This window comes from Arachis hypogaea, chromosome 4 (assembly GCF_003086295.3).
Source record: "Arachis hypogaea cultivar Tifrunner chromosome 4, arahy.Tifrunner.gnm2.J5K5, whole genome shotgun sequence".
NCBI lineage: Eukaryota > Viridiplantae > Streptophyta > Magnoliopsida > Fabales > Fabaceae > Arachis > Arachis hypogaea.
Genome location: NC_092039.1, coordinates 112125843 through 112197561, shown reverse-complemented (window position 1 = coordinate 112197561; position 71719 = coordinate 112125843). Strand labels below are relative to the sequence as shown.

General features: G+C 35.6%; 7 protein-coding genes, 1 non-coding gene and 1 pseudogene across 11 annotated transcripts; 6 read left to right on the top strand and 3 right to left on the bottom strand.

The window, feature by feature from the left end:
- Positions 1-14512: 14512 nt before the first annotated feature.
- On the bottom strand, positions 14513-14616 carry LOC112798398 (small nucleolar RNA R71). The gene has a single exon (XR_003200010.1). It is a non-coding gene; the product is annotated as a small nucleolar RNA R71 (small nucleolar RNA).
- Positions 14617-20778: 6162 nt separating this feature from the next.
- Positions 20779-22357, top strand: LOC112797305 (uncharacterized). The gene is made up of 6 exons (XM_025840156.3): positions 20779-20887; positions 20972-21145; positions 21229-21366; positions 21488-21612; positions 21693-21768; positions 21850-22357. The coding sequence occupies exons 1-6, from the start codon at positions 20807-20809 to the stop codon at positions 21976-21978; spliced, it is 723 nt and encodes a 240-aa protein (XP_025695941.1). The 5' UTR covers positions 20779-20806; the 3' UTR covers positions 21979-22357.
- Positions 22358-29150: 6793 nt separating this feature from the next.
- On the top strand, positions 29151-35788 carry LOC112797304 (pentatricopeptide repeat-containing protein At3g16610-like). 2 transcript variants are annotated; one of them, XM_029297949.2, is made up of 6 exons: positions 29151-31731; positions 32617-32822; positions 32913-32963; positions 33054-33152; positions 33756-33861; positions 34608-35788. In XM_029297949.2, the coding sequence occupies exon 1, from the start codon at positions 29272-29274 to the stop codon at positions 31717-31719; it is 2448 nt and encodes an 815-aa protein (XP_029153782.1). In that variant the 5' UTR covers positions 29151-29271; the 3' UTR covers positions 31720-31731; positions 32617-32822; positions 32913-32963; positions 33054-33152; positions 33756-33861; positions 34608-35788. The 2 variants fall into 2 exon arrangements, with proteins under 2 accessions (XP_029153782.1, XP_072092068.1); XM_072235967.1 differs by having other exon boundaries at positions 33054-33160.
- Positions 35789-36018: 230 nt separating this feature from the next.
- LOC140184220 (uncharacterized) lies at positions 36019-37185 on the bottom strand. The gene has a single exon (XM_072234529.1). It carries the CDS (start codon positions 37183-37185, stop codon positions 36019-36021), a length of 1167 nt encoding a protein of 388 aa, XP_072090630.1.
- A 7567-nt stretch (positions 37186-44752) lies between these two features.
- On the bottom strand, positions 44753-45970 carry LOC140184219 (F-box/kelch-repeat protein At3g06240-like). Its single transcript, XM_072234528.1, has one exon. The coding sequence runs from the start codon at positions 45968-45970 to the stop codon at positions 44753-44755; it is 1218 nt and encodes a 405-aa protein (XP_072090629.1).
- A 413-nt stretch (positions 45971-46383) lies between these two features.
- LOC112797303 (uncharacterized) lies at positions 46384-47410 on the top strand. Its single transcript, XM_072234527.1, has 4 exons — positions 46384-46521; positions 46670-46754; positions 46864-46944; positions 47309-47410. Exons 1-4 carry the CDS (start codon positions 46384-46386, stop codon positions 47389-47391), a joined length of 387 nt encoding a protein of 128 aa, XP_072090628.1. The 3' UTR covers positions 47392-47410.
- A 99-nt stretch (positions 47411-47509) lies between these two features.
- LOC112795197 (uncharacterized) lies at positions 47510-51480 on the top strand (annotated as a pseudogene).
- Positions 51481-57046: 5566 nt separating this feature from the next.
- Positions 57047-64246, top strand: LOC112797302 (pentatricopeptide repeat-containing protein At3g16610). 3 transcript variants are annotated; one of them, XM_072235966.1, is made up of 7 exons: positions 57095-59626; positions 60484-60724; positions 60815-60865; positions 60956-61054; positions 61658-61717; positions 61877-61998; positions 62734-64246. In XM_072235966.1, the coding sequence occupies exons 2-7, from the start codon at positions 60617-60619 to the stop codon at positions 63824-63826; spliced, it is 1533 nt and encodes a 510-aa protein (XP_072092067.1). In that variant the 5' UTR covers positions 57095-59626; positions 60484-60616; the 3' UTR covers positions 63827-64246. The 3 variants fall into 3 exon arrangements, with proteins under 3 accessions (XP_025695936.1, XP_025695938.1, XP_072092067.1); XM_025840153.3 differs by having other exon boundaries at positions 57091-60724; XM_025840151.3 differs by lacking the exons at positions 60815-60865; positions 60956-61054; positions 61658-61717; positions 61877-61998; positions 62734-64246 and having other exon boundaries at positions 57047-59626; positions 60484-60714.
- A 616-nt stretch (positions 64247-64862) lies between these two features.
- LOC112794399 (uncharacterized) lies at positions 64863-67418 on the top strand. Its single transcript, XM_025836433.3, has 10 exons — positions 64863-65057; positions 65146-65196; positions 65292-65390; positions 65479-65538; positions 65692-65829; positions 65921-65971; positions 66059-66157; positions 66235-66294; positions 66389-66510; positions 66654-67418. The coding sequence occupies exons 1-10, from the start codon at positions 64989-64991 to the stop codon at positions 67195-67197; spliced, it is 1293 nt and encodes a 430-aa protein (XP_025692218.3). The 5' UTR covers positions 64863-64988; the 3' UTR covers positions 67198-67418.
- The last annotated feature ends 4301 nt before the right edge of the window (positions 67419-71719 follow it).

Sequence of the window (71719 nt, the reverse complement as noted above, 5' to 3'; positions counted from 1 at the left end):
ATCAAAATCTTTATCTGATTGATGTGTCACTGGTAATTCGACACACGTACCCTTCCCGGATCATGTAGGTTTTGGGCAAGTTGATAGAAGAGTATGTGCTGACGTGTAATGAAACTTTTAATGCCTACTGCTCCTGCTCCCCTAAAAGTACCGGGTTGCGTTCAGGCCTTGGCCACTAGGTTGGTAAAGGCTATCAGAGTTAATTTTCCTGAACGGGAACTACGGTACGTGAGTGCAGACGATGTTTGCTTGCAAAACCATGCTTTTTGATGGGCCACAGACTCGTGCTAGGAGGAGGGATTTCGGTTCAAATCCGGTTAATGTATTGAAGACAGTAGCCACTTCAACACGGGAAATATAAGGATGTGACAGGATTAAAAAAACAATTCCAGATTTATATACATTCGTAGAAATAAATTATACAGAATTTCAAATAATTTGGTGACAACATATTGCATATTGATATTTACTAATGATATTTACTTGTAACTTGTAGGTAACGATGATGGTAATTTATATTAATTCCCATTTCAAACCTTAGATATTAGTTTCTATTTTCTGTTTGTCCTTGTTTTATTGTTTTAAACGTTATATCTACAATGAACAGATATGACCACCGAAAGAAAAATTAATGGTTAGCAACGATTTTTTTAAAGTAATATTTTTTATTTTTAGATTGGTTCTTTGAATATCAATGGGTTTAGTTTTATTAAATTGTATCGCCGAAAAAGACAATTTTTTTCCAATTGTAACACATCTAAACTAATGAAGCCGGAATTTAAATTTTAACCTAAAATAATCAGGATTTATAATTAGTTTTCGAATAAAAACACAGGTTAAAATTTTTTACTTATTATATTATGTATTTCTTTATTGCAGTGAATCATGAAGCCAAATTCGATAGATTTCATTCAATAAATGTGTATCGAACATATTAGTTTTATAACGTATATGTTTGACAGACTTTACATGTGTGTGTTAATATTTAAAACCCTTCAAAATTATTATTTGATTGTAAATTTTTTAGTTCCTTAATTTTACCTTCTTTTTATTTACTCTGATTTTGGATGTATATATAAATTTAAAACGACAGTAGATCTAGTTGGATATGTTTCTTTTTGTTTCTGTGTAACTTTTTTTAATAAATGGGTGATTAAAGTACAGCTTACAAATGAAACTCAACCGGACTGTAATTTTTAATACGAGAATGTTGGCATTAATTGTGATGTTACGGTAACAAATGTTATCTTCGTTATTGTAACGAAAGCAAATTTCAATTTTAACCTAAAAAAACCAGATAATGTAAGCATGATAGTAAAATGGTTATGATGGAAATTTATTTATAACGAGGCCTGCAATATTATTTTGCTGGAAAGTGGCAAGGCTTCCTGCCAGGGAGCTGCAGCATGGCCTGTATTTGGCCTGGCATGTTCCGGTCTGTTATAAAAAACGTACTGGGCCCGACACTTTTAAACGCTTTAAATCGTTAATGGGCCAGACCCAGCACAAGTAACTGTATAACAAGCCAGACGTGTTAATAAATATCTCGGCTGGCATCTTCATAATGTGGGTCGTACATAGCGCTTCAACGTCGATAAAAACTACTCATCAAATATAACTTTTTTAATTTAAAGTATCACTTCTTTTATCTTACTATGTATAACAAGTAGAGTCAGCAAGGAACACAAAATGAAAAAATAATTTGAAGATGTTAAACACGACTTACGTTCAAAAGTAAAGTTCGGCAAACGTGAACAAACAATTAGTAACGTTTCGCTGTTAGTGTAGATATATGACATATATGGTTACGGTTTTTGGCCGTTTAGAGTAAGATATTATTGGGTGATTCTGTTGGTTTGTAGCGCATTGCCCGCCAATTAATGGTTAAATTTGAAAATAGCCCAACCGTACTGACAACCCGACTGAAATATTGATATGTGAATTGAGTCTCTTTTCTATAATGTTCCTCCCAAAGTTGCCAAAAACAATCCTGTTATCGAACCGGTCTGGTGACTGGGTCACTGGCTCACTGCTTAAAGCAGTTGTGTTATATAATATATATTAAATTATTTTCAAATAGAATCACAGAATAGAACCCCAACATGGTGGCGTAAATTATTCGAACGACCCAAGCAGAGCCGCATTGAACAATGCGAGCATTAATTTTTTGAAATTGGAAACAACATAGCGCCGGCAGGTTTCATCGAGTTTGTCACGTGCTGCCAGAGTTTAAGCGGTTTGAGTATTTATTATAATAACAGAGGCAACTGAACCGAGGAGACCAAACGTGCTTTGGTCTTTTCTAGCCCAATAGGGCGATCCGGTCCAGTTATTACAAATGTTGTTTCATTTATGTCGTTGCGTTTATGAAATTATCTTTAATTAACTCTACAACCCTAAACCGATGACATGTATGCTGAATAATTTTAAGCTGTGCTTAGGGGTGGAAATAGGCAAGGCGGCCTGCCAGGGGCCTGCAGCCTGCCCTGTGTTTGGCCTGGTCTAGCCTGGCCTGATAGGAAATAGTTTCAGGCTCAAGCTATTAAAAAGGTCTATATTATTTAAAAGGCCATGCCAAGTCATTTGAAATAGCCTCTTGGGCCTGTCAGGCCGGCATGTGCCTGCAAATATATATAGACACTTTTATTGTACTAGTTGAAATGCTACTAAAAAGATTTGATCTTGGGTTTGCTTTCTTATAATAATACCTTTGTCCACTAAGCCATTTGTCTCTTTAATTATATATGTGTATTTTGCATCAATGTTATCCATATATTTATTATTTTATGTTCTGTAACTTTAAACATTAAAATATTTTTTAAATTTAATTATGATTAAAAAAAACAGGCCTATTGACATGCTTCAGGCCAGGCCAGATTTAATAACAAGCCAGGCACAATATTCATAAAAAAAGCTGTACCAGGCAACAGGTCAGGCTATGGCCAATATACTCTAATACAGGCCTGGCCTGTTAAGAGTAAACTCTGACCTGGCCCGGCCTGTTTCCACCCCTATGTGCAACTGATTTTATAGGCAGTTCGTGCATAGAGTTGTCACATTCAGTTAATTTTTCGACACATTTAGTTGCCGGTCGAACCAGTCCGCCCCGTTCGTCTAGATTGTATTCGCGTGGCTGCATGGGTTGGGATGGGTTGGCCCACTAAGGCACTCCTTGTTAGCAGGGTTCTTAACTTCTCACTCGAGTTGTTGCTATCCTCTGTGAGAGCCAGGTTGGCGGAGGGAATAGGTGAATAACACACACGTCCAGAGTTTAATTTGTTTTGAAATGTATATACTTTGTTCGGATAACAAAAGTTCAACAAAATTCAAAATATCAATTACAATTAACTTTTATTTGAAAATTTAATTATATTAAGGCTTGTTAGTGTTCAATACGAACCGAATGAAATTGTAGTATTTATCCACGCTTATATTGAATTTACTACATTGAATTAAATGATAGGGATGTTTTTGTTAAAATGTGACTTTGGATAAAATTAAATCCTTTTTTGAACTAGTTAAGGTATTTAACCAAAAGTAAATATATATTTCAAAAAATTTATTTGTCTACGATGTTGCTGCACCTTCAGCCATAAATTAATTATCGTTGCATGGAAAACATCTTAACATCTATCCAATACTCATTTAAACAGAATTGCGTCAAAAATTCTCTTTATATCACTAATTGGGCCCAAATAACTTTCCAACAAAATCATCTTTTTGTTATTAATTGGTGAATAACCGATGAAATTCAATACAATGAAACTGCGAAAAGTTTATTTATTACTATAGTTAAACGCTTTGCTCGAAGGTGTTAAAATCAAAGCCGAGCCAAATAAAACCGCTATTACAATTCCACCCAAACCAGAACCGATTTAAACCGAAATAGTTTAGATCTGATCAGATTGGAATTCTTAACAAACGGCTGAATTGGATCGGATTTCGGATCGACTATCCATAACAATTCCAATCCAATCAAAACTGAACAATAGCTGATTATATTATTATATTAACATTTTACATAAGATTTTAATTATTAAATGTTTAGCTTAGTAAACCTGTGTTTGACATTATGCATATATAATAATTACTGAATTAAAATTTAATGTTAAAATTGTTATTTAATATTTAGTTTTACAATTATGTATTTTTGTTCTTATGTTATGTTATCGTTGGAAATGGCAACCTGTGGAAGGCAAGACTGTTCAATTTCTACACAAAATTGCAAGTGAATCAAGAGATATATTGTGAACATTGAGTGTTTCCACACAGATTGTCAAGAGGGTGGGTAGCACAGAAATAGGTGGGTCAACATGAAAGGGTCACATCAATCAATGTTGGCACAAATGCTTCAGTCATGGGATCTGTATAAAATCAAATCTTAGCTTAAGCAAGAGTGGAACACACAACCAAAAAGAAAGCCTAACCACGGTACTCCAGCCAATTACCAAAGGCAGACATTACCCTAAACGAACAAATGGCGAGAATGGACGACGAGGAGAATCAGCCGGAGGAGTCCCAGGAGACTGAGACCAATGATGCGTAAGTTACATGTTGCTTCGTCTATGTTGCTTCTCCCCTGTGGGTCTTCAGAAGCTTACACCTTCTTCGGCCTAAAGGGTTTCTCAAAATAGTGTGTTTGTTCTCCTTTAAGCACTTTCTTTAATTTACTAACAATTTTGACCTTGTCTTCCAGAGTTGTTCCCGCGATAGATATGGAAACCCTTCCAAGGGTCTCGGTCGCACATGGAACGTCGACCCTTAATCTAGAGCTAACGATGAACGTGGTACGACTGAACCGTCTCTCTAACATTGGTCTACCCTCTAACCTTTGTGCGAAACCGGGGTGTGTTATAATGTTTTTGTAACATGTTTTTTTGGTACAGAGCCCTAATGGTGGTCAGGGAGAAAACCTAACTGAAGATCCCAAGACCCAACATGATGGACTACTGCTCCTCGCAGTGAAGCTGCTCGAGGTACGTGACCCGTTTTTTTTCGTCCAAGAAATTTTAGTCCAAGTATGTTCGAAGAGATATTTATGAAATGTGCCTGGGTTTGGAACAAAGGCACCACCTTTCGTAACATATATTTGACATGCCATGTTTTAATGAACATGTGGTGATCCATTTATCGTCCAAAATTTTTACTGTCTATTGTTTGACCCGAGCAAAAAAAATTTCCCACGTGACCATGTCTTACCAAGACCATATTTGACCCATTCTAACATGGTGGTTAGGTCCAAAATGGTATTCAAATGCGATGTTGTTTGATGTTTGTGTTTTTTGCTTTCTTGACTGAGTACACAGAAGATCGATGCGCGGACAGTTGCTTTGGAGGATCGCATGTCAGCACTGGAGCGACCAACGTACCAGACGGGGAAGTCCGTTACTGAGATCCATTCACTACTAACCACCCAAGGGGCGAGTCCAACTTCAGCAGCCGCTATACCATCCACAGATAACACCACAATGCCAGCTGATCGTTACCCGGAGATTGAACCCAACATAATAGGGCAAAGACAAAGTTTAACAACTGTTACTAAGGATATTGGATCACCAGCAGAACAAGTGAAAAGCTTGGAGAAAGGAAAGGGGTTGGCCATGTCGACTGTTATTCCGTCGCTAGACATAATCGTGCCAAACTCTCCTGGTTTTGACGATGACGTCATCATAGACGAGGCACTTTCAACTCCTCGCCCTATTAAGGGTGTGGACAGTTCAGGAAAGCCAAAGCGACCACTTGCGCAGTACTGGTGCTCTGGTGTGCCTAAAAGGACCACCCACTCAGGGACCATTACACTCGACTCAGTTGACGGAGTCTGTGAAAAAGTTAGTTACACACTTGCTAGCTTACCTAACAGCCTTTCTTTGTCTTATAAACAAACAACTAACAAATCACACGGGGGCTGTGCAGATTTACAGGGACCTACCGAGCATGTCTAAGCTTGAGTGCACAACAAAAGTATGTGAGATGTTCTCTCCCCCAGAAACATGCGGCATTCCACTGAAAATTCCAAAACTGGAGCCAATCGATTCTAACCATATCGTTGCGGAAGAACAGCCTGACTATAGGAAGCTCGCAACGACTCAGCAGAATAGCCAGGCGAATGTTAATGTTTCTTCTGTAGGGGTTGGGAGTTGATGAGCGGATAATTTATACGCTTTTTGGCATTGTTTTTATATAGTTTTTAGTAAGTTTGAGCTACTTTTAGGGATGTTTTCATTAGTTTTTATGTTAAATTCACATTTCTGGACTTTACTATGAGTTTGTGTGTTTTTCTGTGATTTCAGGTAAATTCTGACTGAAATTGAGGGATTTGAGCAAAACTCTGAAGAAGGCTGACAAAAGGACTGCTGATGCTGTTGGAATCTGATCTCCCTGTACTCAAAATGAATTTTCTGGAGCTACAGAACTCCAATTGGCGCGCTCTCAACGGCGTTGGAAAGTAGACATCCAGAGCTTTCCAGCAATATATAATAGTCCATACTTTATTCGAAGAATGACAACGTAACTTGGCGTTGAACGCCAAGTTCATGCTGCTGTCTGGAGTTAAACGCCAGAAAAACGTCATGATCCGGAGTTGAACGCCCAAAACACGTCATAACTCGGAGTTCAACTCCAACAAAAGCCTCAGCTCGTGGATTGATCAAGCTCAGCCCAAGCATACACCAAGTGGGCCCCGGAAGTGGATTTATGCATCAAATACTTACTCATGTAAACCCTAGTAGCTAGTCTAGTATATATAGGACATTTATCTATTGTATTAGACATCTTTGGTCTCAGTTTTGTTTTATTCTTCATCTTAGGAGATCATTGATCACGTTAGGGGGGGCTGGCCATTCGGCCATGCCTGAACCTCTTTCACTTATGTATTTCTCAACGGTGGAGTTTCTGCACACCATAGATTAAGGGTGTGGAGCTCTGCTGTACCTCAAGTATTAATGAAATTCTACTTTCTTTTATTCAAATCCTCTTTTATTCTTATTCCAAGATATTCATTCGTACCCAAGAACATGATGAATGTGATGAGTCAGATAACCCTCATTATTATTCTCACTTATGAACGCGCGTGATTGATAACCACTTCCGTTCTACATGAAACAGAGCTTGAATGTGTATCTCTTAGATTCCCAAAAAGAATCTTCGTGGTATAAGCTAGATAGATGGCGGCATTTATGAGGATCCGAAAAGTCTCACCTTGTCTGTGGTATTCCGAGTAGGATCCTGGGAATCCGGAAAGTCTAACCTTGTCTGTGGTATTCCGAGTAGGATTCCGGTAATGAATGACTGTGACGTGCTTCAAACTTGTAACCTGCTGGGCGTTAGTGACAGACACAAAAGAATCAATGGATTCTATTCCAGTAGGAGCGGGAACCAACCGGTGATTAGCCGTACTGTGACAGAGTGCGTGAGCATTAGTTTTCACTGCGAGGATGGGATGTAGCCATCAACCATGGGTGATGCCTCCAGACGATTAGCCGTGCGACTGACAACCGCATAGGATCATTTTCCCGAGAGGATGAAAGTAGCCACAGCTGATGGTGAACCCCTATACAAAGCTTGCCATGGAAAGGAGTAAGAAGGATTGAGTAGAAGCAGTAGGAGAGCAGGCGTCCTTGGGCTCTACAGCATCTCCATCCGCTTATCTGAAATTCCCACCAATGAATCTGCATAAGTATTCTATCCCTTTTATTATTCCTTTTTATTTATTATTTATTCCAACAAGATCCTGGCAAGTTCTTAATACCTTGCACCATTAGCACCATGAGCTTTGAAAAAGCTCTATGTGATCTTGGGTCAGGAATAAATCTTATGCCACTCTCTGTAATGGAGAAGCTGGGGATCATTGAGGTACAACCTACCTTGTTCTCATTACAATTGGCAGACAAGTCAATGAGACAAGCTTATGGAATGGTAGAGGATGTGCTAGTGAAGGTTGAAGGCCTTTACATCCCTGCTGATTTCATAATCCTAGATACTAGGAAGGAAGATGATGAATGCATCATCCTAGGAAGACCTTTCCTAGCCACAGCAGAAGCTGTGATAGATGTCAATAGAGGAGAGTTAGTCCTTCAATTGAATGGGGACTACCTTGTGTTTAAGGCACATGGCCATCCCTCTGTGACAAAAGAGAGTAAGCATGAAGAGCTTCTCTCAGTTCAAGGTCAAGAAGAGCCCACACAGTCAAACTCTAAGTTTGGTGTTGTAAGGCCACAACCAAACTCTAAGTTTGGTGTTCAAACCCCATATCCAAACTCTAAGTTTGGTGTTGGGACACCACACTAACATTGACCTGATCACCTTGTGGCTCCATGAGAGCCACTGTCAAGCTATTGACATTAAAGAAGCGCTTGTTGGGAGGCAACCCAATTTTATTTATCTAATTTTATTTTATTTTGTTTCTTTGTCATTTTTGTGTTTTAGTAGGTACATGATCATGAGGAGTCACGAAAAAAATCAAAAAATTAAAAACAGAGTCAAAAACAGAAGAAAAAAATTTTTCACCCTAGAGGTAGCGCAGACTGGCGTTCAACGCCAGTAAGATACATCTGGCTGGCGTTCAACGCCAGAACAGAGCATCTTTCTGGCGCTGAACGCCCAAAACAAGCAACAACTTGGCGTTAAACGCCAGGATGGTGCACACAGAGGACAAACTGGCGCTGAACGCCAGGAACAAGCATGAAACTGGCGTTCAACGCCAGAAACATGCATTACATGGGCGTTGAACGCCCAGAACATGCACCAATGGGCGTTTGAACGCCAGAATGATGCATGAAGGCATTTTACATGCCTATAGGGTGAAGGAATGGTATTTCTTTTCACCTCAGGATCTGTGGACCCCACAGGATCCTTACCTCAGGATCTGTGGACCCCACAGGATCCCCACCTACCATATTCCCACCTTACCTCTTAATCCTATTTTTGTGATTTGAATACCCCATGTCACAATTCCCAATATTCTTCATCAATCACCTCAATTCCTCTTCCCAATTACCCCATTCACCATTCACATCAACCCACTCTTCCCCATACACCCCACCTACCTTCACAATTCAACTTCTCTTCCCCACCCAATCCCACCCATATAGCCAAATCCATCTCCCCTCACTCACCTCCATTTTCTTCTTCTTCTTCTTCTACTTTTCTTTTCTTTCTTGCTCGAGGGCGAGCAAAATTTTAAGTTTGGTGTGGTAAAAGCATAGCTTTTTTGCTTTTCCATTACCATTAATGGCACCTAAGGCCAGAGAAACCTCAAAGGGAAGACAAAAGCTTCCACCTCTGAGTCTTGGGAGATGAAAAGAATATAAGCCGTCATAGCTCAGTGGTAGAACATGTGGCTGCAAATCAAAGAGATCCCTGAGATACCTCAGGGGATAAATTGTCCTCCACACAAATATTGGAAGCAACCAAGGGTAGAAACACCAAAATTACTAGGAATCATTCAAATGGAAGCAAGGAAGAGACATAGAGGAGCTCAAAGAGCACCATGGGACCTTCAATAAGGCGTCACCCTCACTCAGGTGGATTCATTCCTTGTTCTTTATTTCTTTCTGTTTTTGGTTTTTAATGTTGTGTTTATCTATGTTTTGTGTCTCTACTTCATGATCATTAGTATGTAACCATGCCTTAAAGCTATGAATAAAACCCATTAATCCTTCATCTCTCTTAAATGAAAAATGTTTTAATTCAAAAGAACAAGAAGTACATAGATTTCGAATTTATCATTGAATTTAATTTAATCATATTGATGTGGTGACAATACTTTTTGTTTTCTGAATGAATGCTTGAACAGTGCATATTTTTGATCTTGTTGTTTATGAGTGTTAAAATTGTTGGCTCTTGAAAGAATGATGAACAAAGAGAAATGTTATTGATGAACTGAAAAATTCATGAATTGATTCTTGAAGCAAGAAAAAGCAGTGAAAAAGCAAAAGCTTGTGAAAAAAAAAATTGGCAAAAAATTTAGAAAGAAAAAGAAAAAGCAAGCAGAAAAAGCCAATAGCCCTTAAAACCAAAAGGCAAGGGTGGCAAGGATCCAAGGCTTTGAGCATCAATGGATAGGAGGGCCCAAGGAAGTTAAATCCAGGCCTAAGCGGCTAAATCAAGCTGTCCCTAACCATGTGCTTGTGTCATGAAGGTCCAAGTGAAAAGCTTGAGACTGAGTGGTTAAAGTCGTGATCCAAAAGAGTGTGCTTAAGAGCTCTGGACACCACTAACTGGGGACTTAGCAAAGCTGAGTCACAATCTGAAAAGGTTCACCCAGTTATGTGTCTGTGGCATTTGTGTATCCGGTGGTAATACTGGAAGACAAAGTGCTTAGGGCCACAGCCAAGACTCATAAGTAGCTGTGTTCAAGAATCAACATGCTTAACTAGGAGAGTCAAATAACACTATCCCAAATTCTAAGTTCCTGAGAGACGCCAATCACTCTAAACTTCAAAGGAAAAAGTGAGATGCCAAAACTGTTCAGAAGCAAAAAGCTACAAGTCCCGCTCATCTAATTAAATTAATATTCATTGACATTCTGAAATTTATAGTATATTCTCTTCTTTTATCCTATTTGATTTTCAGTTGCTTGGGGACAAGCAACAATTTAAGTTTGGTGTTGTGATGAGCGGATAATTTATACGCTTTTTGGCATTGTTTTTATATAGTTTTTAGTAAGTTTGAGCTACTTTTAGGGATGTTTTCATTAGTTTTTATGTTAAATTCACATTTCTGGACTTTACTATGATTTTGTGTGTTTTTCTGTGATTTCAGGTAAATTCTGACTGAAATTGAGGGATTTGAGCAAAACTCTGAAGAAGGCTGACAAAAGGACTGCTGATGCTGTTGGAATCTGACCTCCCTGCACTCGAAATGGATTTTCTGGAGCTACAGAACTCCAATTGGCGCGCTCTCAACGGCGTTGGAAAGTAGACATCCAGAGCTTTCCAGAAATATATAATAGTCCATACTTTATTCGAAGAATGACAACGTAACTTGGCATTGAACGCCAAGTTCATGCTGCTGTCTGGAGTTAAACGCCAGAAAAACGTCATGATCCGGAGTTGAACGCCCAAAACACGTCATAACTCGGAGTTCAACTCCAACAAAAGCCTCAGCTCGTGGATTGATCAAGCTCAGCCCAAGCATACACCAAGTGGGCCCCGGAAGTGGATTTATGCATCAAATACTTACTCATGTAAACCCTAGTAGCTAGTCTAGTATATATAGGACATTTATCTATTGTATTAGACATCTTTGGTCTCAGTTTTGTTTTATTCTTCATCTTAGGAGATCATTGATCACGTTAGGGGGGGCTGGCCATTCGGCCATGCCTGAACCTCTTTCACTTATGTATTTCTCAACGGTGGAGTTTCTGCACACCATAGATTAAGGGTGTGGAGCTCTGCTGTACCTCAAGTATTAATGAAATTCTACTTTCTTTTATTCAAATCCTCTTTTATTCTTATTCCAAGATATTCATTCGTACCCAAGAACATGATGAATGTGATGAGTCAGATAACCCTCATTATTATTCTCACTTATGAACGCGCGTGATTGATAACCACTTCCGTTCTACATGAAACAGAGCTTGAATGTGTATCTCTTAGATTCCCAAAAAGAATCTTCGTGGTATAAGCTAGATAGATGGCGGCATTTATGAGGATCCGAAAAGTCTCACCTTGTCTGTGGTATTCCGAGTAGGATCCTGGGAATCCGGAAAGTCTAACCTTGTCTGTGGTATTCCGAGTAGGATTCCGGTAATGAATGACTGTGACGTGCTTCAAACTTGTAACCTGCTGGGCGTTAGTGACAGACGCAAAAGAATCAATGGATTCTATTCCAGTAGGAGCGGGAACCAACCGGTGATTAGCCGTACTGTGACAGAGTGCGTGAGCATTAGTTTTCACTGCGAGGATGGGATGTAGCCATCAACCATGGGTGATGCCTCCAGACGATTAGCCGTGCGACTGACAACCGCATAGGATCATTTTCCCGAGAGGATGAAAGTAGCCACAGCTGATGGTGAACCCCTATACAAAGCTTGCCATGGAAAGGAGTAAGAAGGATTGAGTAGAAGCAGTAGGAGAGCAGGCATCCTTGGGCTCTACAGCATCTTCATCCGCTTATCTGAAATTCCCACCAATGAATCTGCATAAGTATTCTATCCCTTTTATTATTCCTTTTTATTTATTATTTATTCCAATAATCACAATTACCCTTTAATCTGCCTAACTGAGATTTACAAGATGACCATAGCTTGCTTCATACCAACAATCTCTGTGGGATCGACCCTTACTCACGTAAGGTTTATTACTTGGACGACCCAGTACACTTGCTGGTTAGTTGAACGGAGTTGTGTCCACTCATGCCAAAAATCCTAAGTTCCACAATTCTACATTAAATGCAAATCAAAGAACAGTGATCACAATTTCGTCCACCAATTTTTTGGCGCCGTTGCCGGGGATTGTTCGAGTATGGACAACTGACGGTTCATCTTGTTGCTCAGATTAGGTAATTTTCTTTTCAAAAATCTTTTTCAAAAATTTTCTTTGATTTTTCGTTTTTACAAACTTTATTTTCGAAAAAAAAATTAAAATAAAAATACAAAAAAATTAGAAAATCATAAAAATCAAAAATATTTTGTGTTTCTTGTTTGAATCTTGTGCTAATTTTTAAGTTTGGTGTCAATTGCATGCTTTTAAAAATTTTTCTTGCATTTTTCGAAAATCTCATTCATTCATAGTGTTCTTCATGATCTTCAAGTTGTTCTTGACAAGACTTCTTGTTTGATCTTGATGATTTCTTGTTTTGTGTCTTTCCTTGTTTTTCTTGTGCACTTTTGCATTCATATTTTCCATGCATTAAAAATTTCTAAGTTTGGTGTCCTGCATGTTTTCTTTGCATCAAAAATTTTTTCAAAATCATGTTCTTGATGTTCATCATGATCTTCAAAGTGTTCTTGGTGTTCATCTTGACATTCATAGCATTCTTGCATGCATCTTGTATCTTGATCCAAAATTTTCATGTTTTGGGTCATTTTTGTGTTTTTCTTTAAAAATTCAAAAATCAAAAAAATATCTTTTCCTTATTTTCCTCCAAATTTTCGAAATTTTGGGTTGACTTGGTCAAAAATTTTTAAAATTAGTTGTTTCTTACAAGTCAAGTTAAAATTTCAATTTTAAAATCTTATCTTTTTAAAATCTTTTTCAAAAATCATATCTTTTTCATTTCTTTTTATAATTTTCGAAAATCTCAAAAATATTTTTCAAAATATTTTCAAAATCTTTTTCTTATCTTTTATATCTAATTTTCTAAAATTAACTAACAAGTAATGTGATTGGTTCAAAAATTTGAAGTTTGTTACTTTCTTGTTAAGAAAGGTTCAATCTTTAAGTTCTAGAATCTTATCTTGTAGTTTCTTGTTAGTTAAGTAATTTTAAAAATTAAATCTTTTTCAAAATATCTTTTTCTTAAAAATCTTTTTATCTTTTTATCTTATCTTTTTCAAAAACTTTATCTTTTTCAAAATTTGATTTCAAAATATCTTATCTAACTTCTTATCTTCTTATCTTTTTCAAAATTTGATTTCAAATCTTTTTCAAATCAACTAACTAACTTTTTGTTTGTTTCTTATCTTTTTCAAAACCAACTAACTACCTATCCCTCTCTAAATTTCGAAAATTCTCCCTCTCTTTTTCAATAATTCTTTTTGTTTTAAATTTTAATTATATTTTGTCTTTGATTTTCGAAAATTACTAACCTCTTTTTCAAAAATTATTTTCGAAATTTCTCTTCTCTTCTCTTATTCTATTTAATTTATTTATTTACTAACAATTCTCTTCACTTCTCTTCATCTCAAATCACCACCTCTATCCTTACCCATTCTTCTTCACTCTTCTTCCCTTTCTTTTTCTACTAACATAAAGGAATCTCTATACTGTGACATAGAGGATTCCTTTTCTTTTCTTGTTTTCTTCTCTTTCATATGAGCAGGAACAGGGAAAAAGGTACTCTTGTTGAAGTTGATCCAGAACCTGAAAGGACTCTGAAGAGAAAATTAAGAGAAGCTAAATTACAACAATCCAGAAACAACCTTTCAGAAATTTTCGAACAGGAGAAGGACATGGCAGCCGAAAATAATAATAATAATGCAAGGAGAATGCTTGGTGACTTCACAAAGCCAACGTCCAAGTTTGATGGAAGAAGCATCTCCATTCCTGCCATTGGAGCCAATAACTTTGAGCTTAAGCCTCAACTAGTTGCTTTAATGCAACAAAACTGCAAGTTTTATGGACTTCCATCTGAAGATCCCTATCAGTTTTTAACTGAGTTCTTGCAGATCTGTGAGACTGTAAAGACGAATGGAGTTGATCCTGAAGTCTACAGGCTCATGCTTTTCCCTTTTGCTGTAAGAGACAGAGCTAGAATATGGTTGGATTCACAACCTAAGGATAGCCTGGACTCCTGGGATAAGCTGGTCACTGCCTTCTTGGATAAATTCTTTCCTCCTCAAAAGCTAAGTAAGCTGAGAGTGGATGTTCAGACCTTCAAACAAAAAGATGGTGAATCCCTCTATGAAGCTTGGGAAAGATACAAGCAGTTAACCAAAAGATGTCCATCTGACATGTTTTCAGAATGGACCCTATTAGATATATTCTATTATGGTCTCTCTGAATTTTCGAAAATGTCACTGGACCATTCTGCAGGTGGATCTATTCACCTGAAGAAAACGCCTGAAGAGGCTCAAGAACTCATTGACATGGTTGCAAACAACCAGTTCATGTACACCTCTGAGAGGAATTCCGTGAATAATGGGGTACCTCAGAAGAAAGGAGTTCTTGAAATTGATGCTCTGAATGCCATATTGGCTCAGAACAAAATGTTGACTCAACAGGTCAACATGATCTCTCAAAATCTGAATGGATTGCAACATGCATCCATTAGTACTAGAGAGGCAGCTTCTGAAGAAGCTTATGATCCTGAGAACCCTGCCATGGCAGAGGTAAATTACATGGGTGAACCATATGGAAACACCTATAACCCATCATGGAGAAATCATCCAAATTTCTCCTGGAAGGATCAACAAAAGCCTCAACAAGGCTTTAACAATGGTGGACGCAATAGGCTGAATAATAGTAAGCCATATCCATCATCTTCTCAGCAACAGACAGAGAACTCTGAACAAAATAATTCTCATTTAGCTAATATAGTCTCTGATCTGTCAAAAGCCACTTTCAGTTTCATGAATGAAACCAGATCCTCCATTAGAAATTTGGAGGCACAAGTGGGCCAGCTGAGTAAGAAAATTATTAAACTCCTCCCAGTACTCTCCCAAGCAATACAGAAGAAAACCCAAAAGGAGAGTGCAAGGCCATTGATTTAATCAAAGTGGTCGAATGCATAGGGGAGGAGGAGGACGAAAATCCTAGTGAGGAAGACCTCCTGGGACGTCCCTCAAGCAAGAAGGAGTTTCCTATTAAGGATCCAGAGGAATCTGAGGCTCACATAGAGACCATAGAGATTCCATTAAATCTCCTTCTGCCATTCATGAGCTCTGAAGAATATTCATCCTCTGAAGAGGATGAAGATGTGACTGGAGAGCAAGTTGCTCAATATTTAGGAGCTATCATGAAGCTGAATGCCAAGCTATTTGGTAATGAGACTTGGGAAAGTGAACCTCCCTTGCTCATTAGTGAACTGGATAATTGGATTCAGAAAACTCTACCTCAAAAGAAACAAGATCCTGGCAAGTTCTTAATACCTTGCACCATTAGCACCATGAGCTTTGAAAAAGCTCTATGTGATCTTGGGTCAGGAATAAATCTTATGCCACTCTCTGTAATGGAGAAGCTGGGGATCATTGAGGTACAACCTACCTTGTTCTCATTACAATTGGCAGACAAGTCAATGAGACAAGATTATGGAATGGTAGAGGATGTGCTAGTGAAGGTTGAAGGCCTTTACATCCCTGCTGATTTCATAATCCTAGATACTAGGAAGGAAGATGATGAATGCATCATCCTAGGAAGACCTTTCCTAGCCACAGCAGAAGCTGTGATAGATGTCAATAGAGGAGAGTTAGTCCTTCAATTGAATGGGGACTACCTTGTGTTTAAGGCACATGGCCATCCCTCTGTGACAAAAGAGAGTAAGCATGAAGAGCTTCTCTCAGTTCAAGGTCAAGAAGAGCCCACACAGTCAAACTCTAAGTTTGGTGTTGTGAGGCCACAACCAAACTCTAAGTTTGGTGTTCAAACCCCATATCCAAACTCTAAGTTTGGTGTTGGGACACCACACTAACATTGACCTGATCACCTTGTGGCTCCATGAGAGCCACTGTCAAGCTATTGACATTAAAGAAGCGCTTGTTGGGAGGCAACCCAATTTTATTTATCTAATTTTATTTTATTTTGTTTCTTTGTCATTTTTGTGTTTTAGTAGGTACATGATCATGAGGAGTCACGAAAAAAATCAAAAAATTAAAAACAGAGTCAAAAACAGAAGAAAAAAATTTTTCACCCTAGAGGTAGCGCAGACTGGCGTTCAACGCCAGTAAGATACATCTGGCTGGCGTTCAACGCCAGAACAGAGCATCTTTCTGGCGCTGAACGCCCAAAACAAGCAACAACTTGGCGTTAAACGCCAGGATGGTGCACACAGAGGACAAACTGGCGCTGAACGCCAGGAACAAGCATGAAACTGGCGTTCAACGCCAGAAACATGCATTACATGGGCGTTGAACGCCCAGAACATGCACCAATGGGCGTTTGAACGCCAGAATGATGCATGAAGGCATTTTACATGCCTATAGGGTGAAGGAATGGTATTTCTTTTCACCTCAGGATCTGTGGACCCCACAGGATCCTTACCTCAGGATCTGTGGACCCCACAGGATCCCCACCTACCATATTCCCACCTTACCTCTTAATCCTATTTTTGTGATTTGAATACCCCATGTCACAATTCCCAATATTCTTCATCAATCACCTCAATTCCTCTTCCCAATTACCCCATTCACCATTCACATCAACCCACTCTTCCCCATACACCCCACCTACCTTCACAATTCAACTTCTCTTCCCCACCCAATCCCACCCATATAGCCAAATCCATCTCCCCTCACTCACCTCCATTTTCTTCTTCTTCTTCTTCTACTTTTCTTTTCTTTCTTGCTCGAGGGCGAGCAAAATTTTAAGTTTGGTGTGGTAAAAGCATAGCTTTTTTGCTTTTCCATTACCATTAATGGCACCTAAGGCCAGAGAAACCTCAAAGGGAAGACAAAAGCTTCCACCTCTGAGTCTTGGGAGATGAAAAGAATATAAGCCGTCATAGCTCAGTGGTAGAACATGTGGCTGCAAATCAAAGAGATCCCTGAGATACCTCAGGGGATAAATTGTCCTCCACACAAATATTGGAAGCAACCAAGGGTAGAAACACCAAAATTACTAGGAATCATTCAAATGGAAGCAAGGAAGAGACATAGAGGAGCTCAAAGAGCACCATGGGACCTTCAATAAGGCGTCACCCTCACTCAGGTGGATTCATTCCTTGTTCTTTATTTCTTTCTGTTTTTGGTTTTTAATGTTGTGTTTATCTATGTTTTGTGTCTCTACTTCATGATCATTAGTATGTAACCATGCCTTAAAGCTATGAATAAAACCCATTAATCCTTCATCTCTCTTAAATGAAAAATGTTTTAATTCAAAAGAACAAGAAGTACATAGATTTCGAATTTATCATTGAATTTAATTTAATCATATTGATGTGGTGACAATACTTTTTGTTTTCTGAATGAATGCTTGAACAGTGCATATTTTTGATCTTGTTGTTTATGAGTGTTAAAATTGTTGGCTCTTGAAAGAATGATGAACAAAGAGAAATGTTATTGATGAACTGAAAAATTCATGAATTGATTCTTGAAGCAAGAAAAAGCAGTGAAAAAGCAAAAGCTTGTGAAAAAAAAATTGGCAAAAAATTTAGAAAGAAAAAGAAAAAGCAAGCAGAAAAAGCCAATAGCCCTTAAAACCAAAAGGCAAGGGTGGCAAGGATCCAAGGCTTTGAGCATCAATGGATAGGAGGGCCCAAGGAAGTTAAATCCAGGCCTAAGCGGCTAAATCAAGCTGTCCCTAACCATGTGCTTGTGTCATGAAGGTCCAAGTGAAAAGCTTGAGACTGAGTGGTTAAAGTCGTGATCCAAAAGAGTGTGCTTAAGAGCTCTGGACACCACTAACTGGGGACTTAGCAAAGCTGAGTCACAATCTGAAAAGGTTCACCCAGTTATGTGTCTGTGGCATTTGTGTATCCGGTGGTAATACTGGAAGACAAAGTGCTTAGGGCCACAGCCAAGACTCATAAGTAGCTGTGTTCAAGAATCAACATGCTTAACTAGGAGAGTCAAATAACACTATCCCAAATTCTAAGTTCCTGAGAGACGCCAATCACTCTAAACTTCAAAGGAAAAAGTGAGATGCCAAAACTGTTCAGAAGCAAAAAGCTACAAGTCCCGCTCATCTAATTAAATTAATATTCATTGACATTCTGAAATTTATAGTATATTCTCTTCTTTTATCCTATTTGATTTTCAGTTGCTTGGGGACAAGCAACAATTTAAGTTTGGTGTTGTGATGAGCGGATAATTTATACGCTTTTTGGCATTGTTTTTATATAGTTTTTAGTAAGTTTGAGCTACTTTTAGGGATGTTTTCATTAGTTTTTATGTTAAATTCACATTTCTGGACTTTACTATGATTTTGTGTGTTTTTCTGTGATTTCAGGTAAATTCTGACTGAAATTGAGGGATTTGAGCAAAACTCTGAAGAAGGCTGACAAAAGGACTGCTGATGCTGTTGGAATCTGACCTCCCTGCACTCGAAATGGATTTTCTGGAGCTACAGAACTCCAATTGGCGCGCTCTCAACGGCGTTGGAAAGTAGACATCCAGAGCTTTCCAGAAATATATAATAGTCCATACTTTATTCGAAGAATGACAACGTAACTTGGCATTGAACGCCAAGTTCATGCTGCTGTCTGGAGTTAAACGCCAGAAAAACGTCATGATCCGGAGTTGAACGCCCAAAACACGTCATAACTCGGAGTTCAACTCCAACAAAAGCCTCAGCTCGTGGATTGATCAAGCTCAGCCCAAGCATACACCAAGTGGGCCCCGGAAGTGGATTTATGCATCAAATACTTACTCATGTAAACCCTAGTAGCTAGTCTAGTATATATAGGACATTTATCTATTGTATTAGACATCTTTGGTCTCAGTTTTGTTTTATTCTTCATCTTAGGAGATCATTGATCACGTTAGGGGGGGCTGGCCATTCGGCCATGCCTGAACCTCTTTCACTTATGTATTTCTCAACGGTGGAGTTTCTGCACACCATAGATTAAGGGTGTGGAGCTCTGCTGTACCTCAAGTATTAATGAAATTCTACTTTCTTTTATTCAAATCCTCTTTTATTCTTATTCCAAGATATTCATTCGTACCCAAGAACATGATGAATGTGATGAGTCAGATAACCCTCATTATTATTCTCACTTATGAACGCGCGTGATTGACAACCACTTCCGTTCTACATGAAACAGAGCTTGAATGTGTATCTCTTAGATTCCCAAAAAGAATCTTCGTGGTATAAGCTAGATAGATGGCGGCATTTATGAGGATCCGAAAAGTCTCACCTTGTCTGTGGTATTCCGAGTAGGATCCTGGGAATCCGGAAAGTCTAACCTTGTCTGTGGTATTCCGAGTAGGATTCCGGTAATGAATGACTGTGACGTGCTTCAAACTTGTAACCTGCTGGGCGTTAGTGACAGACGCAAAAGAATCAATGGATTCTATTCCAGTAGGAGCGGGAACCAACCGGTGATTAGCCGTACTGTGACAGAGTGCGTGAGCATTAGTTTTCACTGCGAGGATGGGATGTAGCCATCAACCATGGGTGATGCCTCCAGACGATTAGCCGTGCGACTGACAACTGCATAGGATCATTTTCCCGAGAGGATGAAAGTAGCCACAGCTGATGGTGAACCCCTATACAAAGCTTGCCATGGAAAGGAGTAAGAAGGATTGAGTAGAAGCAGTAGGAGAGCAGGCATCCTTGGGCTCTACAGCATCTCCATCCGCTTATCTGAAATTCCCACCAATGAATCTGCATAAGTATTCTATCCCTTTTATTATTCCTTTTTATTTATTATTTATTCCAATAATCACAATTACCCTTTAATCTGCCTAACTGAGATTTACAAGATGACCATAGCTTGCTTCATACCAACAATCTCTGTGGGATCGACCCTTACTCACGTAAGGTTTATTACTTGGACGACCCAGTACACTTGCTGGTTAGTTGAACGGAGTTGTGTCCACTCATGCCAAAAATCCTAAGTTCCACAATTCTACATTAAATGCAAATCAAAGAACAGTGATCACAATTTCGTCCACCAGGAGTGCATTCAAACCGTATGGAATGATGAACGTAATGGAGTCTCCCGTTCTATTAATTCCACTGGCAAGAATCCCCACCGTTGAATGCTCAGTATACTACTAATTACGCATTTAATTTATTAGAACATCGTATCCTGTGGCTAACTAACATTATATTGCCTCTTCTTAAGGGATTCCAAATGGTTTTTAGGCCAACCGTTCACATGGACCTGACACTTGACGAATGCAAGATGGCCGCTTACATTTTTGGAAAAAATGATCAATATTTGTAGGGATAATCTGTGGTTATTAGAATCTTTATAATGTACCTAATATCTTTTTTGTATATAACGTTGTAATGGAACTGAATCTTGTTTCCCAAATTCCAGGGAAATGCTGTTCAAGTTCTCAACATTGGAAGTTCCTAGAGCAGGATTCCATTCGTTATCGCCGGTTTATATGCCCAATGTTGACGTGAGTACAACCCGACGGTGCCGTTAATATTAGAAAGATGAGATAGATAAGAACACTGACACAGTTGTTTTCCTTTGTGCACAGATTATGAACATAATCCTCATGAGCGCGTCCATGCGAGCCTGCTGCGTTCTGCCACCTCGTGTTTGGTACACACCTTCGGTGTTTGCCGATGATGTCATAGCTATGAGGCCATTCGAGGTCATTAGGAGAAAATACATGAACAGATGGATGCCGGCAACTAGTCGTCTCGAACACGTTGTTAACGTAACCTTTAACTCCAAATTTTACCATTTTTCATTCAACTTATAGCCTAGCATTAATTTTTTCTGTGTTGACAGGTTTTGGTCCCGGTGTGCGAAAAAACATACACCTGGTACCTGATGGTGGTGGACGTTAAGCATGGGAGGGTATACTGCCTAGATGTGACGAGAGCTCCAGAGCACAAGGAGCGGAGGGAACGCAACATGCGAACCATTGTTAGTCTAATAGAATTTGCACAACATTCTACCTCACTGCAAATTTTCAATAACTTTTACAGACGTGAATGCGGTTATCATTCCGTGCCATCTTACCCCCCTCTGCTTTTCTTGAATGCAGCTACTATTGCTCGCCCAGTTTTTCATGCTGGAATCTAACATGCTGAGCTTTTCCCATGTTAGTGCTGATCCGACCACTTGGGGACCAATTAAGTATCCCGATGGAGTCCCAAGTTACCAGGAATGGTAATGATTTCTTTTATAACCTGTCATCACTACATGCCCGAGGGAATTCGTGATTGAAATGACATGTTCCGAATTTGCAGCGACGATTCATGTTTGTGGATTTTGAACTGGATCCAAACAGAAGGCAAATTCAAAGTTTCAAACCTTCCCTGGCAGGTTCGTCCTCCATTATGTTAGCATGTTGTGTCCCTACGAAGGAGTACATGCATTTTGACCCTATATTTTCCTTACAAGCAGATGGACCCGTTGAAATTAAGGATGAAAACTGCAACAAAGATTGTCCTTTTGGATTGTAACGAGGTGAAGGCAACAGTGGTCTCCAAGGCAGATGCAGCGTGGAGGAAGGTTATTCGCATGAAGGACTGAAAAACTTTCGAAATCTGGTCGAAACACAAATCACTACTGCATTTTGTTATAGATTAACGTTTGATTACAAGCAGGAAACTGTGATCTAAGTAGAAATCGTATTAGTTGTTTGGCTAACTTCTATTTCGTACTGTGTGGTATATGTATGTCTGGTTCTATATGTGTTTGATGGCTACTTTTGAGTGTGGATACTAGTGGTCCTGTCGACAGACTAGAGCACAACATCCACACCCCCCGAGGTACACCTACTGGTATTGAATGGGGATCTATGGCCAAAACGTATTTGTACGTAGGTTATGGCAATTTCCTTGCCCTTGATGTTATATATGCCTGCTGGCTGCTTTTGCTAGGAAAACTATGTGAACCGTATGGAGTTTATTAATGAATGAAGTTATAGCTATTTTAGAAGTAATAGCAGGACCTGTGTCATTTTGCATTTGTTACATGGTAGTCGAACAAGAAAAGGGATCAAAATCTGTCAGTCGATTTTACTCCCCTTCATTAAGATAAGGTATAACGATGATATCTAATTGTTGCTATATCCACTCTGAAGCAATATTACGGTATGGTATGAAATGATAATCATAAAAATAGTTTTGGAATAAATTTTAGATCTAATTAAAAAGACACAACGCTCGTTCATCCATACGACTATTGATTATATGAATAACATTTAGGAAAGAATAAATGTTGGTTCACTATTAATAATCATACCTTAATCTGTTTAGAGTAATACTAACGTAAATGCAAGCTGTGATAGATTAAAGGTTTTTTATTCTACTAAAGTTTTAATATTCCTACATTTCAATTTCATTGCTTTGAAACTGTAACCTATTATGATATTTAACAATAACAATCAGCTCTTTTAGGCTAAAGCATCATTATTTTTGAATGTTATAGATATAAAATTTTTTAAGCCAATTAAAATAAAATTTCAGATTATATATGTTTGCAACAAGGAAAAATAAGCCATATTAGAATATCTGCATTTAATGAATTGTTCACATGATTTTTTTTTTAACTATAAGGGTATGAATGCATATAGTTAAAATACTGAATCTGGATCGGTGTACTCGTGGACCAAAGAAACACCGATCATTAGGTAACTGGACAAACCCCATCTGAAACGGTTTACCGGTTATGACGTTGAATATATAAATATTAATAAACCCAAATGGGTGAAAGGGCAAACCTTCATGCACGATTTATGTCACTTTTGGGGCCATATGGGAACACATCACGGTTTACATTACCTAAATCGATACCTTCATGCATGAATCCTCAACGCATAACGTCAAAATCATGGGTAATACAGCACATACAATACAACTAATCCGCATAATCCCGTCCATTATGGAATTTATAATAAGAAACCACAACTGACCTAGTGTTCTTACGAATAAACGTCAGTACGAGCAGAGTCTAACATTGTAGCCACCAAATAACATAGAAATTAGATTTACCAGTTTATTATTAACAATATCCTTATATGCAAACATAAGAACTCAGATAATAATCGGTTTCAGGCTAACATGTCGTCCTTAACATCGTAGTTGGAATAACAGCTCACAACTAAGTTGACCGTCGTCATGGGTCTGCAAGCGAAAATTGTTCCCATATGTCGCATCCAGATTGACATGCATTTTCAGGCGGACAATTATCTGGGACAACGACGGGTACCTGTTGCATATTAACAAGCATGTCAAACCGCATAGCTGTTAACACACTAATTAGGCAATGATAAGGGAACGCCTTGCAGCATGAACATTGTAGTGGCTAAATCATACTTATGCACACAATGATTAGCATGAACGATTTGTAAAGACGTTGCCTTAATAAAAGCCCAGTAGTATCTTGTGAGTTTAATCTTATTAAAACGAGGACTGCCTCTTCACCATCGTTGGGCATTGCATATACCGGCAAAACATGTAACATGTTAACACACAGTTCAGTGGGAATCAAAAAATTTACACATAGAGAATGGCCTGCGTGCATTAATCACTAACTGTATTTTATTTACGCACACACTAATTTTCTCAAATTTTTTGAAAAAATATGTGCAGGAACATAATCATGAAATAACTACTGCTGCTCCAAAAAGACCGTTTAGTTGAGTTCAGAGATTTAAATGCCATTAATATTAAACCGTTCCATAGAGTTAGTTTTATTTGGTAACGTCGTATACTAAATAGACCATGCAGGAATAAGTTAGGTGGTAACCTTCGTTCGCTTGCGTTTATTTCTCCCAGCAAGTGATTCTTTGTTCCTCGTTGAAGGTTGCGCGCCTCCGTTGGGGCATCTAGTCCTCCGGTGCCCGAGCTTCCCGCATGTGCTGCACTTTCTTTTCGTTTTCGGCGCAGAACCGCTTGCTTGACTCATCCGAGCCGTGCCTTTAGTCCTGACACGAATGGGGTCCTTCACCGCGCAATCATTTGCTATTGTCATATTATCCGTTAATGGTCTTAAGCTGTACTTTATTTCAAGGAACAGAGCATCGCTCATAAGCTTGTTTGAGTAAAGCTTGAAGTCTTCATCGCTCATGCAAGCAACGCGCCCTAAACGCTTACACAGCTGGGAGAAAGCACCCAATCGTGTCCTATAGGTCACACTTGGTTCAGCAGTGTGTTGCTCACCACATTGGTTATGTATCTCCAATTTGGCTGCCTTAGACCACCTACGCAGCACCAGGCTTTCAGGGATTTCCACCAAGTCTAGCCTTACACAAACGGAAAGGATATGCACACAAGGAATGCCAAACGACTCCATACGCATGCAGCTGCAAGTAAATCTGTTCGAGATATGGTCCCTATAAACCTTCCAATTCATCTCAGGCCTCCGATACTTCTGAAGAGTATATGCATGAGGGTTGTCACTGTCATCAAATTCACATATTCTAACACGAACACACCGTTTCAGGCTATCCCGGTATCTGAGAAACATTTCGCGGGTGAACATAGTCCATCCAGACTTTTCCAGCTCAACGAACTCCGTTTGTAGCACAGGTGTTCCGTACCATGAACGAAAGTCTAGCTCATCCTCGGTGTCACGCAGAAAATCCACACACCTTTGGAAATTTCTGACAAATTCTAACACCCCGTACCTGCTCTCAACAAACCTCCCTAGTTTGGCGTGTAGTGACTCGCACCTAGAGGTTGTCCGTACTCCAGCAAAAAATCTACCACGAATGTATGCGGTTGCCCAAGCGTGCTTTTTGGTGTACAAGTCCTTAACCCACTCAACCTCCCTGACACCGCACTCATTGACCATTGACTCCCAATACGCTTCGAACTCTTCGATTTCCATATCTGCCAGCATGCAGTGTCTAAACATTTGTGTGAATCTCGGATCGCTTATGTTAGCAGTCGAGTTCCTCAGCAGATGCCAGGCACACAACCGATGATGTGCGTCAGGAAAAACGGTGCGGATTGCTATACGCATGGCCGGGTCGCCATCCGTGATGACTGATTGCGGTGCCTTACCTTGCATGCATTCCAGAAACTGGCGAAGAACCCAAATATATGACTCCTGCGATTCGCATGACACCATTGCTGTTCCGAATACGCATGTCTGGTTGTGGTGGTTTACTCCGGAAAATACTACAACAGGTAGGTTGTACTTGTTGCGGCCATAGGTAGCGTTGAATGCTAGCACATCGCCGAATATCCCATAATCTTCCTGACAACGACCATCGCTCCAAAACAAGTTGCATAGGTGTTGCCCTGATCCCAACTTGTACCGCCAAAACATTTTCCCATCCATGCGTGCCAGACCTTCCAAGTACCTAACAGCTGCACTTACGTCTCCGCCTTGCAGACCTCTCTGTTTCCGTATCTCATTATACATATCTTGCTTTGTGAATGTTACCAGGTTAAAACCCCCTAGTTGTGCTGCGAAGGACTCATAAATCTTAGGTATGCTAATCCCAATCTCTCTCATGCTTGTTAGCTGAGCAACTTCTACCTCAAATATCTTCCTGTGTGACCGCAGATAATCAACAAGCTTCCCATACGCAAGTTCATGGTTATGCTCCTCGACAAAACACGACACATACCACCTCCCACTACCCTCTTTCCTCTTTATCCTCATCTCCGCCAAACATCCACATCGGGTTACAGTCTTATGCTCCCTTTTGCGATCAACCTTTTCCAACCATTTCTTCTCTCGAAATCCTTGCCTATTACAAATAAACGTGTACCGCACTATCTCTCCGGCAGTGTTTCTAACCGTCTTGCCTCGCCTTGATGCAAAGCCCTTTAGTCGGCTGTAATTGTTATAGAAGCCGCTAGCCTCCTGAGGTGAAGAGAACTCCATTTCAAGAACATCTTCAGCTCGCAACCCATCCAAACCCAAAAAAACGGGCAACATTAAAGCCCCCCGACCTTCCCAGTCGGATGACTCAGCATCTTCCTCCACTCTGGTATCATACATTGTGTCCTGAAATAAGAAGACAAACATTATGCTACCAGCTGGCATTATGTGGAATGCGTTCTGTTTAAATATTGCATATCCATGCATATTAACACTAAATAACATCAAAGCCTTGCATTTTAAATTAGTCTCAATGTATATTTTGCAGATGCAATGTTCTACGCATCAGACTCATCACATCATAGTCACCACATAGAATATAACTTCTCACAGCATATCCCTCACCCCTGCTAAGAGTAAAACCAACTCCATGAACAATACCACCCAGCTGGTGTAACAGACCATTCCCATCCAATTCGATTCCACTCACACACTATACAGATTGGCACGTATACCCGTCGTACCTGTGGATTCGACACACCAGCATTGCCCTCCATCCAGTTGTCCAAAAGAGGCTCATTCCACATACACGCATCCTTGCAAAACTTGCTACTTGATGCCATTATTACCTGAAAGCCAAACATGTCAAACTATAACAAACAATAAACTAGGGATTGCACAAACTTCTTTGCCACAGTTACTATAATCAACTTGCCCGAATCAAAACTGACTCAGCCTATCAATGAAAAATTATGACACTTACATACATCAAAAACCCTTACTTTACCACCACATCTACTATCCAACATGCTTCCAACATCCTCACAGCCTCCACTTGCCTACTACATACACAAACTTCCAAAAACACCACATGCATTACAACTACGACACAAAGAAGCAAACACGTTCACCGTTAACTCCTAACATTACTAACAATACAGGTAGGTACAAAGCAATTTGTAAAAAAATAAATACCGACGGCTTTTTCATAAAAAAACAAAGTACAATAACGCATTCTTTGGAGCAGCAAATTCAAGGGTTTGTAACCGGATTAAGCAACAAAATCAATTGCCTCAACTTTTTTCAGACGACAATTTTTGCTCAATCATCTCATTAGATCAAGAATGGGGTTAAAACAACATTAACACATCACACAAATTTTCAACAACATCATACAATATTTTTTCATAATTATCAAGAACAACAACAACATCAAATTAGGGTAGTAAAAACTCCATTATTTCAGAGACAGGTTAAACTTTCAGCAACAATGTCACAATGGAGAAATTAAATTGAAAACAAAACGGAAAATGGCAGAATGAGTTCCACGCGTCGACGGACTTACACAGGGCGATCGGACCCACGCGTCGACGAAAAAATTGCGCGATGTCCACCGCCTTTAATTAACACGACCCGCGATCTATGGTGAGAACTCGTGCGATCGGGCGGGTGAGATAAACAAGGCCTCCGCTGCGATGACCATTTACTAAGAATCCAACCTCCGCCGTTATCACGGATCCACAAGTCGAAGGCCACAGTCACTTTAACTACATACACAAACAACACAAACGATGAGGGATGAAGACGGCCTCGAAGCCTCCATGGGTGAGACCACACTATCAGATTAGGGCATATGGGGTTTTCCAAAACGACAGCGTATTACAGCCCAAGCACTCTAACTCTTACGCCAGCTTGCTGAGGGGCTGGGCTACTCGGCTTCATTTTTCCTTTGAGCTGAGCACTCCTCCTGTCGTCATTTTTGCCTTTGTCCAGGGACATTAACGTAAATTCACAAACCGCTACAGGACAAACTAAAAAAACCTGACCGGCCGTACATGGATCATCAGAGATCCAGAAAAGTGGTCTGGACCACTTGAAAACTTTCCTATAGTATTATTGGTGCATGGTGTGTAATCCACAAATATGGATCTGCCATATTGCAAAAAGCATGTTACATTCTTTGAGACAGAAAAAACAAAAACTACAATAGCTGCGCGTTTGTCAGGAGAGCCATTCAGTACACGAAACTGTGTTCTTCTTTCTTGTGTGTTTGGTATAACCTTATCTATTTCGACTTTTTTTTACACAAGTAATTGTAAAAAAATACAACTATGACATATACGGAGGTTTTTTCACTAAAATAAAATTAAAAAAATTATTATTTTTTTAAATATAATTTTTAAACTCTAACTCAGTACATAGAAAAAGAATAAGTATAATTTTTTCAATATCGCCGGCACCAATGATAACTATTATTATCGTCTCAAAAAATATACAGACATACTCTTGATTAAAATATTTTTTTTCCTAGAAACGCAAGTTACGTTTCGCGTCCTTCAAAAAAAATTTTGACACCCCAAAAAACGCAGTTGCATTTTGTTGTTTCAAAAAAAAATAAAACATGAAAACAATAAAATGGAAGTCGCGTTTTATTATTTTGATAAACAAAAAAAAAGTAAAAAATGATTGAAAATGGTAAAACGCAGAAGTTACGATTTATACTGATTTATACTGACACCATAACAGTAAAATTTTTGTTCATCTATCAATTTCATTGTATTACACTATTATTGTTTTCATATAGAAAAAAATAGCTTTGGTACAAGCTTTTACATAATATAAATTATAAATGAATAGATTCTCTTTTTTTATTTTTACTTTTTTTGTGATTGTTGTTTTCTAGAAAAGTTTTGTAATCTGATTTACGGAAATTGATCCTCTCAATTATTAAAAAAAATTAAAAGTATAAAGTATGATTTTTAACCCTCTATTATGTTCTTTTATATTTATTTTTGGTCCCACTTATAAAATTAATGGTGATAAATCATACTTTCTCTCTCGATTGTTACAAAAAATGGAGAGGATCAAATTGCGTTAGCTGTCAAAAAGTCAAAACTCAACCAAACGCTTTCCAAATGTGTTGTACTAAGAAGCAAAATAAATAAATAAATAACCTTATTTTTATCTTTGTCTGATTAATCTTCCTCTCCTTCCCTACTCCTCTTTGTGGTTTCTTTGTATAATGGTGAACCTCTTAAGGCAAGCATGTTTCTATTAAAAGTAGGGGACAAGTTGAAGATTCCAGGTTTTAAAAAGGTAATTCCTGGATTATGTTGTAATAGATTCCAGTTGAGAGATGAGTTTGAGTCAAATCATTGGTACGTGGCCCAACTTGAATCCTGCATCCAATCCAAATCTCTTTCTCAAGGGAAGATTATACATCAACATATCATTAAGAACAATTCTAATATCAAAGATTTCTCCATTATCCTTGACAAGCTTACTCATCTCTATGTTAAATGTAATGAAGTCCAACTTGCCCGCCAAGTGTTTGAGAAAATTCGAAACCCAAGTGTTGTTTGTTGGAACATGATGATCAGAGCTTATGCCTGGAATGGACCCTTTCAACAAGCCATAGATTTGTACTATAAGATGCTGCAACTTTGGGTGACACCCAACAAATTCACTTTCCCTTTTATTCTCAAAGCTTGTTCGGCTCTGCAAGATATACAAGTTGGGCAAGAAATCCACAAGCATGCCGAGCAACTTGGTCTCGAAATGGACGTTTATGTTTGCACAGCCTTGGTTGACATGTATGCCAAATGTGGAGATTTGTTTCAAGCACAAACCTTATTTAATTGTATGTCCAGCAGGGATATTGTGGCATGGAATGCCATCATTGCTGGGTTTTCACTGCATACACTTCACAATGAAACTATGGAGTTACTTGTACAAATGCAACAAGCAGGAATAGTTCCCAATTCTTCAACTATTGTAGCAGTTTTACCCACAGTTGGACAAGCTAATGCATTAAGCCAGGGGAAGGCAATCCATGGTTACTCTTTAAGGAAAATGTTCAGTGACAGTGTTGTTGTTGGAACTGGTCTTTTGGATATGTATGCTAAATGCCATCATTTGTCTTATGCCCGGAAGATTTTTGATCGGATGAAGCAAAAGAATGAGATATGTTGGAGTGCTATGATTGGAGGATATGTTGCCTGTGATTTCATGACAAATGCATTGGCCCTTTTTGATGAGATGGTACATGTTTATGAGTTAAACCCTACACCAGTTACTCTTGCAAGCATACTTCGAGCTTGTGCTAAGCTTACTGATTTGAACAAGGGGCAAAGCTTACATTGTTACATGATTAAATCAGGGATGGACTTAGATACAACGGTAGGAAACTCACTCATATCAATGTATGCTAAGTGTGGGATGATGGAGGACGCAGTCGGATTTCTTGAGGAAATGACCTCAAAGGATACAGTTTCATATAGTGGTATCATGTCAGGATGTGTGCAAAATGGCCATGCTGAGAAGGCTTTACTTATTTTTCGCCAGATACAGTTGGCTGGATTTGAACCAGATTTGGCAACCATGATGGCCCTTCTACCAGCTTGTTCACATTTGGCTGCTCTACAACATGGGGCCTGTTGCCATGGATACTCAGTCATTCGGGGCTTCACGTCAGAGTCGTCCATCTGTAATGCCATTATTGACATGTACTCAAAGTGTGGAAAGATTCATATCAGCAGGAAAGTTTTTGATAGGATGCATAAACAGGATGTGGTTTCATGGAATACAATGATAATTGGTTATGGTATTCATGGGCAATGCGCAGAGGCACTTTCTTTGTTCCATGAGTTTCAGTTTTCAGGCTTGAAGCCAGATGATGTGACCTTGGTTGCTGTTTTATCTGCCTGCAGCCATTCAGGGCTTGTCAAGGAAGGGAAATATTGGTTTAATGCCATGAACCAAGAGTTCAGCATCACTCCAAGAATGGCACATTATATTTGCATGGTGGACCTTCTCGCCCGAGCAGGAAATTTGGATGAAGCATACATCTTTATTCAAAGGATGCCATTCGAGCCTGATGTTCGTGTATGGAGTGCATTGCTTGCTGCATGTAGGACCCACAGAAATATTGAAATGGGGGAAGAAGTGTCAAAGAGGATCCAGAAGCTAGGACCTGAAAGTACAGGAAACTTTGTTCTTATGTCAAACATCTATAGCTCTGTTGGGAAATGGGACGATGCAGCACAAATCAGAACAATACAACAGCATCAAGGTTACAAGAAAAGCCCGGGATGCAGTTGGGTTGAGGTCTCTAGCGTAATCCATGGATTTATTGGCGGGGATCAATCTCATCCACAATCAGCATCCATAAATAAAAAATTACAGGAGCTGCTAGTGCAAATGAAAAGGCTGGGATACAGTGCAGATTGTAATTTTGTTCTCCATGATGTTGAAGAAGAGGAGAAAGAACAGATTCTCCTATATCATAGTGAAAAAATAGCCATTGCATTTGGACTTCTTAATATCAGCCCCTCCAATCCCATTCTAGTTACAAAAAATCTGAGAATTTGTGTTGACTGCCATTCTGCAATAAAGTTTATGACACTCATAACAAATAGGGAGATAATAGTGAGAGATGCAAGTCGATTCCATCATTTTAAGAACGGCATATGCAATTGTCGGGATTTCTGGTGAGATAAAGGAAAGGTATTATACTTGCTATGGTTCAATTAAGATATGGCGAGGTAGATGTGAATATACCTGCAATATGGTGGAAGTTAACAATGTCCACCATGGGTACTTTTATAAAAATACTCGTCTCTGATCATTAGTTAAGTTACTTTTAAATTTTATTATGGTAAAAATAAACTCCAACAGAATTTTATTAAACAACAAATAGCATTTCGTTCCTCTCCTCATTGACACTCCCATCCTATCTGAAACTAAGGAGTGAAGAATATCACTTGGGAGAGAATCCCAAATTCAGTGTTGAAATCCTATTTATAGTGTTTGCATCTTATGCTTGAAGCTATATATATATATATATATATATATATATATATATATATATATATATATATATATATATATATATATATACATATATATATATATATATCAACTTTTGCAGGGTCATTAGAATTTTACATTGTTTTATAATGTTATGGGCTTATTCTTAAAAGACAAGATGAAGTTAAGCAAGTTGTTGAACGATGTTGTTTTGTTGGTGCTGTTTGGGTTGTTGAATATTGATGAATGGTTTTAGAGTTCAAAATAAATTTTGTAACAAATCTATATTTTATTAATTCTGAAACCTAATAAAAATGGTTTTTCTTGTCTTGTCAAGAAATTTATATGAAATCCTTCAACAACTGTCTTAATTTATTCTTTCTTTGTTTCTATTAGTGTGTAATCTTCACCTAGAAGAAAAGCATATGTGATCTTTAATTCAGCATGCTATAGATTCTAAAAAAATGTTTAATCTAAAAGAAAAGCATATCTGATTCATAACATCTTTCTCTGTATTCTGTTGATTCTTTTTGTTATTTTGCAAGATACAGCGTGGTGCCTAATTTATGATTTATTGTACAGGAACTAAAATCACAAAGCAATACAGAACACTGTGGATCCGAAACAGAAGAAACTAGCTAGGGGTTGTTGACAGAGTCACCACAGAACAGAAACCTGCCATGGGAAATGGTTCAAGTGTTTCTCGGGAACAGGAGGAATGGAGACGACTCACTGATGCTGCTGCTAAAAGAGAAAAAGAGCTACAAGAAACAATAAATAAGCTTCAGGTTTGATAGTTCTTAATAATAAAGGAATAAGAAATTGTACTCTACATTTTAAGAAGCTTACAAGCTGTCTGTCCCTTTGGTATATTATAGGAGTCTGAGAGAGAAAGGCGTTTGCTCATCGAGATGTTGACGTTGAATCTTGTATGGTTTAGATTTTGGTTGTTGACATAAGAAATCCACAACTTATGTACTTTATAAAGACTTTTTTCACTTCATTCTTTCCTGTTTTAGGAGGATACCAAGAAGAAGCTAATTGTCTCTAATAGTAAGGTTCCCCAATTGAAAAACCGATTACATGAAGAGAGGCTGACCACTGCACACGGAGTAAAGGTAGCCTGGTAACTCTTTTGTTTGGTTACTCCAGAGACACCTGTAGTTGTACCTGATTATGAATTACATCCTTACAGTTTAAAAGTTTGGGATCAAGTTTCTATATCATATAAGAATAATTAATCAAGTCATGTCTCTATACTTTAAGAATTTCTAGTCAATTTCCTATACTGTTGACATGTTTTTCAAATCAAGTCCCTTTGGTTAAACGAATTTGCAATGAAGCTCCTATACTGGATGATAAATCCCTGTTTTTCTTGAAAATTTCAGTACAACACACAGACTTGATCACAAAAGTTTTATAGTAAAGAGACCTGTTAAAAAATGTTTGTCAAATATAGAGACTTAACTAAAAACATTTAAGTTATAGGGACTTGATTAAAATTTATTGTATAATATATGGAATTAATTACAAACTTTTAAACTATATGGATCTAAATGAAACTTGAGGGAAACTATGGGCACCTCCAGATATATTAAACCTTTTTCTTTTTGTTGTTTTTTTATGGCACACTCTTAAACCTATTCATGGTGAAAATCATGTTGCCTTTATCATATTTTGTTTAATATTTAGCTGAACATACATGGTATTTCATGGAGCAGAAAATTGGAGAACTTGATCAGGAAAAAAGAAGATAAATGCTGCAATGCAAGATCTTGATTCAGAGAGGCGGAGGTTAAGAGGTGCCAGGGAAAGGCTAAAGCTTCAGTAAGGCATTATTTCTTGTTATTTATTATAATAATGAGATGTGTATGATTTGAAAATTATGTTGAATGAGTAAAGACGATCATCTTATTTTCCAATGTAGACTCAAGTTGCAATACTTCTTCCAGCTTCTTTGTTTCTTTTTCGTTGCATTAACAATTTGTGTCAAGAGTAAAATTTGATAAGAATAGGAAATTTTAACTAGAATCATCATAAATAGTGTATACTTTCATAGGTTTTGATTGGATTTTCTTGAACTATTCTGAAAAACGGAATTGAAGTGTAATGGACATAGAAATAGACATAAAAAAGGGTAGGGTTTGGGGAGCCTTATTAGTGAAAACTTCAGAGTTAATTGCTACTTTAAAAACAATTGTTCTATTTATACACCCTTCCTCTGTCAATAATTGACCACAAAATTATAAGGTTCTATTTCTATAGTTATTGACTACTAATTCGAGAGCTATGATCTTAGCCTAAACAACAATGCAGGTTTCTGGATGATTAATTGTGTTGTCTTGATTCGAATATGCACTACTAAACATTTCTTTTATATATACACTCTACTCTTACTCTGTTATTTCAATGAAAATTTCTGAATGCAGTATTCATTCATAAATTGCTTCGGTATAATAGTCACTTTACATGCTGATTTACACCTCCGCTTCAGGATGCAACTTCTTCACCTGCATCTTACTTCATTGTGATATTAGAATTTTAGACCACTAATGTTCAACGATGTTATGTAGGAAACACAACTTCGGGCATTTCATTCAACATGTGAGGTGATACAAATCCTGTTTGCTGGGCAACAGGAGCAATTACTGTTAGTAGAACCCCTGGGAGAGAGAGAGAAGTTGAAGGATACCATAGCAAAAATGCTGCAAAGGCAGGATCAACTGCATCTACACAGAGACGCAGCAGAGATTAAGTAGAAACCTCAAGCAATGAAGCAGTGTCACTGAGAAACATGACTGTGAGGTGAGAAGTCAAGAATGCCAAAATACACCAGAGTTCAACAGTGCAGATCATGATCATGATGTAAGAGGCGCGTTGGTTCTGATATTGATGGTGCTGGCACAACAGCTATGATGGATGGAGGTGCTGGCGGTACTAGAACTGAAAGTCCTTCAAATTATGGCTTAAAACATGTTGATTTGAATAAATATGGTCCTCTAGATGGTACAATATGCAGTGTGATGATGATGTAAATGTACAAGAAACTGAGGAGCAAGCCCATGATCATCGTGTTTTGCATCCGTTGCAATTACATGATCCTACAGACACTGAAAAAGTTGCAATTACATGATCCTACAGACACTTATTGAGGATACCGAAGTTGGAGGCACAATCAGAACAGAAGACCTTTTAACTTCCGAAGTTGCTGGCAGCTGGGCTTGCAGTACAGCCCCTTCTGTGCATGGAGATAATGAATCTCCAAGCAGGGACAATAACGAAGGTTGTGGCCCATTGCATGATTCAAATATTGTGGTGGCTGAGAGTCAGAACACCGACGATGCTGCCGCTAGACGGAATGAGCGGCCAGCACTCCGGGATATGATTGGCATCGTTGCTCCTGATTCGAGGGAGAAGTTTGGAGGTTCTGCATATAATTGTGGTGAAAAGCAAGAGAAAGATGCAGTTCAACTGACTCGGACACGCAGAGGGTAGAATCGAATGTATGACAATATTGAAGAGAAGAGAAAAGAAAAATTTTGATGAAGGGCGTAGGATTATTACATAGGTTGAATTTTTATATATGACATAGGAAGAAAGAGGGTTCTGAAACGGTTGCAGAACATGATTTTTGTATAAATTTCATCCAATAACTGCACATGTTGTTTTAGATTATAGTGGTAGGAGTAAAATGTTATTATTAATATAAATTAAATAAAAAATATCAAATGCTCAGTATTATAATAAGAGAAAATTATTATTATTATTATAAAAATTAAAATGGTTAATCATACATGGGATTTTATCAATTCAACGACAGTCACCAAAAAATATCAATTCAACGACGGCAAAAAAAAATCAGAATCTAAATATATTTGATATTAAATAAAATTCAGAGTCTTGTTCATCCTCTAATTATGTAAACCTAATTAAGTCATTTAATGTGACTGATTCTAACTTTTCTGGCTTGTCAGGTTTCCTTAATTAAAAATAAGGACGCAAACTTTTAGCACCAATTCCACATGGACGAAGAGTATCTGAATAAGGAATAAAATGAACAAATCTAGAGTCACACCTATGGTCACAAATTTTCGAGAGCACCATATATTTCTCACTACATAAACCATATGAATAGACCTTTTTCTTCGTAGTAAAAACAAGATCACTATTCAAAACGGTAAAACCTCTGATCTCAGGATTCTGTTCCATTAAACCCATTCCTTTCACTCTCACCTTCAAGATCCTTCTCCACGAATTCGACTCATAGTTTGTTAGAATCCAAACCGTAAACACACGCTTTCTCAATCTCACTAAGCAAATAGTTTGATAGCCAGCAACTTCTCCCCATTTGAAAATATTCATACGGCAACTGAAATCATGGGAGCCCCTTCTTGCTTCTTTAGGAACCCTTAACAACTTGGTTTCGACGTTTTCATCTTCATCGCCGTTCGAGATTTCATAAGACATGATATAAGGCCTAAAATGAGTGCTATTTTTAGCAAGATATCTGGAGCAATCCGAGATGAAGTGAATGGCGCCATTGCAAATCACAGGCATGTTAAATTTCAAATTCCTAGATCCAGCAAAGAAACGGTTCTTCCTTAAGCTCCAAGCACCTTGTTTATGACTGTAAACATGGCAATCAAAATGTGAACTCCATTCTTCATTGTCAAAAAGAATCAACCTGTAATCATCAGAGTCGCATTCCAGTGTCATGGACAAACTATGAAGATTCCCTCGCTGCTGCAAGTGGTTGGGGAGGGGAATATATAAAAAGTAACAAGTTGCTGGATTGATGATAAACAATTCTGATCGATGAACACAAAGGAGTAAACCGTTGCTTGAGCTTAGAATCTTGAGCCGCGAGCTTGCGATGAATCGTAGCATGTTTTCAGGGACGCCCGAGGAAAGTTCCTCTCCCGGCAAAGGATGCAACTCGAGGCCGTCGTTGTGAGTCAGAATGTCATCTCTTTGAATGAAGAAGCATGAAGAACGATCTTTCTTCAATGAGTTTTCTGCTTGTTTTGCTACAAAGTATGAAGTTTTTGGAAGCTTTGAAAAGAGTTTTGAAGAAGATTTGAGTTTGTGGATTGCTTTTGCAGGTAACCAAGACAATATCTCAATTAACTCATCGTTAGACATTGTAGCCATTGTGATCAAGATCAACGATGACTTACTTGTTTGAAAGCCAAGAATGAAAATATTCAAGAAGAGAAAGAGCAGTGGAACATAATTTAAGGGAAGCGAATTACCTATTAATTATGTTCTGATTGATTTAAATTTAATCATATCATATCATATCAAATCTATTAAGATGAAATTTGATTTAAATTAATTAGGAACAAGTCACAATGATATCTTTAGTTGAATTTTAAATTTTAAAATTTTATCTTGAAAAGATTTGACCAAAACTGATCATGTCGGAGTTTGTTAGAGAAAGATATATAAAAAAATCAGAAAATACGAGTTTGTTTAAAAGACATAAATCCTCCGTCTAATTATTATTGTTCTTTTTCTGTATATCGATTACTCCTCTTTATTTTGATTTGATTTGATTGAATGGTTGATTCTGACCAGGGAATTAATATTTTACTAACTGCCAATGAGCACTGCATTGGCCGATTGGTGGATGATGTGCGATTCCAGATTGATTCGAACAACATTAGTGCAAATCATTGCACAATATACAGGATGTCGGTTAAAAAGAATGGTCCTGCTGTCAAAGTCTGCCGTGGTGATATTATATCATTTGCTGCTCCTCCTCAGCACGGTATGAATGCTTTCCAGTTATCAGAAGTCATAATTTTCATTTTTCTTTAATAAATCAAAAAATATTTTGTCTCTTTTTATACAGATCTTACATTTTCTTTTGTATATCGAGAGGTGCTTTTGTCCTCCCCCGTGCCAGATAATGCAGCTGCTAAGAGAAAAGCAGGTAATGTTATGATTAACCAAACTTAATTACTAGTTTTTGTCATTATAGCATTCTACTCCTATTATGTTCATTATAGAATTCAAGCTTGAAAATTATATGATAGCATGTTGTAATATTCATAATTTTCTTATACATTTGATTTTGATATTTGCAGCTTCTTCATATAACTTCATGTGATCAACTGTTTACTTCCTATTCGTTGTGAAATTTATATAACATCTAATTGATAATTATGATATATAATGTAATTTTCTATCAGAAAGTTATGTGAAAGATACATCAGGGTTGATATAGATATTTGTTTTATTTGAGTTTGTGGTGCTTTTAAAATTTGTCTTACTTTTTCTTATCTTGAATATATAGAGGGTTGTGCCTCTGAAAGCAAGAGATTGAAAGGCTTAGGCATTGGTGCCCCGAAGGTCCCATTTTTTCTTGATGATTTTTGAAGCTTTCAAAGATCAAACACAGTACATTAATTTAAAAGGATGCAATATTCTAAGCACTGTCAACTCCTCCTTTCTTACCCTTCTTTTTCCTCATGTTAATTGTATCCTATCTTATTCTTGGCAGGAGCTGAGGAAGCAGTCGGAGAATCAGGTGGTATTAATTGATACTTTTTGTGTAATGACAACCGTGTTGCTGCTGATCGTCATGAAAGTGTATGTAACTGATGTGTTTTCAATTTATGTTCTCTCCTAAAACTCTGTATGCAGATTTTAAAATAAAAATGTTCAATCTCAAGTTGTTCTTTATTATATTAATGTGTGGTCTACAATGTCTTACCTAATCCACAATCCATTTTATAGGAATTACGATCAGCCAAGGAGTCTGTTGCAAAATGTTACCTTGATCAATTAAAAGAAGAGCGGACTCAATTTTACTAAGATTAAATTGATGAAATACAATGAGTTAAGTTAAGAGAGATTAAGCCTATATAATTCAACCTTATATATAGATGTATGAAAATAGAGATCTCAGGACTGAGTTAACACCAGAATCATAACTACCTCACAACTAAGCTATACTTTCTTGATCTTTCTTGATCTCACTCTCTTTTAACAGTATTATTTTACTCAATGCTCTCTCTGTTCTGTGCCCTCTTTTATATATGTCACTGTCTTTTCTCTTTCCACACGAGGCATGTGTCATGTGTGATGTGAAACTTGAAAATTATAACTTTATTAAAAGTTTTATGTTGAAGGATCTTAGAGGGAGTAGACGTAATTTTCTCTTATTTTGTCGGAACAGTAATCATTTGTAAAGTATGTATGGATGAATTTAAAAGAACTCACCCTTGTTCACTGAATGCAAAATTATCACAAGTGCTTAGGAATGTGAATTTTATCTGCATAAGTTGAGCTGTGAAGTCATAAGTAGATTTAAAACTTGTATCTATACAACCAAAGTGTATGTGACTTATTGTAATTATTGTAATTGAACTCATACAAGTGAACTGATAAGCATAGCAAACAACAAATAAATTATAGCTAAGAGAATATTGAAGAATGAGCAGCAGCGCCGGCAAGGTGGAGTGTGTCACCGGAGCTTCCGATTACATCGCTTCATGGATCGTTAAGTTTCTTTTTAATCACAGTTACGCTGTTTGTGGCACAAACCTGTTACTACTCTACCATCACTTCTTTCTATTTATTTATTTATGTATTTATCTCATCAAATGTAATTCTCTTAAAAAGCCTTGAGAGCGTCAAGGAGAGACTACAGCTATTGAAGCCTTACAACAGCTATCATGGTGTATTTTATACTGCGTCTCTTTTTTATCATGACGTCAATGATCCCTAAGTTCGGTTCCGTTTTAATTTGTTCCATGTTTGAGTCAACATAATCCCATCCAACTCCATTCACACGATGATAATGCGACTGTTAACAAAATATATAAATTACACAGCCTTTGATATTATTTGGAACAATGTGATTCTTTCACTAAAAAATCTGTTAAACACTAACAGAACTTCATCACCTATATGTAATGAACCAATTTTTTAGCAGAAGAAAATAATAAAAGAAATATCATCATAAAAATTAATTCTGCAAAATATTAACAAAAATATAAAAAATACAGAACTATGTAAAGGGAGATAAAGAAGATGTATAAAATAAATGTTGATTTTATAGTAAATATAAGTTGAAGTAGATGTAAAAAATAAATTAGATTATATTAATCAATTTATACATGTTAAAGAAAAGTAATATTAATATTGAAAATATAGAATAACTTACTTAAAAATAAAGAGTAGAAAGAGATAAAAAGAAATTAAGATTAAACAGCATGGAAGAAGAATAGAAAATGATGTAGTAATAGAAAAATTATAAAATAATAATTTCACTGATTATAAATTGCTTAGTTTCTCTTTTATAAATTATAGATAGATAAATAAATTTTATAAAATAAAATTTACTCTTTAAATAGGACATGCAATATTAAAATTTAGATTTTTAATATAATTAACATTTATTATAATATAATTTTTTTTAAAAAAATAGATAATTTAATGTGAAAATTTATGAGGTTAATAATAAGTTAATTATAAAATATATTTTTATTAAGAACTTTAAAGATAAAAAGTATACTTTTTCTTTATGAGATTAAATAAATAAAAAAGTACTTTTATATTGTTATACCCAAACATAATTGATAGATAAAAAGACCTTTTTACATGAGATATCCAAACATAAAATTACTTTTACTTCTCTATAAGATCTTTTAAAAAAAGATAATTCGAAAAAAGATCTTTTCTTAAAAGCTCACCCAAACAAGCCCTAATACTATATTGTTGTAAATCATTAAATTATATAAATTATACAGAAACTCATGGACTAGTAGTTAATTATTAAATGGTAAATTATTAAATGAAACTCTAAATTTCTTCGCAATAAATTAATCTTTAACCTACCAAATGATAAGATACATTGAAAAACAAAAAATTAAGTGCAGTACCAGATCGATTAATAGATGCCACTCAAAATTAAGTGTTTGTTAATTCTTGCCAAATGATCATACGTTACTATAGTAATATATTTACACGAAGTTCATGTTTACTAGATTGGAGTTTCTGTAAATTTTCATTCTAGATATGAAGAAGTCTGGCAGACTATTGTTAAGTATAATTTTTAGGATGGGCAGAAAAAGTGTTTTAGTTATTAAGGGCGTGGAATTTGGATATGTTAATAGAAGAAACAATGGGTGGGAAGCATTGTTAATCAATTTACCAGGTAGCTTGCACTTTGTGTTTAGTTAACCTGTCTTTTTTTCCCGTTATTTTGTACAATTAGTCCCTCGATGTAAGAATACAGATAATAAACAAGGCCTTTTTCCTTAGTACAGTGATATGCGTGTGATTAAATTCACAACTTATAAATGTTATTTGAGATAAAATTTCCTACTGTGAGTTGTATTAAAATTTTAAGAACGACAGTGTTTATTGATATAATCAATCTAATAAAATGAAGCAGCATGATACCATGTTCCACCAACCTGCAAGACATAAACTGGAGTGTTTCATTTCATTTCAATTGCCTAACAAGAAGACACGCACACATGTCCTTCTCAATCTCATCTTAGAAGAAGGGTAGGTTTCGAAATCTTCAGGTCGGAAGGTAGAGTTTGTGGGGTAGTATTAATATTACTATACATTTCCAATTGCTGTTTCTCTTTGCTTGTGCATTATGATTTTGATTTGAAGATCATACACAGTTTTTGTTGCACCTCTTGAGAGGCTTAAGCTGGAGTACATAGTTCGAGTTCATCCAGGCAATTGCGGCTTCTCAAGGGCTGAAAGGTTTTTGGAAAGGAAACTTTGTAAATATTCTTCGGACAGCACCCTTTAAGGCTATAAATTTATATGCCTATGATACTTACAGAAATAAACTAATGAGGATGATGGGGCATCAAGAATCCACAAATTTTGAGAGCTGCTGCAGGAATTACGGCTACGCTCCTCTGCTTGCCCATGGACACTGTGATTCGAGATATAGATTCTGTTACTTTTATCTGTCCTTTCTTATAACTTTCTTGCTTTTGTCCCCAAGACCTCAAAATTTTCATAGGAGTATAGGACATAAATGTTAGACATGAGATATAAATTTTTATTACAATTTTATCTCTTCAAAATTTTAAAAATTCCACTTTCTAACCTCACCTCGCCACTTATACCAACAACTTCTTTCTTATTAGAGATAAAATTGGTAACAAATGTGTTTATCTCTTTATCAGTGTCTTAACAACCAAACAGACTATCATGTATTTATATACATCTGTGTCAGTGTGTCTTCATTATTCTAAGAGAGTAAACAGCCTAGATGTTCTATTTCATAGTGTTACAATTTCCTTTAATTTCTTGCTTAGTTGTTGCTGAATTCTAAGAGTGTTTTCTTTCAGATCAGAACGGTGATGGTAGCACCTGGCGGTGAAGCCTTGGGAGGAGACAGCTTCAAATGCAAGTTCGGGCAACAAGGTTGAACCCGATGGCAACTTGTGTCAAGATTGTTGAACAAGGAGGTGTTCCTGCACTTTATGCTGGATTAATTCCCAGCTTATTGCAGCTATGATCTCTTATGGTGCACATTAAATTTAATTGAATTAGTAATTAGGAAAATTGAGCAAAAAATTAGAGTTATCACTCTGGTCTTGAATTGTTAACCTCGCTGTGAAAGTTGAGTTTCGAATCTTAGCCCATGTGTGTCAAGCTTTTTTCATTCTTGTCTTTTGATATTCATTGTTTATGAGTTTCAGGTGTTACCATCAGCTGCTATTAAATATTCATTGTTTATGAATTGTTTACGACCCATAAAGCTAACTAGCTTTTCACATTCTACAAAGCTCCATCGAGTTAGGCAGCAAATGAAAATTTTCCTACGTTATTCTCTATACAAGTGGCTTTCATTGGAGATGGTTGATCATGAAACTTGAATGAAGGGTCCCAGTCATAGATTCAGCAATTTCAGAGAAAAAAGCCATATTGAATTTCCGGTTCTGGATAATGAGAAACCTGTATAGAACAAAAGTTGACAAGTTTTGCCATAAGAATCATAATGTGACACTGCTCTTAATGCTGACAAATTAGAAAAGAGAACATTTGTTTCATGAAAAAGATGAAAGCATGCATCAACCAAACCAATGGAGCTAGAATTGTGTTTATATACATATATTTAATCAATTTAAGTTTTTCACTACAGTGTGGGAACTGAAGTTTGCATGCTATAACTTTTTAAACTAGAGATGAAAAATTCTATTGCAATTACCCATCCAAAATGGATGAAGTGTGTGATGTTCCAAGCACTCACAAGGTGCTTGAAACAACTGCATCTTTGCAATAGGTTTCATTGAATGCTTGCATTACATATATTAAACTCTGCATTTCAGACAGAGAAGAGTATATTAGATGGAGACAAGGAAAAAGTAGGAGGCATTATACAAAAATTCAAATAATAAATAACATTAACACAAAAAAACTTCTGTTATGTTACCTTTGATTATCTGCTTCTTTTACAGCAGATGCAAATTATTTAATTGAAATAGTCGGTGGTTGTAGAGAGATCCATTGGTATACCAAAACCTTTTGCCTCCTTCACTTTTCTAGGATCAAATTGGAAATCCAATGAAGCAGGAAAAAAGAAAAAAGAAAGAAAGAAGAGAAGAAAGGTACTCTTGCGGTAGGAGTTAGGAGCATAAGGTATCTTTAGATTGTATTGAATGTAATTGAACTATTATAGCTAATGTGGAGCAAAAAGTGGCACATTAAAAATGAAATAGCACAGAATTATGGTTATATAAAATTTTGCAACATTTTCTATATAAATCGTATTCGCCTATCCTTTACAGCATGTAACATAGAAAAGTATTATGCAACTATTGGTTAGTGCTGACTTGATCTTATAGTTAAAGTTTTAAACACTATACTAACACTTGTTTCTCAAAAGTTTCGTTATAACAATTTAATTTGCTGATGCAAGCATACTTGAGAAGGAGATGTTAATCAAGCAATAGGAATAGTAAAAGTATTTGTAAACTATGGCATATATTCACAAGTTGACATTTAACCACATCAACAACATGGTGCATTTGCAATTTTGCAGTCAACCTTAAAATTCTTTCACATTATTCTTTCTCAAGTCCCAGTACTTATGTATGGGCTTCTAATTAAGGTACCTCCGTCCCTTGAGATATGAGTTTACCAGTGTTGGATTTCTTCGGTGTTGAAACAGGAATACCTTAAGTGGAAGCCAGTCTAGCAGGATTTTCGTAGCAGTACCAGTTCTTGCCCTTAACAATAGAGTGGCATCTCTTTCGTGTGAGCCAATTTGATAGAGTTCCTTTTTTCCCTTCCAGCATTCCTTGCCTTGGTCGAGAACACTCTCAGGCCAGGCCTTACTCTAACCAACCTCACACCACTCCATCTTTTACACCGATGTATCGTACTCTCTCGACCAGGTCATCATAAGAAAATAATGCGGAATCTTTTCCGAAGTGAGAGAAATAGATAAATTGATGCCTCTAATAAAAATTTAAATTTGGGCAGAATTTCATTCAGGTTATCAAATTGATGTAAGTGCTTAACTAGTGTATATGATGTTTTTGAGCAATCAAGTAGAGAAAATTATATAATAAAAGAAAATTATTATTATTATTATAAAAGTTAAATTTGTTAATCATACAATGGGATAAATTCAACCACGGCCAAAAGAAAATTCAGAATCTAAATATATTTGATATTAAATAAAATTCAGAGTCATATTCATCCTCTAATTATGTAAACCTAATTTAAGTCATTTAATGCGTCTACTTCTAACTTTTTCGACTTGGTCAAATTTCCTTAATTGAAGATAAGGATGCAAACTTTTGGCACCAATTCCACATGGACGAAGAGTATCTGAATAAGGAACAAAACGAACAAATGTAGAATCACACCCATGGTCACAAATTTCCGAAAGCACCATGTATTTGTCACTAGTTAAACCATATGCATAGACGTTCTTCTCCGTAGCAAAAACAAGATCACCATTCAAAACGGTAAAGCCTCTGATCTCAGGGTTCTGTTCCATTAAACCCATTCCTTTCACTCTCACCTTCAAGATCCTTCTCCACGAACTCGATTCATAGTTTGTTAGAATCCAAACCGTAAACACACGCTTTCTCAATCTCACTAAGCAAATAGTTTGATGGCCAGCAACTTCTCCCCATTTGAAAATATTCATATGGCAACTATCATCATGGGAGCCCCTTCTTGCTTCTTTAGGAAGCCTTAATAACTTGGTTTCAACACTTCCATCTTCATCCCCGTTTATGATTTCATAGGACATGATATAAGGCCTAAAATGAGTGCTATCTTTAGCAAGATAACTGTAGCAATCCGAGATGAAGTGAATGGCGCCATTGCAAATCACAGGCATGTCAAATTTCAAATCCCTAGATCCAGCAAAGAAACGGTTCTTCCTTAAGCTCCAAGCACCTTGTTTATGACTATAAACATGGCAATCAAAATGTGAACTCCATTCTTCATTGTCAAAAAGAATCAACCTGTAATCATCAGAGTCGCATTCCAGTGTCATGGACAAACTATGAAGATTCCCTCGCTGCTGCAAGTGGTTGGGGAGGGGAATGTATAAAAGGTAACAAGTTGCTGGATTGATGATAAACAATTCTGATCGATGAACACAAAGGAGTAAACCGTTGCTTGAGCTTAGAATCTTGAGCCGTGAGCTTGCCATGAATCGTAGCATGTTTTCAGGGACGCCGGAGGAAAGTTCCTGTCCCGGCAAAGGATGCAACTTGAGGTAGTCGTTATGAGTCAGAATGTCTTCTCTTTGAATGAAGAAGCATGAAGGACGATCTTTCTTCAATGAGTTTTCTGCTTGTTTTGCTACAAAGTATGGAGTTTTTGGAAGCTCTGAAAAGAGTTTTGAAAAAGATTTGAGTTTGTGGATTGCTTTTGCAGGTAACCAAGACAATATCTCAATTAATTCATCGTTAGACATTGTAGCCATTGTGATCAAGATCAAAGATGACTTACTTGTTTGAAAGCCAAGAATGAAAATATTCAAGAAGAGAAAGAGGAGTGGAACATAATTTAAGGGAAGCGAATTACCTATTAATTATGTTCTGATTGATTTAAATTTAATCATATCATATCATATCATATCAAATCTATTAAGATGAAATTTGATTTAAATTAATTAGGAACAAGTCATAATGATATCTTTAGTTGAATTTTAAATTTTAAAATTTTATCTTGAAAAGATTTGACCAAAACTGATCATGTCGGAGTCTGTTAGAGAAAGATATATAAAAAAATCAGAAAATACGAGTTTGTTTAAAAGACATAAATCCCCCGTCTAATTATTATTGTTCTTTTTCTGTATATCGATTACTCCTCTTTATTTTGATTTGATTTGATTGAATGGTTGATTCTGACCAGGGAATTAATATTTTACTAACTGCCAATGAGCACTGCATTGGCCGATTGGTGGATGATGTGCGATTCCAGATTGATTCGAACAACATTAGTGCAAATCATTGCACAATATACAGGATGTCGGTTACAAACGAAAATATGGTGGACACAACATCAATTTTCTTGAAAGATACAAGGTTGTGGATTCTTTTTCAGAGCTTGGCTATTTCTATCCTTCCCGTGGAAAAATTTCCCCCTTGTCATATTCTGATTTTTGTAAAGTGTTGTTCAGCACAAATGGAACTTAAAAAAGAATGGTCCTGCTGTCAAAGTCTGCCATGGTGATATTATATCGTTTGCTGCTCCTCCTCAGCACGGTATGAATGCTTTCCAGTTATCAGAAGTCAGAATTTTCATTTTTCTTTAATAAATGGGATTTCAGGTTTTTTGGTTCCCTCAAAAAATATTTTGTATCTTTTGATACAGATCTTACATTTTCTTTTGTATATCGAGAGGTGCTTTTGTCCTCCCCCATGCCAGATAATGCAGCTGCTAAGCGAAAAGCAGGTAATGTTATGATTAACCAAACTTAATTTACTAGTTTTTGTCATTATAGCATTCTACTCCTATTATGTTCATTATAGAATTCAAGCTTGAAAATTATATTATAGCATGTTGTAATATTCATAATTTTCCTATACATTTGATTTTGACATTTGCAGCTTCTTCATATAACTTCATGTGATCAACTGTTTACTTCCTATTCGTTGTGAAATTTATATAACATCTAATTGATAATTATGATATATAATGTAATTTTCTATCAGAAAGTTATGTGAAAGATACATCAGGGTTGATATAGATATTTGTTTTATTTGAGTTTGTGGTGCTTTTAAAATTTGTCTTACTTTTTCTTATCTTGAATATATAGAGGGTTGTGCCTCTGAAAGCAAGAGATTGAAAGGCTTAGGCATTGGTGCCCCGAAGGTCCCATTTTTTCTTGATGATGTTTGAAGCTTTCAAAGATCAAACACAGTAAGTTAATTTAAAAGGATGCAATATCCTAAGCACTGTAAACTCCTACTTTCTTACCCTTCTTTTTCCTCATGTTAATTGTATCCTATCTTATTCTTGGCAGGAGCTGAGGAAGCAGTTGGAGAATCAGGTGGTATTAATTGATACTTTGCGTAATGACAACCGTGTTGCTGCTGATCGTCATGAAAGTGTATGTAGCTGATGTATTTTCAATTTATGTTCTCTCCTAAAACTCTGCATGCAGATTTTAAAATAAAATGTTCAATCTCAAGTTGTTCTTTGTTGTATCAATATGTGGTCTACAATGTCTTACCTAATCCACAATCCATTTTATAGGAATTACAATCAGCCAAGAAGTCTGTTGCAAAATGTTACCTTGATCAATTAAAAGAATTACAACAAAGTGTAGATCTAAAATACAAGGAACTAGGTGATGTTAATAGAGTAACTGCTGAACAGAAACATGCCATCGAAGACCTCAATGAAAGGCTGAGTGCTTCTATGCAGTCATGTGCTGAAGCAAATGCTATAATAAGTAGGTATGATCTATATAATTCTGAGCTATTTAATTCTTGATTGTTGAGTTCTTCACTACTTTAGTCCTCAATGTTGATGCAAGTGTCATAGGAGTGAAATTGTTCATTTTTATGTAGTTTGAGCTTGAACTGATCCTTGATTGACTGTTTTTTATATTGCAATAAGAATTGGCAATGTGGAATGATTTAGTGCTTATGTACATGTGTCTATATTCTTGTGTGTAACATCCTGGGATGAATTTTAGTATTGACTGTTGGAGGAGGATGGACCTTTTGGTACCATGCTTAGTATTAAACCTTTTGCCCCCACCCTGGTTACGCTAGCTGTATGTTTTATAATTGAGTCCCTCTCACTTGTTCCTTTGCATGCAGTCAGAAAGTAAATATAGCTGAACTCAGGGAACAATTAGATGACGAGCGGATTCAGCGAAAAGATGAGCGGGAAAAGGCCACAAGTGATCTAAAGGCTGCTGTTTTTAGAGCCCAATCTGAGGCTCAAGAGGAATTAAGACGACACACTGATACTTCCTTAAGAAGAGAAAGAGAACTACATGAAACAATAAATAAGCTTCAGGTTTGAAGGTTTTGTCGCTAAAGCAGTCAGAAACTGTACTCTCTTTACTTTTGAAGCTTATAAGCTGTCATTCTTTTTGTATGTTGTAGGAGTCACAGAGAGAAAGGTGTTTGCTAGTTGAAACCTTGAGGTCCAAACTGGTATGGTTCTGCTTATGTTTAGCCTACAATGGATGACAACTTGTGTATTTCATAAATAAGTTTGTGCCTTCGTTACATTTTGTTGCAGGAGGATACTAGGCAAAAGATGGTTGTGTCTGATAATAAGGTTCGCCAGTTGGAAACTGAATTGCATGAGCAGAAGCTGACCACTGGAAATCAAACAAAGGTAATCATATGGTTTTGTATGTGTATTATGTGCCCTTTTCATATTTTGGATTTGTTTACTATTTCGCTGAACGAAAATGCAAATTCATGGAGCAGAAAATAGAAGAACTTGAAGAGGAAACAATTAGATTAAGCAAAGAACTTGAGAGTGAAAAGGTAGATATCAGAATTTCATGTTCCAAGAATGTTTTTGTATAAAGGTGTTTGTCTAAATGATGTCTGCTTTCCACCGATTGCTGTTACTGTTAATGACTTATTTCTGTGTGACTTCAGAGTATGACAGTATCTTATTTATATGTTGCTAGACTGATAAATTCTAATTAATAAGTTGCTTTTGCTTTCTAATTCAATATCCCCCCTTATTCTATTCTATCTGTTATTTATTTTCTTTAGCTCTCACTTCTTTTCTTTTGGTGGTGAAGTTTCTTTATGTGAAACTGAAAATATTTGTTGCTGTTGTTAGCAGGCAGCTCGAGAAGAAGCATGGGCTAAAGTTTCTATTCTTGAGCTTGAGATAAATGCCGCAATGCGGGATCTAGATTTTGAGAGGAGGAGGTTAAGAGGTGCCAGGGAAAGACTTATGCTTCGGTAAGGAACAAGTTTCTGTTTAATATGATCACTGGACAACTGTAGTTTGAAAATTATGTAAGGATGAACCTATATGTATAAAAGAATATTAGAGGACATCGCAGCATGGGCTACTTTACTTGAATACTGTAATTCTTTGGCTTGCTTTACAGTTTACATATAACATTTTTTTTCTTAAATTGGTGATTAAAATAGATAGGAACGAGAATTCTATGACTTCTTAATTAGAATTATCACCAGTGTGTATATTATGGATATGTGAACATTACTATCATAGATTCTGAATGGATTTTAGCTATCCTGAAAATTTGAAGAATAAAGGATGTATAAACATCTTCAGGAATATGAAAGCAAATAGCAGAGCAATTGAGCCTAAATAAAAGTAGGACCGCGGCTGAATAGTTTTTGTTTTATTTATTAGAATGGACTACTCAACAATGTCATTGCAGTAAAAATTGTGGATCCTGGTATTCATCTGTTGGATATGTCATTCATGCTAAGTTAATCAGCTTTGTTTAGTAGTCCCTGTTGGTTAACATGCTGCATCGTTGCACTGTTTTTATTAAATGCTGATTGGCACCTTAACTTTAAGAGGCAACATCTACACCAGCATTATGCTTTGATTTTGCCACTGAAGCTCATTGATGTCATGTAGGGAAACACAACTAAGGGCATTTTATTCCACTACTGAGGAGATACAAGTGCTCTTTGCTAAGCAACAGGAGCAATTAAAGGCTATGCAAAGAACTCTTGAAGACGAAGAGAATTATGAGAATACTTCTGTAGATATGGATGGAGTTATCGGTGGAACCCCTGGAAGAGAGAGAAGTTGCAGGATACCATAGCTAAAATACTGCAAAGGCAGGCTCAACTGCATCTACACAGAAGCGCAACAGTGATCAAGTAGAAACCTCAAGCAATGAAGCTAGTGACACTGAGAAGCATGATTGTGAGGTGAGAAGTCAAGAATGCCAAAATACACAAGAGTTCACCGGTGCAGATCATGACCATGATGTAAGAGGTGGCTTTGGTTCTGATATTGATGGTGCTGCAGCTATGATGGATGAAGGTGCTGGCGGTACTAAGTGTGTTCTGGGAACTGAAAGTCCTTCAAATTATGGCATAAAGCATGTTGATTTAAATAAATCTGGTCCTCTAGATGGGGACACTATGCAGTGTGATGCTGATGTAAATGTACAAGAAATTGAGGAGCAAGCCCATGATCATCGTGTTTCGCATCTGTTGCAATTACATGATCCTACAGACACTGAAAAAGTTATTGAGGATACCGAAGTTGGTGGCACAATCAGAACAACAGACCTTTTAACATCCGAAGTTGCTGGCAGCTGGGCTTGCAGTACAGCCCCTTCTGTGCATGGAGACAATGAATCTCCAAGCAGAGACAATAACGAAGGTTGTGGCCCATTGCATGATTCAAATATTGTGGTGGCTGAGAGTCAGAACACTGATGATGCTGCCGCTAAACGGAATGAGCGGCAAGCACTCCGGGATATGATTGGCATTGTTGCTCCTGATTTGAGGGAGAAGTTTGGAGGTTCTGCATATAATTGTGGTGAAAAGCAAGAGAAAGATGGCAGTTCAACTGACTCGGATACGCAGAGTTGTAGCAACAGTGGCAATGAAGGTAGAATCAATGCAGAGGGTGGAGCTATGTCTGATGAAGAAACTCAATGTTGTGACCATGTTGAAGAGAATGAAAAGCAGGATGATGCCATGGACAAAGGTGATGATGAAGCTACTCAAGAAGATTGAATCTGTTGTATAAAATATAAGTCAGGAAACTGTACATATTTACATGGGTTTCTGAAGACATCTCATCTCATCTCGTATATAAAGTGGTTGATTACCACTTGCGGTTATGACCCCCTCTAATTATATTCAAGGCGTCTTATGTTATTCTATATTTTTAACATTAATATTATTTTTCTTTAACATGTATAAATTGATTAAGATAATCTAATTTATCTACTTCAACTTATACTTATTATATAAGTTAACATTAATTTTATACCTCTTCTTGATCTTCCTTCATATAGTTTCGTATCTTTTTTTTAATTTTTGTTAATATTTTGCACAAATAATTTTTATGATCATATTTCTTTTTTTATTTTTTTTCTGCTAAATAATTGGTTTATTACATATAGGTGATGAAGTTTTATTAGTGTTTTAACGGATTTTTTAGTGAAAGAATCACATTGTTCCAAATAATATCAAAGGTTGTGTAATTTATTTATTTTGTTAACAGTCGCATTATCATCGTGTGAATGGAGTTGGATGGGATTATGTTGACTCAAATGAAATGTATAATGGAACAAATTTAAACGGAGCCGAACCTAGGGATCATTGACATCATGATAAAAAGGAAATTTAGTGTAAAATACACCATGACAGCCTTGAACAACAGAATCTAAGGAACATAACACTGAGATAGAGACAACAGGACGGAGACACTAAAAGTTATTCTTTAGTGAATTTTAAATTTTAAAATTTTATCTTAAAAAGATTTGACCAAAACTGATCATGTAGGAGTCTGTTAGAGAAAGACATATAAAAAAAAATCAGAAAATACGAGTTTGTTTAAAAGACATAAATCCTCCGTCTAATTATTCTTGTTCTTTTTCTGTAACTATTGGTTACTCCTCTTCATTTGATTTGATTTGGTTGAATGGTTGATTCTGACCAGGAAATTAATATTTTACTAACTGCCAATGAGCACTGCATTGGCCGATTGGTGGATGATGTGCGATTCCAGATTGATTCGAACAACATTAGTGCAAATCATTGCACAATATACAGGATGTCGGTTACAAACGAAAATATGGTGGACACAACATCAATTTTCTTGAAAGATACAAGGTTGTGGATTCTTTTTCAGAGCTTGGCTATTTCTATCCTTCCCGTGGAAAAATTTCCCCCTTGTCATATTCTGATTTTTGTAAAGTGTTGTTCAGCACAAATGGAACTTAAAAAAGAATGGTCCTGCTGTCAAAGTCTGCCATGGTGATATTATATCATTTGCTGCTCCTCCTCAGCACGGTATGAATGCTTTCCAGTTATCAGAAGTCATAATTTTCATTTTTCTTTAATAAATTAAAAAATATTTTATATCTTTTGATACAGATCTTACATTTTCTTTTGTATATCGAGAGGTGCTTTTGTCCTCCCCCATGCCAGATAATGCAGCTGCTAAGCGAAAATGTTACCTTGATCAATTAAAAGAATTACAACAAAGTGTAGATCTAAAAAACAAGGAACTAGGCGATGTTAATAGAGTAACTTCTGAATAGAAACATGCCATCGAAGACCTCAATGAAAGGCTGAGTGCTTCTATGCAGTCATGTGCTGAAGCAAATGCTATAATAAGTAGGTATGATCTATATAATAATTCTGAACTATTTAATTCTTGATTGTTGAGTTCTTCACTTCTTTAGTGTTTAATGTTGATGCAAGTGTCATAGGAGTAAAGTTGTTCATTTTTATGTAGTTTGAGCTTGAGCTGCTCCTTGATTGACTGATTTTTTTTTGTTGCAATGAGAATTGGCAATGTGCAATGATTTAGTGCTTATGTACATGTGTTTATATTCTTGTGTGTAACATCCTCGAGATAAATTTTGTGGAATAATATTATGGTAAAATTCTTTAGGTATTTTAAGATGATTAATTGAGTACTATTTTACAAGAGTTTCCAACTAATTGCTTTGGGTATGCATATGATGAGTATTGGTTGTACATGTTCTATTCTAGCTCCTGGTGTCGAGACTAATACTGTTATGTTTAAAAAGGAAGATGAAAAACTTAAAAGTGTTCTAATTATCTAGAACACCATAGTTAATCAGATTGTTTATAAACAATGTTGATATAATCAACAGTGATGATAGGTAGCTCAAAAGATTGGTTTTACAAAAGTCTGATATTTGTTTTTCTTTGCTGTATACTTGTATAGGGATTTCGGTCTCCATTTAAGATTCTCTAAATAATTGAAACAAAAAATATTTTTAAATTAGATATTTGAATCTTAAATTAATTTTATATTTTTGAAAAATCTTTTAAATAATCGCTCAATTAATAATTCTGATCCTTGGCTTCCATCCCATTCCCTTTTACCATCCCTGTTCAACTAGATTATAACCCTCTCAGTCACAATGTTCTTTGGGTTAAAGATTTGATGACAGCGAATCGTGAATGGAACCAACCTCTTCTAATCACAATGTACCCCACTACTAACTAACTCTCTATACTCAATTCTATTGTGTTTCCACCCTCAATTCCCCATACGATAGTCCTTAGCTCAGTAAGGTGTCTTCCTCTCCCTCTTGCTTCCCATTGGGCTTAGCTGCCTTGCTTCTTCTTCTGGGTCCGAAACTTACGCTTGGACCGGGTTGATGAGATGGATTCTGGTCGGGATTTAGATCACGTTGCTAGTTTTTGTTTTAATTCTTTAATGGGAGATCGGAGATCCTTATTTGGAGATTTTTTTGTATTTGGACAAATTTGTGAACGAACTCCACTTCAAATATATTAAATTAAGTTTGAAAAGTTAACGATGGTAACATTATCATCGTCTCCAAAAGAGTACACACAAGAATAAGTTTATTTTATTTTTGGAAAATAGTTATTTTTTAATTTATAATTAAAAATTTTTTTATAATAGCAGGGCAAAAATAATTATTTTTTGATAAGGAGAATTGTGATTGTTTGATGTAAATTTTTATTTTTTTACAAATTTTTTTCGTTTCTCACACAATTTTGGTAAAAATTTAAAATTAGTTAATTTGAGTTATATTCCTTATAGATTCTTTAATTATTGAACTATAATTTTTTGTTGTATTATGCATAGTTATCAGAATCGAACCGGTAATCAACCCGATCATATGATCGGATCATCGGATTATTGGTTCAACCGGTGGATCACTGATTCTCCCGATTAACTCGGTCATAATAAAAAAATATAAAACTATATAAATAAAATTAAAATAATGTCTTAAAACTTAAAATTTAAATCTTTACAAACATTAATAATCTAATATCAAGTCTTAAATATAACTAATAATCTAAAAAAAATAATAAACTAGTCTCTAGTACAAAATATGTTCTCAATTTAAATCAACAAGAGCAAGTGAAAGATAACACAATCGTTAAATCAAGTCCAAAGGATGAGCTCAAAATCGGCATCAACATTTTCATAGGACAAATTAGGAACTTGATCAACATTTTCCTCATTTTGATTTGCATTCATATCTTTCATGGCATTGTTACTCGGTCCATCATTATCTTGGTTATCTATCAAATTTAATTGATCTACATTTGTGTATTTGAGATGAAGACATTTTTAAAATTCTAGCAAAATAAAGCAAAAATATTTTCAGCAACAAAAGATTTACTTAAGTCATCTTTTAAGCAACACAACAACCACTACCATTCCATCAAAATTCACTTAGGTAGTGTTTGTTTGCAGAGACACGACAGAACAGGACATTAAAACAAAGACAATAGAACAGATACATTAAAAATTATGTTTTGTGTATCGTGTTTGGATACGATGGATAGGACACTAATGTAATGTACAGTATTATATTTGGATACACATGGACAAGACTAAAATATTATATGAAATGACTAAAATAGCCATGTGATTCCAAATTTTTTAATATAAACTAATTTAATAAAGAATGAGAGTACATAGGAGTACAGGCAGTAGGAACTTGAAAAAAATATTTAAAGCAGTCAAAAATTTTAATAAAAAATTATATAATAGTATTTATATTAAAATAAAATTTATAAATATAATTATTTTCTTTTTAAATTTATTATTAATATGTAAGAATACATATGCTTAATATTAACAAAAAAAATAAATCTGAGTTTGATTAATAAAAAATTTCATTTAGGTTAATAAGCCAAATTAATTTTAAATACAAAATCACTTTTACAAAAAAAATCCATTTTTACACAGAAAAAAATTAATTTTTGCACATAAAAATCTATTTTTATTTAGAAAACTAATTTTTTTTTATCTAAAATTTTATTTTTCTTTTCAAAAAATTAATTTTTCTTTAAATTATATAAAATCAATTACAATTTATAAATTATTTTTTAATATTTTAAAATATCAATTTTATCTTTATAATATTTATCTTTTAAAAGTCTCAAAACTAATTATTTTTGTTATTATTTTTATTACAAATCAAATAATATAATATAAGGTTAAAATGATGTTGAAGTAAGAATGATAAGAAAAAAGAAATTAGCCAGTCCAATAAAAATTTCTATAAAAAAGAGAAAGTACCTAAAGAAAAAAATAGAAAGAAGGAAAACGTAGAAATAGAAAAAGAGCATGGAGAAAAAAAAGTACTTTTTGAGAACAACGCAAAATAGGAAAAATAAGAAGGGGTAACAGTGGAATAATAAAAAATAGCACCATGGACAAAAAAGAAAAAAATTCATAAAAACAGTCCGTATCCCTCTTCCAAATCCCGTGTCCATCATTGTCCATGTCTTTGCTTCCAAATGCAAAGATGTGCTGTCCATGTCTCTGTGTCCTGTCTTCGAAAACAAACGCTACCTTATTTAACAAACAACAACTCTAAACAAACTAGCTCTAAAAAACATAGTAAATACAATAGCAGCAACCGACAACAACTCTATACCAAGTACCAACACAGCAACCAGATTCAATAACTACTCTAAAAAATCAAATGCAACAGTAATAATCACCGGATTCTATAACAATACCAAGTAAAATATGCTCATGTTCAACAACTCTAAAAATTAAATACAACAGTAATTGATCCAAGGGAGCAGAGACACTGAAATAGAGATGCTTCTTGATGAATGCTTTCTGAGCTTTCTGACGACTACCACCCAACTAACCCGAGGGAGCAGAGGTAGAAATGCTTCTTGATGAAGGCTTTTTGCCGTTTCTGACGACACCACTACCACCCAACCGACCCAAGAGAGTAAAGGCAGAGATGATATAATGCTTAACAAAGATACGTATCAATAAAAATAAGCCATAAATTACGTATCATCATCTTTAAACAATACATAGATACACTGGAATAAGTTATATTTAACAAAGATTTTTTTTAATTATAAATTAAAAAATAACTATTTACCAAAAATAAAATACGATTTATTCCTGTGTACTTTTATGTACTCTTATAAATTTATAGAATTCGTGGGGTAGTAAGGTGAACTTGCTATTTTCATAGAGTTTGCCAGAAATTCTGACAAATTTATCCAAATACCAAAAAAAATACATTTCAGTAAATAAAACTCAAAAATAAATTTTAAAAATTAAATATTTTTCATAATTTATATTAGAGAAAAATCCCCTATTTGAACACACTATTTCTTTACCTTTTCATAAATGACTTTTGTCAAAAAAATGTAAAAAGTTTTCCTGATAATTTGGTATAATCTTTTAACATAATATAAATTACAAATGGCTAGATTCTCTTTTTTTAATTTTACCTTTTTATTGTGATTGTTGTTTTCTAGAAAAGTTTTGTAATCTGACTTCAACAGGATCTAATTGCGTCAGCTGTCAAAAAGTCAAAACTCAACAAACACTTTCCAAATGTGTTGTACTAAGAACCAAAATAAATAAATAAATAACCTTATTTTTGTCTTTGTCTGTTTAATCTTCCTCTCCTTCCCCACTCCTCTTTGTGGTTTCTTTGTATAATGGTGAACCTCTTAAGGCAAGCATGTTTCTATTAAAAGTAGGGGACAAGTTGAAGATTCCAAGATTTAAAAAGGTAATACCTGGATTATGTTGTAATAGATTCCAGTTGAGAGATGAGTTTGAGTCAAATCATTGGTACGTGGCCCAACTTGAATCCTGCATCCAATCCAAATCTCTTTCTCAAGGGAAGATTATACATCAACATATCATTAAGAACAATTCTAATATCAAAGATTTCTCCATTATCCTTGACAAGCTTACTCATCTCTATGTTAAATGTAATGAAGTCCAACTTGCCCGCCAAGTGTTTGAGAAAATTCCAAACCCAAGTGTTGTTTGTTGGAACATGATGATCAGAGCTTATGCCTGGAATGGACCCTTTCAACAAGGCATAGATTTGTACTATAAGATGTTGCAACTTGGGGTGACACCCAACAAATTCACTTTCCCTTTTATTCTCAAAGCTTGTTCGGCTCTGCAAGATATACAAGTTGGGCAAGAAATCCACAAGCATGCCAAGCAACTTGGTCTCGAAATGGACGTTTATGTTTGCACAGCCTTGGTTGACATGTATGCCAAATGCGGAGATTTGTTTCAAGCACAAACCTTATTTAATTGTATGTCCAGCAGGGATATTGTGGCATGGAATGCCATCATTGCTGGGTTTTCACTGCATACACTTCACAATGAAACTATGGAGTTACTTGTACAAATGCAACAAGCAGGAATAGTTCCCAATTCTTCAACTATTGTAGCAGTTTTACCCACAGTTGGACAAGCTAATGCATTAAGCCAGGGGAAGGCAATCCATGGTTACTCTTTAAGGAAAATGTTCAGTGACAGTGTTGTTGTTGGAACTGGTCTTTTGGATATGTATGCTAAATGCCATCATTTATCTTATGCCAGGAAGATTTTTGATCGGATGAAGCAAAAGAATGAGATATGTTGGAGTGCTATGATTGGAGGATATGTTGCCTGTGATTTCATGACAAATGCATTGGCCCTTTTTGATGAGATGGTACATGTTTATGAGTTAAACCCTACACCAGTTACTCTTGCAAGCATACTTCGAGCTTGTGCTAAGCTTACTGATTTGAACAAAGGGCAAAGCTTACATTGTTACATGATTAAATCAGGGATGGACTTAGATACAACGGTAGGAAACTCACTCATATCAATGTATGCTAAGTGTGGGATGATGGAGGACGCAGTCGGATTTCTTGAGGAAATGACCTCAAAGGATACAGTTTCATATAGTGGTATCATGTCAGGATGTGTGCAAAATGGCCATGCTGAGAAGGCTTTACTTATTTTTCGCCAGATGCAGTTGTCTGGGTTTGAACCAGATTTGGCAACCATGATGGCCCTTCTACCAGCTTGTTCACATTTGGCTGCTCTACAACATGGGGCCTGTTGCCATGGATACTCAGTCATTCGGGGCTTCACGTCAGAGTCGTCCATCTGTAATGCCATTATTGACATGTACTCAAAGTGTGGAAAGATACATATCAGCAGGAAAGTTTTTGATAGGATGCATAAACTGGATGTGGTTTCATGGAATACAATGATAATTGGTTATGGTATTCATGGGCAATGCACAGAGGCACTTTCTTTATTCCATGAGTTTCAGGTTTCAGGCTTGAAGCCAGATGATGTGACCTTTGTTGCTGTTTTATCTGCCTGCAGCCATTCAGGGCTTGTCAAGGAAGGGAAATATTGGTTTAATGCCATGAACCAAGAGTTCAGCATCACTCCAAGAATGGCACATTATATTTGCATGGTGGACCTTCTTGCCCGAGCAGGAAATTTGGATGAAGCATACATCTTTATTCAAAGGATGCCATTCAAGCCTGATGTTCGTGTATGGAGTGCATTGCTTGCTGCATGTAGGACCCACAGAAATATTGAAATGGGGGAAGAAGTGTCAAAGAGGATCCAGAAGCTGGGACCTGAAAGTACAGGAAACTTTGTTCTTTTGTCAAACATCTATAGCTCTGTTGGGAGATGGGAGGATGCAGCACAAATCAGAACAATACAACAGCATCAAGGTTACAAGAAAAGCCCAGGATGCAGTTGGGTTGAGGTCTCTGGCGTAATCCATGGATTTATTGGCGGGGATCAATCTCATCCACAATCAGCAACCATAAATAAAAAATTACAGGAGCTGCTAGTGCAAATGAAAAGGCTGGGATACAGTGCAGATTCTAATTTTGTTCTCCATGATGTTGAAGAAGAGGAGAAAGAACAGATTCTCCTATATCATAGTGAAAAAATAGCCATTGCATTTGGACTTCTTAATATCAGCCCCTCCAATCCCATTCTAGTTACAAAAAATCTGAGAATTTGTGTTGACTGCCATTCTGCAATAAAGTTTATGACACTCATAACAAATAGGGAGATAATAGTGAGAGATGCAAGTCGATTCCATCATTTTAAGAACGGCATATGCAATTGTCGGGATTTCTGGTGAGATAAAGGAAAGGTATTATACTTGCTATGGTTCAATTAAGATATGGCGAGGTAGATGTGAATATACCTGCAATATGGTGGAAGTTAACAATGTCCACCATGGGTACTTTTATAAAAATACTCGTCTCTGATCATTAGTTAAGTTACTTTTAAATTTTATTATGGTATTACTTTTAAATTTTATTATGGTAAAAATAAACTCCAACAGAATTTTATTAAACAACAAATAGCATTTCGTTCCTCTCCTCATTGACACTCCCATCCTATCTGAAACTAAGGAGTGAAGAATATCACTTGGGAGAGAATCCCAAATTCAGTGTTGAAATCCTATTTATAGTGTTTGCATCTTATGCTTGAAGCTATATATATATATATATAAACTTTTGCAGGGTAATTAGAATTTTTCATTGTTTTATAATGTTATGGGCTTATTCTTAAAAGACAAGACGAAGTTAAGCAAGTTGTTGAACGATGTTGTTTTGTTGGTGCTGTTTGGGTTGTTGAATATTGATGAATGGTTTTATTGTTCAAAACAAATTTTGTAACAAATCTATATTTTATTCATTCAGGAACCTAATAAAAATGATTTTTCTTGTCTTATCAAGAAATTTATATGAAATCCTTCAACAACTGTCTTAATTTATTCTTTCTTTGTTTCTATTAGTGTGTAATCTTCACCTAGAAGAAAAGCATATGTGATCTTTAATTCAGCATTCTATAGATTCTAAAAAAAATGTTTAATCTAAAAGAAAAGCATATCTGATTCATAACATCTTTCTCTGTATTCTGTTGATTCTAAAAGAAATGACTTATTCTTTTTGTTATTTTGCAAGCTACAGCGTGGTACCTAATTTATGATTTATTGTACAGGAATTAAAATCACAAAGAATCCATTGCAAAATATTACCTTAACTATTAAAAGCAATACAGAACACTGTGGATCCGAAACAGAAGAAACTAGCTAGGGGTTGTTGACAGAGTAACCACAGAACAGAAACCTGCCATGGGAAACGGTTCAAGTGTTTCTCGGGAACACGAGGAATGGAGACGACTCACTGATGCTGCTGCTAAAAGAGAAAAAGAGCTACAAGAAACAATAAATAAGCTTCAGGTTTGATAGTTCTTAATAATAAAGGAATAAGAAATTGTACTCTACATTTTAAGAAGCTTACAAGCTGTCTGTCCCTTTGGTATATTATAGGAGTCTGAGAGAGAAAGGCGTTTGCTCATCGAGATGTTGACGTCGAATCTTGTATGTTTTAGATTTTGGTTGTTGACATAAGAAATCCACAACTTATGTACTTTATAAAGACTTTTTTCACTTCATTCTTTCCTGTTGTAGGAGGATACCAAGAAGAAGCTAATTGTCTCAGATAGTAAGGTTCGCCAATTGGAAAACCGATTACATGAAGAGAGGCTGACCACTGCACACGGAGTAAAGGTAGTCTGGTAACTCTTTTGTTTGGTTATGCCAGAGACACCTATAGTTGTACTCGATTATGAATTACATCCTTACAGTTTAAAAGTTTGGGATCAAGTTTCTATATCATATAAGAATAATTAATCAAGTCATGTCTCTATACTTTAAGCATTTCTAGTCAATTTCCTATACTGTTGACATGTTTTTTAAATCAAGTCCCTTTGGTTAAACGATTTTGCAATGAAGCTCCTATACTGGATGATAAATCCCTGTTTTTCTCTTGAAAATTTCGGTACAATACAGAGACTTGATCGCAAAAGTTTTATACTAAAGAGACCTGTTAAAAAATGTTTGTCAAATATAGAGACTTAACTGAAAATATTAAGTTATAGGGACTTTATTAAAATTTATTGTATAATATATGGAATTAATTACAAACTTTTAAATTATATGGATCTAAATGAAACTTGAGGGAAACTATGGGCATCTCCAGATATATTAAACCTTTTTCTTTTTGTTGTTTTTTATGGCACACTCTTAAACCTATTCATGGTGAGTATCATGTTGCCCTTATCATGCTTTGTTTAATATTTAGCTGAACATACATGGTATTTCATGGAACAGAAAATTGGAGAACTTGATCAGGAAAAAAGAAGATTAATGAAAGACCTTGAGAGTGAAAAGGTAGGTATCAGAATGTTTTAATAGAAAAGTTTTTTTTTTAGTTAAATTGTGTATGCTTTTCGCACATGCATGTTGGTAACGTTATTGATTTATTTCAATGAGACTGCAGAGGAAGCCTCTCTATTTGAATCTAAGAAATTTCATTGCCATTGTTATTAGGCAGCTCGAGAAGAAGCACTCTCGAAGGTTTCTGTTCTCGAGCTTCAGATAAATGCTGCAATGCAAGATCTTGATTCAGAGAGGCGGAGGTTAAGAGGTGCCAGGGAAAGGCTAAAGCTTCAGTAAGGCATTATTTCTTGTTATATATTATAATAATGGGATGTGTATGATTTGAAAATCATGTTGAATGAGTAAAGACGATCATCTTATTTTCCAATGTAGACTCAAGTTGCAATACTTCTTCCAGCTTCTTTGTTTCTTTTTCGTTGCATTAACAATTTGTGTCAAGAGTAAAATTTGATAAGAATAGGAAATTTTAACTAGAATCATCATAAATAGTGTATACTTTCATAGGTTTTGATTGGATTTTCTTGAACTACTCTGAAAACCGGAAACGAAATGTTATGGACATAGAAATAGACATAAAAAGGGTAGGGTTTGGGGAGCCTTATTAGTGAAAACTTCAGAGTTATTGCTACTTAAAAACAATTGTTCTATTTATACACCCTTCCTCTATCAATAATTGACCACAAAATTATAAGGTTCTATTTCTATAGTTCTTGACTACTAATTTGAGAGCTATGATCTTAGCCTAAACAACAATGCAGGTTTCTGGATGATTAATTGTGTCTTGATTAGATATGCACTGCTAAACATTTCTTTTATATATATACTCTACTCTTAATTTGTTATTTCAACGAAAATTTCTGAATGCAGTATTCATAAATTGCTTCTTTATAATAGTCACTTTACATGCTGATTTACACCTCCGCTTCATGATGCAACTTCTTCACCTGCATCTTAGTTCATTGTGATATTAGAATTTTAGACCACTAATGTTCAACGATGTTATGTAGGGAAACACAACTTCAGGCATTTCATTCAACATGTGAGGTGATACAAATACTGTTTGCTAGGCAACAGGAGCAATTAAAGTCTATGCAAAGAACTCTTGAAGACGAAGAGAATGGAGTCGTCAGTGGAGCCTCAGGCAGAGAAAAACAGCTTGCTGAGGAACATAGTAACAATGATGTTAAGGCAGGAATGTCTACTACTGTGCAGAAGCACGATGACGGAGATCAAATTCAAGCTTCAAGCAATGAAGCAAGTGTCATTGAGAAACATGACCCTGATAAAAAATGTGAAGAACACCCACATACGCAAGAGGTGGATCAAGTTCAAACTTCAGCCAATGAAGCAAGTGTCACTGAGAAGCATCCTTCTGATATTACAAGTGATGAATGCCTAAATGCACATGAAACAGATCAAGTTCAAACTTCAACCAATGAAGATAGTGTCACTGAGAAGCATCACTCTGATATTAGAAGTGAAGAATCCCAAAAGACACATGAAACAGATCAAGTTAAAACTTCAATCAACGAAGCAAGTAGAACTGAGAAGAGTCATTCTGATATTAGAAGTGAAGAATCCCAAAATACACATGAAGACGACCAAATTCAAAGTTCAATCAATGAAGGAAGTTTCACTAGTAAGCATGATTCTGATACAAGAGGAGAACAACGCCAAAATACACATGAGTTCAACTGTGCAGATCATGACCATGATGTTAGAGGTGGCTTTGGTTCTAATAATGACGTTGGCACAGAAACATCCATGATAAAAGGAGATGCTGGAAGTACCGAGCCAGTTCTCAAAACTGAGAGTTGTAGAGATCGTAGTGAACAGAATATTGATTTGAACGAATGTGGCCCACTGGACATGGACACTAGACAGTTTGGTGAGGGTATAAATGCACAAGAAACTGAGGAGCATGCTCAAAGACCTGATCACAAAGTTTTACATTTATTGCTACCATGTTCTCCTATAGAAACTGATAATACAACCAAGGATAACAAAGCTGGAGAAGCAGTTAGAACAGCTGACCTTTTAACTCCTGATGCTGCTGCAGCCGGACAGAAAGAACAGCAAGATTTTTTGCATCTGATTTGAGGGAGCAGTTTGGAGTTTCTGCATATGATTGTGACAAACAGAATGTATGTATATGGTTCATCTGACTCGGATACTATTAATATTTGTGGCAACAATGATAGAGTCAATGCAGAAGTTAGATCAATATCTTATAGAAACCCAGGGTAATTCCCATGGTGAGAAGAATCATAACCAGGATGGATGCTATGTACGGAGGTGATGAATCAACAGAAGAAAACTGGACCTCTTTTAAAGTTGGGGAATGTGTATATGTATATACACACCTACATATATACATATGTGGGTATATACTTCAGAGATCTCATGTACATAAGTGATTAGTCTCTTCTCTCTCCCTCTGTAATTATATTATATGTAAGACACTTTACTGAATGTTATTGTCATTCATATAGATCTTCATCACTTTGCATGATTTTGTCAGGAATGTTCTATCAAAGCAAGTAATATGCTGAATGAGGCATACATGTAACAATAAACATGGCTACTTGTAAAGCTTATATTAGTAGATAATCAAGTAAAAATCATTGTAAGCGTCCTTGAGCAATGTCCTAGCCTAGTGAGATGGCCAACTTAATCAACCTAATAAACTTTTTCCAATAAACGTAAAAACTAATTGTATAGGTGCAACACCAATGATATTGGATCCAAACAGCACAACTCCCAATAGTGTTCTGCAGCTGCCAGAGGTGTCATGGCAGCAGCCTTCCGGTGGAGAAGCCTTGCTACGGAAGCTGAGGCAATGTCGACGAGGAATTTGATTGAAATTTGAAAACCTTCCCACCCATGGAAAAGAATGACACAGGTAGTTATTAATTATTACCACTTCGTAATATATCTGTTCCTGGTTCATGACCTTTCCTTTTAGAAAGAAAGAGAATATGCTATTAACCTTTCTGTATTCTTCTTCGCATATATTATTTTGTAATCTTAATATAAAAGAAAAGCATATGCTAATCTTAACTACTATCTATACCATTGGACGGATTCCAAAACAAATGTATAATTTAAAGATATTCTTGTTTGCATTGTTTTGTAAGCTAAAATCTCTTGCATAATGTATGATTCATGGAACTAGCATGAGTCTAAAGAGTCCATTGAAAAATTTCACCTTGATCAGTTAGAAGAACTGCAGAAAATTTGTGGATCAAATACAAAGCCTGCCATGGGAAATGATCATAGTAGTTGCAGGGCTCAAGGAGCAGCCCTACAAAATCGAATAGACTGGCTTCAGGTTTGAAAGTTTTTATTCTAGAGTAGTATGAACTTTTTCCCTCTAGTATGAGAAGCTAACAAGTTGTCCCCATTCTTATATATTGCAGAGGTTAGTTAATGAAAGATCTCAGCAGATCAATACCTTGGAGTCCATGCTGGTATGGTTCTGCTTTGGGTTTTTAGCATAAGACAGGCCACAGCTTACGCTCCGTGTAAGTCGATTTGTTCCTTCATTCCTTCCTTTCTGTTGCAGGGAAATGTTAGGCAACAGTTAGCTCTCTCTAATGATAAGGTTCGCCAGTTGGAAGCCGAGTTAAGCAAGGCGAAGCTGACCGCTGCAAATGGAACAAAGGCAATCAATCTGATATTTGTTTTATTTTTTTAATTGATGCAAGCTGATTTGTTGTATTATTTTTTATAAACGCTAATTTGTGGAGCAGAAAGTAGAAGAACTTGAACAAGAAACAAGAAGACTAAGGAGAGAACTGGAGAGTGAAAAGGTAATGTTATTTATTTGCTTCTATTGAGATTTGCAAAGGAATTCAATGATAATATGTTGCCACTTCAACTTTCTAATTGATTCTTTATCTTTATTTTTCTATGTTATATTCGTCCTCCTTTGTTATGTTTCTCTATTCGAATGTCCTTGGCAGGCGAATGGAAAGCAACTGAGCGATCAGCTGCTTTCAACTGCTACTTTGTTGTTGGGGCTACAAGTGGAAATAAGACAACTTTCTAATGATGCTGTAACAAGAGAAAAAGAACTACAAGAAGCAACTAAAAAGCTTCAGGTTTGAAAGTTTTAATGCTAATTTAATACAAAACTAATAATCATATTTACAATCTAAGGAGCTTACAGGTTTTTCCTTTTATATATTGTAGGAATTGGACAGGGAAAACTGTTTGCTCGTCGAAACCTTGAGGTCCAAGCTGGTATGATTCTGATTTTCAGTTGTTAATCTCTATGACAGGCCACAAATGAAAGTACTTTATAACAACATTTGTCTCTTTCGATTGCAGGATGGTACTAAACAAATGTTAGATGCTTCGAATGATAAGGTTCGCCAGTTGGAAACGCAAATACATGACGAGAAACTAACCATAGAAAATGGAATGAAGGTAATCAGATAATTTTACATTACCTTATTTTGTTAATATTTAGCTGAAGCTGAACATATAGCTAATTTATGGAACAGAAAATAGAAGAACTTGAAGATGAAGCAAGAATATTAAGGGAAGAGCTTGAGAGCGAAAAGGTAGATATCAGAAGTTAATGTCATGCAAAGATTACATTACATTAAAATGTTCATTATTTGACTATAAACAAATTTGGTGCTGGATTTTAACTAGGCAGTGCGAGAAGAAGTATGGAATAAAGCTTCTGTTCTTGAGCTTGAGAAAGGTGAGACAATGAGAGATCTTGATTCTGAGAGGCAGAGGTTAAGAGCAGTCAAGGAAAGACTTATGCTTCAGTAAGAGTTTATTATTATTTGTTTTTTTTTTTTTTTGTTATGATCAAAGTGCATCTGGAATTTGAAAATATTATTTGTATAATATTCCATTGAGGTTCTAGATTTTTCAATGTTTGCAACTGAAGCGCGATGCTTTTGTGCAGTGAAACACAACTACAAGCCCTTGATTCCACTACTGAGTTGATACAAATGTTATTTACTAATCAACTAAAGACTATGCAGAGTACTCTTGAAGATAAAGAGAACTTTGAGAGTACTTTTGTAGATACAGATGGAGAAATATCATGCAAAGAAAAAGAAGTTGATAATGTTGGCGCGGAAGCTATGGTGGAGGGAAATGGCAGAGGTACTGAGCAGGGTCTTGAGATTGAGTGTCGTGCAAGTCATGACAAAGAGAATATTGATTTGGAGAAAATATCTTCTCGGGACTGTGATAATAGGCAGTTTGATGATGAAATTGAGTATGCTCAAACACCTGATTATGAAGCCTTACCTCACTTGCCATCTTATAGCATCGAAAAAATTGTTGAGGATAGCGAATGCAGAACGGCTGATCTTTTATTTTCTCAAGGTTGTGGCTGCGCATTGAATGATTCGAATGTTTTGGAGATTGAGAGTCAGAGAAATCCTTCTAGTGTTGCTGCCGGCGGAGGCAATGAACGGCAAGTATTGTTGCTTCTCAATTGAGGGGGTAATTTGGAATGTCTGCATATATATGATGAAAAAACTCAGTATAATGGATGGTCCTAGAACGTTTGCACTATTAAATGGTCTCATAAAAAAACATGTTTTTTAAGGTTTTTAATAACTGATAAATAGTCATTATCTAATTTTAATTACAAATTAACTCCATATATTTTATTTATCATAAAAAACTATTTTTTATTTTATAAATTATTATTTTATCATTAATCTATTATGTTTATTAATAATAAAAAATAAAAACAATAACGAATTAAATTTTCTATTGTTCCGTTCGTAATAAACTTTTTGGCTATTCCAATCAATTAAAAGATTATATTTGATCCATGACGTTCGTCCAGGATGGTGAAATCGTGTTTTTTTAAAAATCAATCGATTGGATTATCAAAACAATCGATTGAATTCAGATTTTTCATAACTCAATCGATTGGACTACAGATTGTTATCACAAAACAATTGATTGAAAATTGCAAGGCAGCGTGGTTTTCACAAAAATCAATTGATTGATCATATTACCATGACTAAAATGTGGATTTTTAATAATTCAATCGATTATTTATACTACCCAATAGATTGAATGCTTCAAATTGAAAGAATTGATTGATAATCCACTGTTAATGGAAAAAATTGAGGATATACATGCCTATTCAATTTCCCCTTTTTCTTTTCGTGGTCACCATAACATTCACACTAAAGTTAAAGTATTCTTAAAGACTTACATAATTGAAATCGACGACATTGGTTAAAAAAATATATGTTAATAAAGGTGTAAAAGCTTAATAGTTAATGATGCTGTGCAAGTCAAGAATTCTTGGGGGATATAAGCATAAGCATATAGAAGTTGTTATATTCAGAAATTCTACTTAATTATTATTGGTGGTAGGTCGGGTGCAAGGATATATTAAAGGAAAAGTCTAGGGACAGCAGTTTTATTAAATGTTGGTCAGTATGTAACCAGCAGAAGAAAGTGAGCCATTGGATGAAATTTCATACCAATCTCACACCATCAAATTATCATTGATGGCTAGTTGATGGCTAACAATCACAAAAATTGCTGTCCCCTAGCATTGCTCTATATTAAATTATCAACTACTATTATGATTTTGTGAATAAGTGTTACTATTTTCTTATATGTATGATCATTTGTTGCTCCTAGTTGTGAGGCTTTTTCAACGTACCCTAAAACCTGCGATTTGGTGCATACAGACGGACTTCTATTCCTCGAAACTTCTCAGTAGCGCAGATGCACTATGCTTGAGTAATATAACCAATCGATTGATTTTTGTGAAAACCATGCTGCCTTGTAATTTTCAATCGATTGGTTTGTGATAACAACCTGTAATTTAATCGATTGAGTTATGCAAAACCTAAAATTCAATCAATTGTTTTGATAATCCAATCGATTAATTTTCAAAAAAACACAATTTCACAGTTCTGGACGAATGTCACGGATCAAATATAATCTTTTAATCGATTGGTATAGTCAAAATGTTTATTACGAACAATAGAAGATCTAATTCGTTATTATTTTTGTTTTTTATTGTTAATAAACATAATAAATTAAATAAAATAATAATTTATAAAATAAAAAATAGTTTTTATGATAAATAAAATATATAGGATTAATTTATAGTTAAAATTAGATAAGGACTATTTATCAGTTATTAAAAACCTTAAAAAACATGTTTTGTTATGGGACCATTTAATGGTCCAAACGTTTTGGGACCATCGAATCTGGTGCCGTATATGATATTGTAGATTCTGAAGGGGTGTCATGTATATTTTCTGATTAGTCTATTGCTATTCTCACCCTATGGAAGTTGTTATGGGTTCTCTGAAACTGTGTTTTGGGCCTGAACGTGAGGTCCAAATTCTTTTTTGGGTGTATCCGACATCTTCTCTGGCGAGTTGAAGTTGTTTGAGTTCTTTGTAAGCGAAGGTCGGGTGGTATCTCTCAATGCTTAAGTTACCAAGAATTTTAGATTGATTTTTATATAGATTAGAGTTCGAAAATTATTTAAAATATCATGTTATTTATAAGTGTAGATGTAAAGCCAGTAATCACTTTTAGAGTAGTTATACCTTTGATGGTGGGTTTGTGATTCTTTTTGTTAGGGGGATTGTTGATATCTTCTTTCTAAATGAGTAAAAGATATTATAAAAATTAGTTACTTATTTAAATAAGTAGCACTATGTTTATGTTGTCATGTCTGACTCTATAAGATCAAGTAGGTAGTAATGTAAATCTAAACATTGATATTTTTAGAGTGTTGGTTGGATTCATTTATTTTGAATCTAAGTTGTGGGTTAGGATATAAACAAAATTATATTCTTTTTTTTTGGTGACTAAACAAAATTATATTCAAGATATTTAAATAGCATACTATATATCATTCATTAGTTTTTTTTCTTTAGTTGGAATATCATTCATATGGTTCTTCATGCCATGTTTTTTCTTGGCATGTTGATGGTTTCTTTTTATTAATTTTTTTGAAAGCAAATAATGTGTAATGGTTAGTTAGTAACAAAATTACACAAGTTAAGGAAAAACTTCATTTGTAGCTCCAGTTTCCAATCATGTTTTGGCCATCACAAATGAATATATAAATTTAGAAATTGTCACGTATATTCGGAATCTGAATTAAGATTTAGCTGACATAATGGTTTTATATGCTAATGCTAATATTACATATGGGAATACGTAAATCCTCTTAACGCATTCTTTTAATAATTCCTGTGGGTACTATATACAAAATGTCTTGAATGCTTTTGTAGTTATAAATTTTTAAATGCATTATATTTTCTTTATATTTAATACTTTTCTGTTGACTATTGGAAGTTTTTCTTTTAATCATTACTTATAAAAAAAATGTCTCTCATGTTTTTTGGACATGATTCAAGTAAATTGCATATAAGAGGGAAAGTGTTAGGAAGAAAGAAGGGGGGGGGGGGGGGAGAGAGGAAGTAAATGGATGTAAATTTTAAAATCGTTGGGTATCATGCAATGTGAATCCAGATTTATGGCCATGAAGAATTTTCATTGAAGTTAATGTTCCAAATACTCAACGTTATTTTCATTCTTGTTATCGTTTAAACTTTTAAAGTAATCCTTATGTCTAATCATTTGTATTTGTAAAGTCACTTGTATTAACTTTTCTTTTTTGAGATTACTATTGGTATAAATAGTTGTATTAACTATTAATAAAACTGACTATTATTATTTGTTAGGATAAAGTATATTTTTTATCCTTAAAATTTGTCAAAAGTTTTTAAAATATTTTTAAGTTTTATTTTATTTCAATTTTATTGCAAGAATTTTTAATTTGTATCAAATATACTCATAGCGGCTAATTTTTAAAAAATTTACTATTAATTTAGGATGAATTTAGCAATAATTTCACAAAAAAATTTTTTAACCCAAATAAAATAGACATAAATTTAATTGTTAAGAGTATATTTGATGCAAATCAAAAACTTTAAAAATAAAATTAAAATAAAATAAAATTTAAAAATATTTTTAAAATTTTTGATAAATTTTATGAAAAAAAAATCATAGTGATCATATAATGCTTATTATTAGGTGATCCTAAACTAAGGATGTTCGTATGCACATTCATAGCGTCAACTAGGGTGTTCAAATCTAAACCGATTTAAATTAAATCGCTCATTCAATCCAATCTAAATTAAAACTAATTAAAATTGTACTAATTCGAATTTGATTGGATTTTATTTTTTACAAATTGTTGAATCGGATCGGATTTCGAATCTACTTTTTCACAACCGATTCAATCTAATCTAAACCGCACAATGTGTTATAATAATATTATTTTATTATTAAATTTACAGTTATACTTATAATATATTACATTTTTATATTTTTCATATATTATTATTATTTAATAGATGTTTTATATTCAAAATGTGATTTATTTATTTATTTTAACTAACCTATAATTTTATTTCTATTGTTATGTTATCGTTGGTTTTTTAAGATATTGTTAAAATTTGCTATGTCATTGTTGGTTATTTAAAATTTGATGTTGAGACTTGTTATATATATTTAATTTTTTTATTTTACAAAACCGCAAATTCAATCTAATCCAAACCGCTCGAAATTAGATCGGATCGGATCGGATTTTTTTTAAAATAATCATCCAATCCAAACTACACCGCAAGTAAACATATTCGAATCGGATGAGTTTTTTACTCAAAACTGATCCAAACCGCACCGCAAACATCCTAACACCACCTAATAATTTTTCCCCTACAATTTTCAACGAAGATAACAAAATCTTACAAACTTTAATAACAAAATAAACTTATCCAATCAAATATATTTATATATGTGCAAATATATCATATTTTATTAACAAACTACTTTTACATTTCTCTAATAAGTTATAGGGTTTGTTCATATGTTATGTATTATTTCTACTTTTACAAATTAAATGTTAAGATTTATCTTCTAGTTTGTCCTCCAAAATTGAAACGATATTGGATATTGTAA

Coding starts and splice junctions, on each gene's coding strand:
- LOC112797305 (XM_025840156.3), top strand. CDS start 20,807: ATGCTGTTCAAGTTCTCAACATTGGAAGTTCCTAGAGCAGGATTCCAT. Junction 20,888..20,971: donor TTTATATGCCCAATGTTGAC/GTGAGTACAACC, acceptor CTTTGTGCACAG/ATTATGAACATAATCCTCAT. Junction 21,146..21,228: donor CAACTAGTCGTCTCGAACAC/GTTGTTAACGTA, acceptor CTGTGTTGACAG/GTTTTGGTCCCGGTGTGCGA.
- LOC112797304 (XM_029297949.2), top strand. CDS start 29,272: ATGTTTCTATTAAAAGTAGGGGACAAGTTGAAGATTCCAGGTTTTAAA.
- LOC140184220 (XM_072234529.1), bottom strand. CDS start 37,185: ATGGCTACAATGTCTAACGATGAGTTAATTGAGATATTGTCTTGGTTA.
- LOC140184219 (XM_072234528.1), bottom strand. CDS start 45,970: ATGGCTACAATGTCTAACGATGAATTAATTGAGATATTGTCTTGGTTA.
- LOC112797303 (XM_072234527.1), top strand. CDS start 46,384: ATGGTTGATTCTGACCAGGGAATTAATATTTTACTAACTGCCAATGAG. Junction 46,755..46,863: donor TGCTGCTCCTCCTCAGCACG/GTATGAATGCTT, acceptor CTTTTGATACAG/ATCTTACATTTTCTTTTGTA. Junction 46,945..47,308: donor AGCTGCTAAGCGAAAAGCAG/GTAATGTTATGA, acceptor TTGAATATATAG/AGGGTTGTGCCTCTGAAAGC.
- LOC112797302 (XM_025840151.3), top strand. CDS start 57,167: ATGTTTCTATTAAAAGTAGGGGACAAGTTGAAGATTCCAAGATTTAAA.
- LOC112794399 (XM_025836433.3), top strand. CDS start 64,989: ATGGGAAATGATCATAGTAGTTGCAGGGCTCAAGGAGCAGCCCTACAA. Junction 65,391..65,478: donor CCGCTGCAAATGGAACAAAG/GCAATCAATCTG, acceptor TTTGTGGAGCAG/AAAGTAGAAGAACTTGAACA. Junction 65,830..65,920: donor AAGCAACTAAAAAGCTTCAG/GTTTGAAAGTTT, acceptor TATATATTGTAG/GAATTGGACAGGGAAAACTG.